A 72,089-nucleotide genomic window follows, 5' to 3' on the forward strand; every position below is an offset into this window, starting at 1 on the left:
TGCTAATTACGTTGCCGATTGCCAAATTGCATTATCTCTTATAGTTTCCGAGATATGGGCAATCGAAATTTTACACCTTAGAGTCTGTTTCTAACTGGGGTCAGAATTGTAAAATGGTCTTAAGAATTAGCGATTTCGCTCCAATTCACATTCCAAGTAATATTCGGCATGCTAATTACGTTGCCGATTGCCAAATTGCATTATCTCTTATAGTTTCCGAGATATCGGCAATCGAAATGTTACACCTTCGAGTCTGTTTCTAACTGGGTTCAAAATTGTAAAATAGTCTTAAGAATTAGCGATTTCGCTCCAATTCACATTCCAAGTAATATTTGGCATGCTAATTACGTTGCCGATTGCCAAATTGCATTATCTCTTATAGTTTCCGAGATATGGAATATCGACATCTTACAATATTGGCTCTGCTTCTAACTTGGGCCAGAATTGTAAAATGGTCTTACGAATTAGCGATTTCGTTCCTATTCACATTCCATGTAATATTCGGCATGCTAATTACGTTGCCGATTACCAAATTGCATTATCTCTTATAGTTTCCGAGATATGGGCAATCGATATTTTACACCTTAGAGTCTGTTTCTGACTGGGGTCAAAATTGTAAAATGGTCTTATGAAATAGCGATTTCGCTCCAATTCACATTCCAAGTAATATTGGGCATGCTAATTACGTTGCCGATTGCCAAATTGCATTATCTCTTATAGTTTCCGAGATATGGACTATCGACATCTGACAATATTGGCTCTGCTTCTAACTTGGGCCAAAATTGTAAAATGGTCTTACGAATTTGCGATTTCGCTCCAATTTACATTCCAAGTAATATTCGGCATGCTAATTACGTTGCCGATTGCCAAATTGCATTATTTCTTATAGTTTCCGAGATATCGGCAATCGAAATTTTACACCTTCGAGTCTGTTTCTAACTGGGGTCAAAATTGTAAAATAGTCTTAAGAATTAGCGATTTCGTTCCAATTCACATTCCAAGTAATATTCAGCATGCTAATTACGTTGCCGATTGCCAAATAGCATTATCTCTTACAGTTTCCGAGATACGGTCAATCGAAATTTTACACCTTAGAGTCTGTTTCTAACTGGGGTCAAAATTGCAAAACGGTCTTATGAATTAGCGATTTCGCTCCAATTCACATACCAAGTAATATCCGGCTTGCTAATTACGTTGCCGATTGCCAAATTGCATTATCTCTTATAGTTTCGGAGATATGGGCAATCGAAATTTTACACCTTAGAGTCTGTTTCTAACTGGGGTCAAAATTGTAAAATGGTCTTATGAATTAGCGATTTCGCTCCAATTCACATTCCAAATAATATTCGGCATGCTAATTACGTTGCCGATTGTCAAATTGCATTATCTATTATAGTTTCCGAGATATGGACTATCGACATCTTACAATATTGGCTCTGCTTCTAACTTGGGCCAGAATTGTAAAATGGTCTTATGAATTAGCGATTTCGCTCCAATTCACATTCCAAGTAATATTCGGCCTGCTAATTACGTTGCCGATTGCCAAATTGCTTTATCTCTTATAGTTTCCGAGATATGGGCAATCGAAATTTTACACCTTAGAGTCTGTTTCTAACTGGGGTCAGAATTGTAAAATGGTCTTATGAAATAGCGATTTCGCTCCAATTCACATTCCAAGTAATATTCGGCATGCTAATTACGTTGCCGATTGCTAAATTGCATTATCTCTTATAGTTTCGGAGATATGAGCAATCGAAATTTTACACCTTAGAGTCTGTTTCTAACTGGGGTCAAAATTGTAAAATGGTCTTATGAATTAGCGATTTCGCTCCAATTCACATTCCAAGTAATATTGGGCATGCTAATTACGTTGCCGATTGCCAAATTGGATTATCTCTTATAGTTTCCGAGATATGGACTATCGACATCTTACAATATTGGCTCTGCTTCTAACTTGGGCCAGAATTGTAAAATGGTCTTATGAATTAGCGATTTCGCTCCAATTCACATTCCAAGTAATATTCGGCTTGCTAATTACGTTGCCGATTGCCAAATTGCATTATCTCTTATAGTTTCCGAGATATGGGCAATCGAAATTTTACACCTTAGAGTCTGTTTCTAACTGGGGTCAAAATTGTAAAATGGTCTTATGAATTAGCGATTTCGCTCCAATTCACATTCCAAGTAATATTCGGCATGCTAATTACGTAGCCGATTGCCAAATTGCATTATCTCTTATAGTTTTCGAGATATGGACTATCGACATCTTGCAATATTGGCTCTGCTTCTAACTTGGGCCAGAATTGTAAAATGGTCTTATGAATTAGCGATTTCGCTCCAATTCACATTCCAAGTAATATTCGGCTAGCTAATTACGTTGCCGATTGCCAAATTGCATTATCTCTTACAGTTTCCGAGATATGGGCAATCGAAATTTTACACCTTAGAGTCTGTTTCTAACTGGGGTCAAAATTGTAAAATGGTCTTAAGAATTAGCGATTTCGCTCCAATTCACATTCCAAGTAATATTCGGCATGCTAATTACGTTGCCGATTGCCAAATTGCATTATCTCTTATAGTTTCCGAGATATGGACTATCGACATCTTACAATATTGGCTCTGATTCTAACTTGGGCCAGAATTGTAAAATGGTCTTATGAATTTGCGATTTCGCTCCAATTCACATTCCAAGTAATATTCGGCATGCTAATTGCGTTGCCCATTGCCAAATTGCATTATCTCTTATAGTTTCCGAGATATCGGCAATCGAAATTTTACACTTTAGAGTCTGTTTCTAACTGGGGTCAAAATTGTAAAATAGTCTTAAGAATTAGCGATTTCGCTCCAATTCACATTCCAAGTAATATTCGGCATGCTAATTACGTTGCCGATTGCCAAATTGCATTATCTCTTATAGTTTCCGAGATATGGACTATCGACATCTTACAATATTGGCTCTGATTCTAACTTGGGCCTGAATTGTAAAATGGTCTTATGAATTTGCGATTTCGCTCCAATTCACATTCCAAGTGATATTCGGCATGCTAATTGCGTTGCCGATTGCCAAATTGCATTATCTCTTATAGTTTCCGAGATATCGGCAATCGAAATTTTACACCTTAGAGTCTGTTTCTAACTGGGGTCAAAATTGTAAAATAGTCTTAAGAATTTGCGATTTCGCTCCAATTCACATTCCAAGTAATGTTCGGCATGCTAATTGCGTTGCCGATTTCCAAATTGCATTATCTCTTATAGTTTCCGAGATATCGGCAATCGAAATTTTACACCTTAGAGTCTGTTTCTAACTGGGGTCAAAATTGTAAAATGGTCTTATGAATTAGCGATTTCCCTGCAATTCACATTCCAAGTAATATTCGGCATGCTAGTTACGTTGCCGATTGCCAAATTGCATTATCACTTACAGTTTCCGAGATATGGACTATCGACATCTGACAATATTGGCTCTGCTTCTAACTTGGGCCAGAATTGTAAAATGGTCTTATAAATTAGCGATTTCGTATCAATTCATATTCCAAGTAATATTCGGCATGCTAATTACGTTGCCGATTGCCAAATTGCATTATCTCTTATAGTTTCCGAGATATGGACTATCGACATCTTACAATATTGGCTCGGCTTCTAACTTGGGCCAGAATTGTAAAATGGTCTTATGAATTAGCGATTTCGCTCCAATTCACATTCCAAGTAATATTCAGCATGCTAATTACGTTGCCGATTGCCAAATTGCGTTATCTCTTATAGTTTCCGAGATATGGACTATCGATATCTTACAATATTGGCTCTGCTTCTAACTTGGGCCAAAATTGTAAAATGGTCTTACGAATTAGCGATTTCGTTGAAATTCACATTCCATGTAGTATTCGGCATGCTAATTACGTTGCCGATTACCAAATTGCATTATCTCTTATAGTTTCCGAGATATGGACTATCGACATCTTACAATATTATCTCTGCTTCTAACTTGGGCCAGAATTGTAAAATGGTCTTATGAATTAGCGATTTCGCTCCAATTCACATTCCAAGTAATATTCGGCATGCTAATTACGTTGCCGATTGCCAAATTGCATTATCTCTTATAGTTTCCGACATATGGACTATCGACATCTTACAATATTGGCTCTGCTTCTAACTTGAGCCAGAATTGTAAAATGGTCTTATGAATTAGCGATTTCGCTCCAATTCACATTCCAAGTAATATTCAGCATGCTAATTACGTTGCCGATTGCCAAATTGCATTATCTCTTATAGTTTCCGAGATATGGACTATCGACATCTTACAATATTGGCTCTGCTTCTAACTTGGGCCAGAATTGTAAAATGGTCTTACGAATTAGCGATTTCGTTGAAATTAACATTCCAAGTAGTATTCGGCATGCTAATTACGTTGCCGATTACCAAATTGCATTATCTCTTATAGTTTCCGAGATATGGACTATCGACATCTTACAATATTGGCTCTGCTTCTAACTTGGGCCAGAATTGTAAAATGGTCTTATGAATTAGCGATTTCGCTCCAATTCACATTCCAAGTAATATTCGGCTTGCTAATTACGTTGCCGATTGCCAAATTGCATTATCTCTTATAGTTTCCGTGATATGGGCAATCGAAATTTTACACCTTAGAGTCTGTTTCTAACTGTGGTCAGAATGGTATAATGGTCTTAAGAATTAGCGATTTCGCTCCAATTCACATTCCAAGTAATATTCGGCATGCTAATTACGTTGCCGATTGCCAAATTGCATTATCTCTTATAGTTTCCGAGATATGGGCAATAGAAATTTTACACCTTAGAGTCTGTTTCTAACTGGGGTCAAAATTATAAAATAGTCTTAAGAATTAGCGATTTCGCTCCAATTCACATTCCAAGTAATATTCGGCATGCTAATTACGTTGCCGATTGCCAAATTGCATTATCTCTTTTAGTTTCCGAGATATGGACTATCGACATCTTACAATATTGACTCTGCTTCTAACTTGGGCCAATATTGTAAAATGGTCTTATGAATTAGCGATTTCGTTCCAATTCACCTTCCAAGTAATATTCGGCATGCCAATTACGTTGCCGATTGCCAAATTGCATTATCTCTTATAGTTTCCGAGTAATGGACTATCGACATCTTACTTTACTGGCTCTGCTTCTAACTTGCGCCAGAATTGTAAAATGGTCTTACGAATTAGCGATTTCGTTGCAATTCACATTCCAAGTAATATTCGGCATGCCAATTACGTTGCCGATTGCCAAATTGCATTATCTCTTATAGTTTCCGAGTAATGGACTATCGACATCTTACTTTACTGGCTCTGCTTCTAACTTGCGCCAGAATTGTAAAATGGTCTTATGAATTAGCGATTTGGTTCCATTTCACATTCCAAGTAATATTCGGCATGCTAATTACGTTGCCTATTGCCAAAATGCATTATCTCTTATAGTTTCCGATATATGGACTATCGACATTTTACAATATTGGCTCTGCTTCTAACTTGGGCCAAAATTGCAAAACGGTCTTATGAATTAGCGATTTCGTTCCAATTCACATTCCAAGTAACATTCGGCATGCTAATTACATTGCCGATTGCCAAATTTCATTATCTCTTATAGTTTCCGAGATATGGTCAATCGAAATTTTACACCTTAGAGTCTGTTTCTAACTGGGGTCAAAATTGTAAAATGGTCTTATGAATTAGCGATTTCGCTCCAATTCACATTCCAAGTAGTATTCGGCATGCCAATTACGTTGCCGATTGCCAAATTGCATTATCTCTTATAGTTTCCGAGATATGGACTATCGACATCTTACAATATTGGCTCGGCTTCTAACTTGGGCCAGAATTGTAAAATGGTCTTATGAATTAGCGATTTCGCTCCAATTCACATTCCAAGTAATATTCGGCATGCTAATTACACTGCCGATTGCCAAATTGCATTATCTCTTACAGTTTCCGAGATATGGTCAATCGAAATTTTACTCCTTAGAGTCTGTTTCTAACTGGGGTCAGAATTGTAAAATGGTCTTAAGAATTAGCGATTTCGCTCCAATTCACATTCCAAGTAATATTCGGCATGCTAATTACGTTGCCGATTGCCAAATTGCATTATCTCTTATAGTTTTCGAGATATGGACTATCGACATCTTACAATATTGGCTCTGCTTCTAACTTGGGCCAGAATTGTAAAATGGTCTTACGAATTAGCGATTTCGTTCCCATTCACATTCCAAGTAATATTCGGCATGCTAATTACGTTGCCGATTGCCAAATTGCATTATCTCTTATAGTTTCCGAGATATGGGCAATCGAAATTTTACACCTTAGAGTCTGTTTCTAACTGGGGTCAAAATTGTAAAATAGTCTTATGAATTAGCGATTTCGCTCCAATTCACATTCCAAGTAATATTCGGCATGCTAATTACGTTGCAGATTGCCAAATTGCATTATCTCTTATAGTTTCCGAGATATGGGCAATCGAAATTTTACACCTTAGAGTCTGTTTCTAACTGGGGTCAAAATTGTAAAATAGTCTTAAGATTTAGCGATTTCGTTGCAATTCACATTCCAAGTAATATTCGGCATGCCAATTACGTTGCCGATTGCCAAATTGCATTATCTCTTATAGTTTCCGAGTAATGGACTATCGACATCTTACTTTACTGGCTCTGCTTCTAACTTGCGCCAGAATTGTAAAATGGTCTTATGAATTAGCGATTTGGTTCCATTTCACATTCCAAGTAATATTCGGCATGCTAATTACGTTGCCTATTGCCAAAATGCATTATCTCTTATAGTTTCCGATATATGGACTATCGACATTTTACAATATTGGCTCTGCTTCTAACTTGGGCCAAAATTGCAAAACGGTCTTATGAATTAGCGATTTCGTTCCAATTCACATTCCAAGTAATATTCGGCATGCTAATTACATTGCCGATTGCCAAATTTCATTATCTCTTATAGTTTCCGAGATATGGTCAATCGAAATTTTACACCTTAGAGTCTGTTTCTAACTGGGGTCAAAATTGTAAAATGGTCTTATGAATTAGCGATTTCGCTCCAATTCACATTCCAAGTAGTATTCGGCATGCCAATTACGTTGCCGATTGCCAAATTGCATTATCTCTTATAGTTTCCGAGATATGGACTATCGACATCTTACAATATTGGCTCGGCTTCTAACTTGGGCCAGAATTGTAAAATGGTCTTATGAATTAGCGATTTCGCTCCAATTCACATTCCAAGTAATATTCGGCATGCTAATTACACTGCCGATTGCCAAATTGCATTATCTCTTACAGTTTCCGAGATATGGTCAATCGAAATTTTACTCCTTAGAGTCTGTTTCTAACTGGGGTCAGAATTGTAAAATGGTCTTAAGAATTAGCGATTTCGCTCCAATTCACATTCCAAGTAATATTCGGCATGCTAATTACGTTGCCGATTGCCAAATTGCATTATCTCTTATAGTTTTCGAGATATGGACTATCGACATCTTACAATATTGGCTCTGCTTCTAACTTGGGCCAGAATTGTAAAATGGTCTTACGAATTAGCGATTTCGTTCCCATTCACATTCCAAGTAATATTCGGCATGCTAATTACGTTGCCGATTGCCAAATTGCATTATCTCTTATAGTTTCCGAGATATGGGCAATCGAAATTTTACACCTTAGAGTCTGTTTCTAACTGGGGTCAAAATTGTAAAATAGTCTTAAGAATTAGCGATTTCGCTCCAATTCACATTCCAAGTAATATTCGGCATGCTAATTACGTTGCAGATTGCCAAATTGCATTATCTCTTATAGTTTCCGAGATATGGACTATCGACATTTTACAATATTGGCTCTGCTTCTAACTTGGGCCAAAATTGTAAAATCGTGTTACGAATTAGCGATTTCGTTCCAATTCACATTCCAAGTAATATTCGGCATGCTAATTACGTTGCCGATTGCCAAATTGCATTATTTCTTATAGTTTCCCAGATATGGACTATCGACATCTTACAATATTGGCTCTGCTTCTAACTTGGGCCAGAATTGTAAAATGGTCTTATAAATTAGCGATTTCGTATCAATTCATATTCCAAGTAACATTCGGCATGCTAATTACATTGCCGATTGTCAAATTGCATTATCTCTTATAGTTTCCGAGATATGGACTATCGACATCTGACAATATTGGCTCTGCTTCCAATATGGGCCAGAATTATAAAATGGTCTTATGAATTAGCGATTTCGTTCAAATTCACATTCCAAGTAATATTCAGCATGCTATTTACGTTGCCGATTGCCAAATTGCATTATCTCTTATAGTTTCCGAGATATGGGCTATCGACATCTTACAATATTGGCTCTGCTTCTAATTTGGGCCAAAATTGTAAAATGGTCTTATGAATTAGCGATTTCGTTCCAATTCCCATACCAAGTAATATTCAGCATGCTAATTACGTTGCCGATTGCCAAATTGCAATATCTCTTATAGGTTCCGAGATATAGACTCTCGACATCTTACAATATTGGCTCTGCTTCTAACTTGGCCCAAAATTGTAAAATGGTCTTATGAATTAGCGATTTCGCTCCAATTCACATTCCAAGTAATATTCAGCATGCTAATTACGTTGCCGATTGCCAAATAGCATTATCTCTTACAGATTCCGAGATACGGTCAATCGAAATTTTACACCTTAGAGTTTGTTTCTAACTGGGGTCAAAATTGTAAAACGGTCTTATGAATTAGCGATTTCGCTCCAATTCACATACCAAATAATATTCGGCTTGCTAATTACGTTGCCGATTGCCAAATTGCATTATCTCTTATAGTTTCGGAGATATGGGCAATCGAAATTTTACATCTTAGAGTCTGTTTCTAACTGGGGTCAAAATTGTAAAATGGTCTTATGAATTAGCGATTTCGCTCCAATTCACATTCCAAGTAATATTCGGCATGCTAATTACGTTGTCGATTGCCAAATTGCATTATCTCTTATAGTTTCCGAGATATGGACTATCGACATCTTACAATATTGGCTATGTTTCTAACTTGGGCCAGAATTGTAAAATGGTCTTATGAATTAGCGATTTCGCTCCAATTCACATTCCAAGTAATATTCGGCTTGCTAATTACGTTGCCGATTGCCAAATTGCATTATCACTTATAGTTTCCGAGATATGGACAATCGAAATTTTACACCTTAGAGTCTGTTTCTAACTGGGGTCAAAATTGTAAAATAGTCTTAAGAATTAGCGATTTCGCTCCAATTCACATTCCAAGTAATATTCGGCATGCTAATTACGTTACCGATTGCCAAATTGCATTATCTCTTATAGTTTCCGAGATATGGACTATCGACATCTTACAATAATGGCTCTGCTTCTAACTTGGGCCAGAATTGTAAAATGGTCTTACGAATTAGCGATTTCGTTCCAATTCACATTCCAAGTAATATTCGGCATGCTAATTACGTTGCCGATTGCCAAATTGCATTATCTCTTATAGTTTCCGAGATATGGGCAATCGAAATTTTACACCATAGAGTCTGTTTCTAACTGGGGTCAAAATTGTAAAATGGTCTTATGAAATAGCGATTTCGCTCCAATTCACAATCCAAGTAATATTCGGCATGCTAATTACGTTGCCGATTGCCAAATTGTATTATCTCTTATAGTTTCCGAGATATGGACTATCGACATCTTACAATATTGGCTCTGCTTCTAACTTGCGCCAGAATTGTAAAATGGTCTTATGAATTAGCGATTTGGTTCCAATTCACATTCCAAGTAATATTCGGCATTCTAATTACGTTGCCTATAGCCAAAATGCATTATCTCTTATAGTTTCCGAGATATGGACTATCGACATTTTACAATATTGGCTCTGCTTCTAACTTGGGCTAAAATTGTAAAACGGTCTTATGAATTAGCGATTTCGTTCAAATTCACATTCCAAGTAATATTCGGCATGCTAATTACATTGCCGATTGCCAAATTTCATTATCTCTTATAGTTTCCGAGATATGGACTATCGAAATCTTACAATATTGGCTCTGCTTCTAACTTGGGCCAGAATTGTAAAATGGTCTTATAAATTAGCGATTTCGTATCAATTCATATACAAGTAATATTCGGCATGCTAATTAAGTTGCCGATTGCCAAATTGCATTATCTCTTATAGTTTCCGAGATATGGACTATCGACATCTGACAATATTGGCTCTGCTTCTAATATGGGCCAGAATTATAAAATGATCTTATGAATTAGCGATTTCGTTCCAATTCACATTCCAAGTAATATTCGGCATTCTAATTACGTTGCCGATTGCCAAATTGCATTATCTCTTATAGTTTCCGAGATATGGGCAATCGAAATTTTACACCTTAGAGTCTGTTTCTAACTGGGGTCAAAATTGTAAAATGGTCTTATGAAACAGCGATTTCGCTCCAATTCACATTCCAAGTAATATTCGGCTTGCTAATTACGTTGCCGATTGCCAAATTGCATTATCTCTTATAGTTTTCGAGATATGGACTATCGACATCTTGCAATATTGGCTCTGCTTCTAACTTGGACCAGAATTGTAAAATGGACTTATGAATTAGCGATTTCGCTCCAATTCACATTCCAAGTAATATTCGGCTTGCTAATTACGTTGCCGATTGCCAAATTGCATTATCTCTTATAGTTTCCGAGATATGGGCAATCGAAATTTTACACCTTAGAGTCTGTTTCTAACTGGGGTCAGAATTGTAAAATGGTCTTAAGAATTAGCGATTTCGCTCCAATTCACATTCCAAGTAATATTCGGCATGCTAATTACGTTGCCGATTGCCAAATTGCATTATCTCTTATAGTTTCCGAGATATGGACTATCGACATCTTACAATATTGGCTCTGATTCTAACTTGGGCCAGAATTGTAAAATGGTCTTATGAATTTGCGATTTCGCTCCAATTCACATTCCAAGTAATATTCGGCATGCTAATTACGTTGCCGATTGCCAAATTGCATTATCTCTTATAGTTTCGGAGATATCGGCAATCGAAATTTTACACCTTCGAGTCTGTTTCTAACTGGGGTCAAAATTGTAAAATAGTCTTAAGAATTAGCGATTTCGCTCCAATTCACATTCCAAGTAATATTCGGCATGCTAATTACGTTGCCGATTGCCAAATTGCATTATCTCTTATAGTTTCCGAGATATGGACTATCGACATCTTACAGTATTGGCTCTGCTTCTAACTTGGGCCAGAATTGTAAAATGGTCTTACGAATTAGCGATTTCGTTTCAATTCACATTCCAAGTAATATTCGGCATGCTAATTACGTTGCCGATTGCCAAATTGCATTATCTCTTATAGTTTCCGAGATATGGGCAATCGAAATTTTACACCTTAGAGTCTGTTTCTGACTGGGGTCAAAATTGTAAAATGGTCTTATGAAATAGCGATTTCGCTCCAATTCACATTCCAAGTAATATTCGGCATGCTAATTACGTTGTCGATTGCCAAATTGCATTATCTCTTATAGTTTCCGAGATATGGACTATCGACATCTTACAATATAGGCTCTGCTTCTAACTTGCGCCAGAATTGTAAAATGGTCTTACGAATTAGCGATTTCGTTCCAATTCACATTCCAAGTAATTCGCCATGCTAATTGCGTTGACGATTGCCAAATTGCATTATCTCTTATAGTTTCCGAGATATGGGCAATCGAAATTTTACACCATAGAGTCTGTTTCTAACTGGGGTCAAAATTGTAAAATGGTCTTATGAAATAGCGATTTCGCTCCAATTCACATTCCAAGTAATATTCGGCATGCTAATTACGTTGCCGATTGCCAAATTGCATTATCTCTTATAGTTTCCGAGATATGGACTATCGACATCTTACAATATTGGCTCTGCTTCTAACTTGCGCCAGAATTGTAAAATGGTCTTATGAAATAGCGATTTCGCTCCAATTCACAATCCAAGAAATATTCGGCATGCTAATTACGTTGCCGATTGCCAAATTGTATTATCTCTTATAGTTTCCGAGATATGGACTATCGACATCTTACAATATTGGCTCTGCTTCTAACTTGCGCCAAAATTGTAAAACGGTCTTATGAATTAGCGATTTCGTTTAAATTCACATTCCAAGTAATATTCGGCATGCTAATTACATTGCCGATTGCCAAATTTCATTATCTCTTATAGTTTCCGAGATATGGACTATCGACATCTTGCAATATTGGCTCTGCTTCTAACTTGGGCCAGAATTGTAAAATCGTCTTACGAATTAGCGATTTCGTTCCAATTTTCATTCCAAGTAATATTCGGCATGCTAATTACGTTGCCGATTGCCAAATTGCATTATTACTTATAGTTTCCGAGATATGGACTATCGACATCTGACAATATTGGCTCTGCTTCTAATATGGGCCAGAATTATAAAATGGTCTTATGAATTAGCGATTTCGTTCCAATTCATATTCCAAGTAATATTCGGCATTCTAATTACGTTGCCGATTGCCAAATTGCATTATCTCTTATAGTTTCCGAGATATGGGCTATCGACATCTGACAATATTGGCTCTGCTTCTAATATGGGCCAGAATTATAAAATGGTCTTATAAATTAGCGATTTCGTATCAATTCATATACAAGTAATATTCGGCATGCTAATTAAGTTGCCGATTGCCAAATTGCATTATCTCTTATAGTTTTCGAGATATGGACTATCGACATCTGACAATATTGGCTCTGCTTCTAATATGGGCCAGAATTATAAAATGGTCTTATGAATTAGCGATTTCGTTCCAATTCACATTCCAAGTAATATTCGGCATTCTAATTACGTTGCCGATTGCCAAATTGCATTATCTCTTATAGTTTTCGAGATATGGACTATCGACATCTTGCAATATTGGCTCTGCTTCTAACTTGGGCCAGAATTGTAAAATGGACTTATGAATTAGCGATTTCGCTCCAATTCACATTCCAAGTAATATTCGGCTTGCTAATTACGTTGCCGATTGCCAAATTGCATTATCTCTTATAGTTTCCGAGATATGGGCAATCGAAATTTTACACCTTAGAGTCTGTTTCTAACTGGGGTCAGAATTGTAAAATGGTCTTAAGAATTAGCGATTTCGCTCCAATTCACATTCCAAGTAATATTCGGCATGCTAATTACGTTGCCGATTGCCAAATTGCATTATCTCTTATAGTTTCGGAGATATGGACTATCGACATCTTACATTATTGGCTCTGATTCTAACTTGGGCCAGAATTGTAAAATGGTCTTATGAATTTGCGATTTCGCTCCAATTCACATTCCAAGTAATATTCGGCATGCTAATTACGTTGCCGATTGCCAAATTGCATTATCTCTTATAGTTTCCGAGATATCGGCAATCGAAATTTTACACCTTCGAGTCTGTTTCTAACTGGGGTCAAAATTGTAAAATAGTCTTAAGAATTAGCGATTTCGCTCCAATTCACATTCCAAGTAATATTCGGCATGCTAATTACGTTGCCGATTGCCAAATTGCATTATCTCTTATAGTTTCCGAGATATGGACTATCGACATCTTACAATATTGGCTCTGCTTCTAACTTGAGCCAGAATTGTAAAATGGTCTTACGAATTAGCGATTTCGCTCCAATTCACATTCCAAGTAATATTCGGCTTGCTAATTACGTTGCCGATTGCCAAATTGCATTATCACTTATAGTTTCCGAGATATGGGCAATCGAAGTTTTACACCTTAGAGTCTGTTTCTAACTGGGGTCAGAATTGTAAAATGGTCTTAAGAATTAGCGATTTCGCTCCAATTCACATTCCCAGTAATATTCGGCATGCTAATTACGTTGCCGATTGCCAAATTGCATTATCTCTTATAGTTTCCGAGATAAGGACTATCGACATCTTACAATATTGGCTCTGATTCTAACTTGGGCCAGAATTGTAAAATGGTCTTATGAATTTGCGATTTCGCTCCAATTCACATTCCAAGTAATATTCGGCATGCTAATTACGTTGCCGATTGCCAAATTGCATTATCTCTTATAGTTTCCGAGATATGGACTATCGACATCTTACAATATTGGCTCTGCTTCTAACTTGGGCCAGAATTGTAAAATGGTCTTACGAATTAGCGATTTCGTTCCAATTCACATTCCAAGTAATATTCGGCATGCTAATTACGTTGCCGATTGCCAAATTGCATTATCTCTTATAGTTTACGAGATATGGGCAATCGAAATTTTACACATTAGAGTCTGTTTCTGACTGGGGTCAAAATTGTAAAATGGTCTTATGAAATAGCGATTTCGCTCCAATTCACATTCCAAGTAATATTCGGCATGCTAATTACGTTGCCGATTGCCAAATTTCATTATCTCTTATAGTTTCCGAGATATGGACTATCGACATCTTACAATATTGGCTCTGCTTCTTACTTGGGCCAGAATTGTAAAATGGTCTTACGAACTAGCGATTTCGTTCCAATTCACATTCCAAGTAATATTCGGCATGCTAATTACGTTGCCGATTGCCAAATTGCATTATCTCTTATAGTTTACGAGATATGGGCAATCAAAATTTTACACATTAGAGTCTGTTTCTGACTGGGGTCAAAATTGTAAAATGGTCTTATGAAATAGCGATTTCGCTCCAATTCACATTCCAAGTAACATTCGGCATGCTAATTACGTTGTCGATTGCCAAATTGAATTATCTCTTATAGTTTCCGAGATATGGACTATCGACATCTTACAATATTGGCTCTGATTCTAACTTGCGCCGGAATTGTAAAATGGTCTTATGAATTAGCGATTTGGTCCCAATTCACATTCCAAGTAATATTCGGCATGCTAATTGCGTTGCCGATTGCCAAATTGCATTATTTCTAATAGTTTCCGAGATATGGACTATCGACATCTGACAATATTGGCTCTGCTTCTAAGTTGGGCCAAAATTGTAAAATGGTCTTATGAATTAGCGATTTCGTTCCAATTCACATTCCAAGTAATATTCGGCTTGCTAATTACGTTGCCGATTGCCAAATTGCATTATCTCTTATAGTTTCGGAGATATGGGCAATCGAAATTTTACACCTTAGAGTCTGTTTCTAACTGGGGTCAAAATTGCAAAACGGTCTTATGAATTAGCGATTTCGCCCCAATTCACATACCAAGTAATATTCGGCTTGCTAATTACGTTGCCGATTGCCAAATTGCATTATCTCTTATAGTTTCGGAGATATGGGCAATCGAAATTTTACACCTTAGAGTCTGTTTCTAACTGGGGTCAAAATTGTAAAATGGTCTTATGAATTAGCGATTTCGCTCCAATTCACATTCCAAGTAATATTCGGCATGCTAATTACGTTGCCGATTGTCAAATTGCATTATCTCTTATAGTTTCCGAGATATGGAATATCGACATCTTGCAATATTGGCTCTGCTTCTAACTCGGGCCAGAATTGTAAAATGGACTTATGAATTAGCGATTTCGCTCCAATTCACAATCCAAGTAATATTCGGCGTGCTAATTACGTTGCCGATTGCCAAATTGCATTATCTCTTATAGTTTCCGTGATATGGACAATCGAAATTTTACACCTTAGAGTCTGTTTCTAACTGGGGCCAGAATTGTCAAATGGTCTTACGAATTAGCGATTTCGTTCCAATTCACATTCCAAGTAATATTCGGCATGCTAATTTCGTTGCCGATTGCCAAGTTGCATTATCTCTTATAGTTTCCGAGATATGGGCAATCGAAATTTTACACCATAGAGTCTGTTTCTAACTGGGGTCAAAATTGTAAAATGGTCTTATGAAATAGCGATTTCGCTCCAATTCACAATCCAAGTAATATTCGGCATGCTAACTACGTTGCCGATTGCCAAATTGCATTATCTCTTATAGTTTCCGAGATATGGACTATCGACATCTTGCAATATTGGCTCTGCTTCTAACTTGGGCCAGAATTGTAAAATGGACTTATGAATTAGCGATTTCGCTCCAATTCACATTCCAAGTAATATTCGGCTTGCTAATTACGTTGCCGATTGCCAAATTGCATTATCACTTATAGTTTCCGAGATATGGGCAATCGAAGTTTTACACCTTAGAGTCTGTTTCTAACTGGGGTCAGAATTGTAAAATGGTCTTAAGAATTAGCGATTTCGCTCCAATTCACATTCCAAGTAATATTCGGCATGCTAATTACGTTGCCGATTGCCAAATTGCATTATCTCTTATAGTTTCCGAGATAAGGACTATCGACATCTTACAATATTGGCTCTGATTCTAACTTGGGCCAGAATTGTAAAATGGTCTTATGAATTTGCGATTTCGCTCCAATTCACATTCCAAGTAATATTCGGCATGCTAATTACGTTGCCGATTGCCAAATTGCATTATCTCTTATAGTTTCCGAGATATGGACTATCGACATCTTACAATATTGGCTCTGCTTCTAACTTGGGCCAGAATTGTAAAATGGTCTTACGAATTAGCGATTTCGTTCCAATTCACATTCCAAGTAATATTCGGCATGCTAATTACGTTGCCGATTGCCAAATTGCATTATCTCTTATAGTTTACGAGATATGGGCAATCGAAATTTTACACATTAGAGTCTGTTTCTGACTGGGGTCAAAATTGTAAAATGGTCTTATGAAATAGCGATTTCGCTCCAATTCACATTCCAAGTAATATTCGGCATGCTAATTACGTTGCCGATTGCCAAATTGCATTATCTCTTATAGTTTTCGAGATATGGACTATCGACATCTTACAATATTGGCTCTGCTTCTAACTTGGGCCAGAATTGTAAAATGGCCTTACGAATTAGCGATTTCGTTCCAATTCACATTCCAAGTAATATTCGGCATGCTAATTACGTTGCCGATTGCCAAATTGCATTATCTCTTATAGTTTACGAGATATGGGCAATCAAAATTTTACACATTAGAGTCTGTTTCTGACTGGGGTCAAAATTGTAAAATGGTCTTATGAAATAGCGATTTCGCTCCAATTCACATTCCAAGTAACATTCGGCATGCTAATTACGTTGTCGATTGCCAAATTGAATTATCTCTTATAGTTTCCGAGATATGGACTATCGACATCTTACAATATTGGCTCTGATTCTAACTTGCGCCAGAATTGTAAAATGGTCTTATGAATTAGCGATTTGGTCCCAATTCACATTCCAAGTAATATTCGGCATGCTAATTGCGTTGCCGATTGCCAAATTGCATTATTTCTAATAGTTTCCGAGATATGGACTATCGACATCTGACAATATTGGCTCTGCTTCTAAGTTGGGCCAAAATTGTAAAATGGTCTTATGAATTAGCGATTTCGTTCCAATTCACATTCCAAGTAATATTCGGCTTGCTAATTACGTTGCCGATTGCCAAATTGCATTATCTCTTATAGTTTCGGAGATATGGGCAATCGAAATTTTACACCTTAGAGTCTGTTTCTAACTGGGGTCAAAATTGCAAAACGGTCTTATGAATTAGCGATTTCGCCCCACTTCACATACCAAGTAATATTCGGCTTGCTAATTACGTTGCCGATTGCCAAATTGCATTATCTCTTATAGTTTCGGAGATATGGGCAATCGAAATTTTACACCTTAGAGTCTGTTTCTAACTGGGGTCAAAATTGTAAAATGGTCTTATGAATTAGCGATTTCGCTCCAATTCACATTCCAAGTAATATTCGGCATGCTAATTACGTTGCCGATTGTCAAATTGCATTATCTCTTATAGTTTCCGAGATATGGAATATCGACATCTTGCAATATTGGCTCTGCTTCTAACTCGGGCCAGAATTGTAAAATGGACTTATGAATTAGCGATTTCGCTCCAATTCACATTCCAAGTAATATTCGGCGTGCTAATTACGTTGCCGATTGCCAAATTGCATTATCTCTTATAGTTTCCTTGATATGGGCAATCGAAATTTTACACCTTAGAGTCTGTTTCTAACTGGGGTCAAAATTGTAAAATGGTCTTATGAATTAGCGATTTCGCTCCAATTCACATTCCAAGTAATATTCGGCATGCTAATTACGTTGCCGATTGTCAAATTGCATTATCTCTTATAGTTTCCGAGATATGGAATATCGACATCTTGCAATATTGGCTCTGCTTCTAACTCGGGCCAGAATTGTAAAATGGACTTATGAATTAGCGATTTCGCTCCAATTCACATTCCAAGTAATATTCGGCGTGCTAATTACGTTGTCGATTGCCAAATTGAATTATCTCTTATAGTTTCCGAGATATGGACTATCGACATCTTACAATATTGGCTCTGATTCTAACTTGCGCAAGAATTGTAAAATGGTCTTATGAATTAGCGATTTGGTCCCAATTCACATTCCAAGTAATATTCGGCATGCTAATTGCGTTGCCGATTGCCAAATTGCATTATTTCTAATAGTTTCCGAGATATGGACTATCGACATCTGACAATATTGGCTCTGCTTCTAAGTTGGGCCAAAATTGTAAAATGGTCTTATGAATTAGCGATTTCGTTCCAATTCACATTCCAAGTAATATTCGGCTTGCTAATTACGTTGCCGATTGCCAAATTGCATTATCTCTTATAGTTTCGGAGATATGGGCAATCGAAATTTTACACCTTAGAGTCTGTTTCTAACTGGGGTCAAAATTGCAAAACGGTCTTATGAATTAGCGATTTCGCCCCACTTCACATACCAAGTAATATTCGGCTTGCTAATTACGTTGCCGATTGCCAAATTGCATTATCTCTTATAGTTTCGGAGATATGGGCAATCGAAATTTTACACCTTAGAGTCTGTTTCTAACTGGGGTCAAAATTGTAAAATGGTCTTATGAATTAGCGATTTCGCTCCAATTCACATTCCAAGTAATATTCGGCATGCTAATTACGTTGCCGATTGCCAAATTGAATTATCTCTTATAGTTTCCGAGATATGGACTATCGACATCTTACAATATTGGCTCTGCTTCTAACTTGAGCCAGAATTGTAAAATGGTCTTACGAATTAGCGATTTCGTTCCAATTCACATTCCAAGTAATATTCGCCATGCTAATTGCGTTGCCGATTGCCAAATTGCATTATCTCTTATAGTTTCCGAGATATGGGCAATCGAAATTTTACACCATAGAGTCTGTTTCTAACTGGGGTCAAAATTGTAAAATGGTCTTATGAAATAGCGATTTCGCTCCAATTCACAATCCAAGTAATATTCGGCATGCTAATTACGTTGCCGATTGCCAAATTGCATTATCTCTTATAGTTTCCGAGATATGGACTATCGACATCTTACAATATTGGCTCTGCTTCTAACTTGCGCCAGAATTGTAAAATGGTCTTATGAATTAGCGATTTGGTTCCAATTCACATTCCAAGTAATATTCGGCATTGTAATTACGTTGCCTATAGCCAAAATGCATTATCTCTTATAGTTTCCGAGATATGGACTATCGACATTTTACAATATTGGCTCTGCTTCTAACTTGGGCCAAAATTGTAAAACGGTCTTATGAATTAGCGATTTCGTTTAAATTCACATTCCAAGTAATATTCGGCATGCTAATTACATTGCCGATTGCCAAAATTCATTATCTCTTATAGTTTCCGAGATATGGACTATCGACATCTTGCAATATTGGCTCTGCTTCTAACTTGGGCCAGAATTGTAAAATCGTCTTACGAATTAGCGATTTCGTTCCAATTTTCATTCCAAGTAATATTCGGCATGCTAATTACGTTGCCGATTGCCAAATTGCATTATCTCTTATAGTTTCCGAGATATGGACTATCGACATCTTACAATATTGGCTCTGCTTCTAACTTGGGCCAGAATTGTAAAATGGTCTTACGAATTAGCGATTTCGTTCCAATTCACATTCCAAGTAATATTCGGCATGCTAATTACGTTGCCGATTGCCAAATTGCATTATCTCTTATAGTTTACGAGATATGGGCAATCGAATTTTTACACCTTAGAGTCTGTTTCTAACTGGGGTAAAAATTGTAAAATGGTCTTATGAATTAGCGACTTCGGTCCAATTCAGATTCCAAATAATATTCGGCATGCTAATTACGTTGCCGACTGCCAAATTGCATTATCTATTATAGTTTCCGAGATATGGGCAATCGAAATTTTACACCTTAGAGTCTGTTTCTAACTGGGGTCAAAATTGTAAAATGGTCTTATAAATTAGCGATTTCGCTCCAATTCACATTCCAAGTAATATTCGGCATGGTAATAACGTTGCCGATTGCCAAATTGCATTATCTCTTATAGTTTTCGAGATATGGACTATCGACATCTTGCAATATTGGCTCTGCTTCTAACTTGGGCCAGAATTGTAAAATGGACTTATGAATTAGCGATTTCGCTCCAATTCACATTCCAAGTAATATTCGGCTTGCTAATTACGTTGCCGATTGCCAAATTGCATTATCACTTATAGTTTCCGAGATATGGGCAATCGAAGTTTTACACCTTAGAGTCTGTTTCTAACTGGGGTCAGAATTGTAAAATGGTCTTAAGAATTAGCGATTTCGCTCCAATTCACATTCCCAGTAATATTCGGCATGCTAATTACGTTGCCGATTGCCAAATTGCATTATCTCTTATAGTTTCCGAGATAAGGACTATCGACATCTTACAATATTGGCTCTGATTCTAACTTGGGCCAGAATTGTAAAATGGTCTTATGAATTTGCGATTTCGCTCCAATTCACATTCCAAGTAATATTCGGCATGCTAATTACGTTGCCGATTGCCAAATTGCATTATCTCTTATAGTTTCCGAGATATGGACTATCGACATCTTACAATATTGGCTCTGCTTCTAACTTGGGCCAGAATTGTAAAATGGTCTTACGAATTAGCGATTTCGTTCCAATTCACATTCCAAGTAATATTCGGCATGCTAATTACGTTGCCGATTGCCAAATTGCATTATCTCTTATAGTTTACGAGATATGGGCAATCGAAATTTTACACATTAGAGTCTGTTTCTGACTGGGGTCAAAATTGTAAAATGGTCTTATGAAATAGCGATTTCGCTCCAATTCACATTCCAAGTAATATTCGGCATGCTAATTACGTTGCCGATTGCCAAATTGCATTATCTCTTATAGTTTCCGAGATATGGACTATCGACATCTTACAATATTGGCTCTGCTTCTAACTTGGGCCAGAATTGTAAAATGGCCTTAAGAATTAGCGATTTCGTTCCAATTCACATTCCAAGTAATATTCGGCATGCTAATTACGTTGCCGATTGCCAAATTGCATTATCTCTTATAGTTTACGAGATATGGGCAATCAAAATTTTACACATTAGAGTCTGTTTCTGACTGGGGTCAAAATTGTAAAATTGTCTTATGAAATAGCGATTTCGCTCCAATTCACATTCCAAGTAACATTCGGCATGCTAATTACGTTGTCGATTGCCAAATTGAATTATCTCTTATAGTTTCCGAGATATGGACTATCGACATCTTACAATATTGGCTCTGATTCTAACTTGCGCCAGAATTGTAAAATGGTCTTATGAATTAGCGATTTGGTCCCAATTCACATTCCAAGTAATATTCGGCATGCTAATTGCGTTGCCGATTGCCAAATTGCATTATTTCTAATAGTTTCCGAGATATGGACTATCGACATCTGACAATATTGGCTCTGCTTCTAAGTTGGGCCAAAATTGTAAAATGGTCTTATGAATTAGCGATTTCGTTCCAATTCACATTCCAAGTAATATTCGGCTTGCTAATTACGTTGCCGATTGCCAAATTGCATTATCTCTTATAGTTTCGAAGATATGGGCAATCGAAATTTTACACCTTAGAGTCTGTTTCTAACTGGGGTCAAAATTGCAAAACGGTCTTATGAATTAGCGATTTCGCCCCAATTCACATACCAAGTAATATTCGGCTTGCTAATTACGTTGCCGATTGCCAAATTGCATTATCTCTTATAGTTTCGGAGATATGGGCAATCGAAATTTTACACCTTAGAGTCTGTTTCTAACTGGGGTCAAAATTGTAAAATGGTCTTATGAATTAGCGATTTCGCTCCAATTCACATTCCAAGTAATATTCGGCATGCTAATTACGTTGCCGATTGTCAAATTGCATTATCTCTTATAGTTTCCGAGATATGGAATATCGACATCTTGCAATATTGGCTCTGCTTCTAACTCGGGCCAGAATTGTAAAATGGACTTATGAATTAGCGATTTCGCTCCAATTCACATTCCAAGTAATATTCGGCGTGCTAATTACGTTGCCGATTGCCAAATTGCATTATCTCTTATAGTTTCCGTGATATGGGCAATCGAAATTTTACACCTTAGAGTCTGTTTCTAACTGGGGCCAGAATTGTCAAATGGTCTTACGAATTAGCGATTTCGTTCCAATTCACATTCCAAGTAATATTCGGCATGCTAATTACGTTGCCGATTGCCAAGTTGCATTATCTCTTATAGTTTCCGAGATATGGGCAATCGAAATTTTACACCTTAGAGTCTGTTTCTAACTGGGGTCAAAATTGCAAAACGGTCTTATGAATTAGCGATTTCGCCCCACTTCACATACCAAGTAATATTCGGCTTGCTAATTACGTTGCCGATTGCCAAATTGCATTATCTCTTATAGTTTCGGAGATATGGGCAATCGAAATTTTACACCTTAGAGTCTGTTTCTAACTGGGGTCAAAATTGTAAAATGGTCTTATGAATTAGCGATTTCGCTCCAATTCACATTCCAAGTAATATTCGGCATGCTAATTACGTTGCCGATTGTCAAATTGCATTATCTCTTATAGTTTCCGAGATATGGAATATCGACATCTTGCAATATTGGCTCTGCTTCTAACTCGGGCCAGAATTGTAAAATGGACTTATGAATTAGCGATTTCGCTCCAATTCACATTCCAAGTAATATTCGGCGTGCTAATTACGTTGCCGATTGCCAAATTGCATTATCTCTTATAGTTTCCTTGATATGGGCAATCGAAATTTTACACCTTAGAGTCTGTTTCTAACTGGGGCCAGAGTTGTCAAATGGTCTTACGAATTAGCGATTTCGTTCCAATTCACATTCCAAGTAATATTCGGCATGCTAATTTCGTTGCCGATTGCCAAGTTGCATTATCTCTTATAGTTTCCGAGATATGGGCAATCGAAATTTTACACCATAGAGTCTGTTTCTAACTGGGGTCAAAATTGTAAAATGGTCTTATGAAATAGCGATTTCGCTCCAATTCACAATCCAAGTAATATTCGGCATGCTAACTACGTTGCCGATTGCCAAATTGCATTATCTCTTATAGTTTCCGAGATATGGACTATCGACATCTTGCAATATTGGCTCTGCTTCTAACTTGGGCCAGAATTGTAAAATCGTCTTACGAATTAGCGATTTCGTTTCAATTTTCATTCCAAGTAATATTCGGCATGCTAATTACGTTGCCGATTGCCAAATTGCATTATTTCTTATAGTTTCCGAGATATGGACTATCGACATCTGACAATATTGGCTCTGCTTCTAATATGGGCCAGCATTATAAAATGGTCTTATGAATTAGCGATTTCGTTCCAATTCATATTCCAAGTAATATTCGGCATTCTAATTACGTTGCCGATTGCCAAATTGCATTATCTCTTATAGTTTCCGAGATATGGGCTATCGACATCTGACAATATTGGCTCTGCTTCTAATATGGGCCAGAATTATAAAATGGTCTTATAAATTAGCGATTTCGTATCAATTCATATACAAGTAATATTCGGCATGCTAATTAAGTTGCCGATTGCCAAATTGCATTATCTCTTATAGTTTCCGAGATATGGACTATCGACATCTGACAATATTGGCTCTGCTTCTAATATGGGCCAGAATTATAAAATGGTCTTATGAATTAGCGATTTCGTTCCAATTCACATTCCAAGTAATATTCGGCATTCTAATTACGTTGCCGATTGCCAAATTGCATTATCTCTTATAGTTTCCGAGATATGGGCAATCGAAATTTTACACCTTAGAGTCTGTTTCTAACTGGAGTCAAAATTGTAAAATGGTCTTATGAAATAGCGATTTCGCTCCAATTCACATTCCAAGTAATATTCGGCTTGCTAATTACGTTGCCGATTGCCAAATTGCATTATCTCTTATAGTTTCCGAGATATGGGCAATCGAATTTTTACACCTTAGAGTCTGTTTCTAACTGGGGTAAAAATTGTAAAATGGTCTTATGAATTAGCGACTTCGGTCCAATTCAGATTCCAAATAATATTCGGCATGCTAATTACGTTGCCGACTGCCAAATTGCATTATCTCTTATAGTTTCCGAGATATGGGCAATCGAAATTTTACACCTTAGAGTCTGTTTCTAACTGGGGTCAAAATTGTAAAATGGTCTTATAAATTAGCGATTTCGCTCCAATTCACATTCCAAGTAATATTCGGCATGCTAATAACGTTGCCGATTGCCAAATTGCATTATCTCTTATAGTTTTCGAGATATGGACTATCGACATCTTGCAATATTGGCTCTGCTTCTAACTTGGGCCAGAATTGTAAAATGGACTTATGAATTAGCGATTTCGCTCCAATTCACATTCCAAGTAATATTCGGCTTGCTAATTACGTTGCCGATTGCCAAATTGCATTATCTCTTATAGTTTACGAGATATGGGCAATCAAAATTTTACACATTAGAGTCTGTTTCTGACTGGGGTCAAAATTGTAAAATGGTCTTATGAAATAGCGATTTCGCTCCAATTCACATTCCAAGTAACATTCGGCATGCTAATTACGTTGTCGATTGCCAAATTGAATTATCTCTTATAGTTTCCGAGATATGGACTATCGACATCTTACAATATTGGCTCTGATTCTAACTTGCGCCAGAATTGTAAAATGGTCTTATGAATTAGCGATTTGGTCCCAATTCACATTCCAAGTAATATTCGGCATGCTAATTGCGTTGCCGATTGCCAAATTGCATTATTTCTAATAGTTTCCGAGATATGGACTATCGACATCTGACAATATTGGCTCTGCTTCTAAGTTGGGCCAAAATTGTAAAATGGTCTTATGAATTAGCGATTTCGTTCCAATTCACATTCCAAGTAATATTCGGCTTGCTAATTACGTTGCCGATTGCCAAATTGCATTATCTCTTATAGTTTCGGAGATATGGGCAATCGAAATTTTACACCTTAGAGTCTGTTTCTAACTGGGGTCAAAATTGCAAAACGGTCTTATGAATTAGCGATTTCGCCCCAATTCACATACCAAGTAATATTCGGCTTGCTAATTACGTTGCCGATTGCCAAATTGCATTATCTCTTATAGTTTCGGAGATATGGGCAATCGAAATTTTACACCTTAGAGTCTGTTTCTAACTGGGGTCAAAATTGTAAAATGGTCTTATGAATTAGCGATTTCGCTCCAATTCACATTCCAAGTAATATTCGGCATGCTAATTACGTTGCCGATTGTCAAATTGCATTATCTCTTATAGTTTCCGAGATATGGAATATCGACATCTTGCAATATTGGCTCTGCTTCTAACTCGGGCCAGAATTGTAAAATGGACTTATGAATTAGCGATTTCGCTCCAATTCACATTCCAAGTAATATTCGGCGTGCTAATTACGTTGCCGATTGCCAAATTGCATTATCTCTTATAGTTTCCGTGATATGGGCAATCGAAATTTTACACCTTAGAGTCTGTTTCTAACTGGGGCCAGAATTGTCAAATGGTCTTACGAATTAGCGATTTCGTTCCAATTCACATTCCAAGTAATATTCGGCATGCTAATTTCGTTGCCGATTGCCAAGTTGCATTATCTCTTATAGTTTCCGAGATATGGGCAATCGAAATTTTACACCTTAGAGTCTGTTTCTAACTGGGGTCAAAATTGCAAAACGGTCTTATGAATTAGCGATTTCGCCCCACTTCACATACCAAGTAATATTCGGCTTGCTAATTACGTTGCCGATTGCCAAATTGCATTATCTCTTATAGTTTCGGAGATATGGGCAATCGAAATTTTACACCTTAGAGTCTGTTTCTAACTGGGGTCAAAATTGTAAAATGGTCTTATGAATTAGCGATATCGCTCCAATTCACATTCCAAGTAATATTCGGCATGCTAATTACGTTGCCGATTGTCAAATTGCATTATCTCTTATAGTTTCCGAGATATGGAATATCGACATCTTGCAATATTGGCTCTGCTTCTAACTCGGGCCAGAATTGTAAAATGGACTTATGAATTAGCGATTTCGCTCCAATTCACATTCCAAGTAATATTCGGCGTGCTAATTACGTTGCCGATTGCCAAATTGCATTATCTCTTATAGTTTCCTTGATATGGGCAATCGAAATTTTACACCTTAGAGTCTGTTTCTAACTGGGGCCAGAATTGTCAAATGGTCTTACGAATTAGCGATTTCGTTCCAATTCACATTCCAAGTAATATTCGGCATGCTAATTTCGTTGCCGATTGCCAAGTTGCATTATCTCTTATAGTTTCCGAGATATGGGCAATCGAAATTTTACACCATAGAGTCTGTTTCTAACTGGGGTCAAAATTGTAAAATGGTCTTATGAAATAGCGATTTCGCTCCAATTCACAATCCAAGTAATATTCGGCATGCTAACTACGTTGCCGATTGCCAAATTGCATTATCTCTTATAGTTTCCGAGATATGGACTATCGACATCTTGCAATATTGGCTCTGCTTCTAACTTGGGCCAGAATTGTAAAATCGTCTTACGAATTAGCGATTTCGTTCCAATTTTCATTCCAAGTAATATTCGGCATGCTAATTACGTTGCCGATTGCCAAATTGCATTATTTCTTATAGTTTCCGAGATATGGACTATCGACATCTGACAATATTGGCTCTGCTTCTAATATGGGCCAGCATTATAAAATGGTCTTATGAATTAGCGATTTCGTTCCAATTCATATTCCAAGTAATATTCGGCATTCTAATTACGTTGCCGATTGCCAAATTGCATTATCTCTTATAGTTTCCGAGATATGGGCTATCGACATCTGACAATATTGGCTCTGCTTCTAATATGGGCCAGAATTATAAAATGGTCTTATAAATTAGCGATTTCGTATCAATTCATATACAAGTAATATTCGGCATGCTAATTAAGTTGCCGATTGCCAAATTGCATTATCTCTTATAGTTTCCGAGATATGGACTATCGACATCTGACAATATTGGCTCTGCTTCTAATATGGGCCAGAATTATAAAATGGTCTTATGAATTAGCGATTTCGTTCCAATTCACATTCCAAGTAATATTCGGCATTCTAATTACGTTGCCGATTGCCAAATTGCATTATCTCTTATAGTTTCCGAGATATGGGCAATCGAAATTTTACACCTTAGAGTCTGTTTCTAACTGGAGTCAAAATTGTAAAATGGTCTTATGAAATAGCGATTTCGCTCCAATTCACATTCCAAGTAATATTCGGCTTGCTAATTACGTTGCCGATTGCCAAATTGCATTATCTCTTATAGTTTCCGAGATATGGGCAATCGAATTTTTACACCTTAGAGTCTGTTTCTAACTGGGGTAAAAATTGTAAAATGGTCTTATGAATTAGCGACTTCGGTCCAATTCAGATTCCAAATAATATTCGGCATGCTAATTACGTTGCCGACTGCCAAATTGCATTATCTCTTATAGTTTCCGAGATATAGGCAATCGAAATTTTACACCTTAGAGTCTGTTTCTAACTGGGGTCAAAATTGTAAAATGGTCTTATAAATTAGCGATTTCGCTCCAATTCACATTCCAAGTAATATTCGGCATGCTAATAACGTTGCCGATTGCCAAATTGCATTATCTCTTATAGTTTTCGAGATATGGACTATCGACATCTTGCAATATTGGCTCTGCTTCTAACTTGGGCCAGAATTGTAAAATGGACTTATGAATTAGCGATTTCGCTCCAATTCACATTCCAAGTAATATTCGGCTTGCTAATTACGTTGCCGATTGCCAAATTGCATTATCTCTTATAGTTTCCGAGATATGGGCAATCGAAGTTTTACACCTTAGAGTCTGTTTCTAACTGGGGTCAGAATTGTAAAATGGTCTTAAGAATTAGCGATTTCGCTCCAATTCACATTCCAAGTAATATTCGGCATGCTAATTACGTTGCCGATTGCCAAATTGCATTATATCTTATAGTTTCCGAGATATGGACTATCGACATCTTACAATATTGGCTCTGATTCTAATTTGGGCCAGAATTGTAAAATGGTCTTATGAATTTGCGATTTCGCTCCAATTCACATTCCAAGTAATATTCGGTATGCTAATTACGTTGCCGATTGCCAAATTGCATTATCTCTTATAGTTTCCGAGATATGGACTATCGACATCTTACAATATTGGCTCTGCTTCTAACTTGGGCCAGAATTGTAAAATGGTCTTACGAATTAGCGATTTCGTTCCAATTCACATTCCAAGTAATATTCGGCATGCTAATTACGTTGCCGATTGCCAAATTGCATTATCTCTTATAGTTTACGAGATATGGGCAATCGAAATTTTACACATTAGAGTCTGTTTCTGACTGGGGTCAAAATTGTAAAATGGTCTTATGAAATAGCGATTTCGCTCCAATTCACATTCCAAGTAATATTCGGCATGCTAATTACGTTGCCGATTGCCAAATTGCAATATCTCTTATAGTTTCCGAGATATGGACTATCGACATCTTACAATATTGGCTCTGCTTCTAACTTGGGCCAGAATTGTAAAATGGCCTTACGAATTAGCGATTTCGTTCCAATTCACATTCCAAGTAATATTCGGCATGCTAATTACGTTGCCGATTGCCAAATTGCATTATCTCTTATAGTTTACGAGATATGGGCAATCAAAATTTTACACATTAGAGTCTGTTTCTGACTGGGGTCAAAATTGTAAAATGGTCTTATGAAATAGCGATTTCGCTCCAATTCACATTCCAAGTAATATTCGGCATGCTAATTACGTTGCCGATTGCCAAATTGCAATATCTCTTATAGTTTCCGAGATATGGACTATCGACATCTTACAATATTGGCTCTGCTTCTAACTTGGGCCAGAATTGTAAAATGGCCTTACGAATTAGCGATTTCGTTCCAATTCACATTCCAAGTAATATTCGGCATGCTAATTACGTTGCCGATTGCCAAATTGCATTATCTCTTATAGTTTCCGAGATATGGGCAATCAAAATTTTACACATTAGAGTCTGTTTCTGACTGGGGTCAAAATTGTAAAATGGTCTTATGAAATAGCGATTTCGCTCCAATTCACATTCCAAGTAATATTCGGCATGCTAATTGCGTTGCCGATTGCCAAATTGCATTATTTCTAATAGTTTCCGAGATATGGACTATCGACATCTGACAATTTTTGATGATTTCGCTCCAATTCACATTCCAAGTAATATTCGGCGTGCTAATTACGTTGCCGATTGCCAAATTGCATTATCTCTTATAGTTTCCGTGATATGGGCAATCGAAATTTTACACCTTAGAGTCTGTTTCTAACTGGGGCCAGAATTGTCAAATGGTCTTACGAATTAGCGATTTCGTTCCAATTCACATTCCAAGTAATATTCGGCATGCTAATTTCGTTGCCGATTGCCAAGTTGCATTATCTCTTATAGTTTCCGAGATATGGGCAATCGAAATTTTACACCATAGAGTCTGTTTCTAACTGGGGTCAAAATTGTAAAATGGTCTTATGAAATAGCGATTTCGCTCCAATTCACAATCCAAGTAATATTCGGCATGCTAACTACGTTGCCGATTGCCAAATTGCATTATCTCTTATAGTTTCCGAGATATGGACTATCGACATCTTGCAATATTGGCTCTGCTTCTAACTTGGGCCAGAATTGTAAAATCGTCTTACGAATTAGCGATTTCGTTCCAATTTTCATTCCAAGTAATATTCGGCATGCTAATTACGTTGCCGATTGCCAAATTGCATTATTTCTTATAGTTTCCGAGATATGGACTATCGACATCTGACAATATTGGCTCTGCTTCTAATATGGGCCAGAATTATAAAATGGTCTTATGAATTAGCGATTTCGTTCCAATTCATATTCCAAGTAATATTCGGCATTCTAATTACGTTGCTGATTGCCAAATTGCATTATCTCTTATAGTTTCCGAGATATGGGCTATCGACATCTGACAATATTGGCTCTGCTTCTAATATGGGCCAGAATTATAAAATGGTCTTATAAATTAGCGATTTCGTATCAATTCATATACAAGTAATATTCGGCATGCTAATTAAGTTGCCGATTGCCAAATTGCATTATCTCTTATAGTTTCCGAGATATGGACTATCGACATCTTGCAATATTGGCTCTGCTTCTAACTTGGGCCAGAATTGTAAAATCGTCTTACGAATTAGCGATTTCGTTCCAATTTTCATTCCAAGTAATATTCGGCATGCTAATTAAGTTGCCGATTGCCAAATTGCATTATCTCTTATAGTTTCCGAGATATGGACTATCGACATCTGACAATATTGTCTCTGCTTCTAATATGGGCCAGAATTATAAAATGGTCTTATGAATTAGCGATTTCGTTCCAATTCATATTCCAAGTAATATTCGGCATGCTAATTTCGTTGCCGATTGCCAAGTTGCATTATCTCTTATAGTTTCCGAGATATGGGCAATCGAAATTTTACACCATAGAGTCTGTTTCTAACTGGGGTCAAAATTGTAAAATGGTCTTATGAAATAGCGATTTCGCTCCAATTCACAATCCAAGTAATATTCGGCATGCTAACTACGTTGCCGATTGCCAAATTGCATTATCTCTTATAGTTTCCGAGATATGGACTATCGACATCTTGCAATATTGGCTCTGCTTCTAACTTGGGCCAGAATTGTAAAATCGTCTTACGAATTAGCGATTTCGTTCCAATTTTCATTCCAAGTAATATTCGGCATGCTAATTACGTTGCCGATTGCCAAATTGCATTATTTCTTATAGTTTCCGAGATATGGACTATCGACATCTGACAATATTGGCTCTGCTTCTAATATGGGCCAGAATTATAAAATGGTCTTATGAATTAGCGATTTCGTTCCAATTCATATTCCAAGTAATATTCGGCATTCTAATTACGTTGCCGATTGCCAAATTGCATTATCTCTTATAGTTTCCGAGATATGGGCTATCGACATCTGACAATATTGGCTCTGCTTCTAATATGGGCCAGAATTATAAAATGGTCTTATAAATTAGCGATTTCGTATCAATTCATATACAAGTAATATTCGGCATGCTAATTAAGTTGCCGATTGCCAAATTGCATTATCTCTTATAGTTTCCGAGATATGGACTATCGACATCTGACAATATTGGCTCTGCTTCTAATATGGGCCAGAATTATAAAATGGTCTTATGAATTAGCGATTTCGTTCCAATTCACATTCCAAGTAATATTCGGCATTCTAATTACGTTGCCGATTGCCAAATTGCATTATCTCTTATAGTTTCCGAGATATGGGCAAACGAAATTTTACACCTTAGAGTCTGTTTCTAACTGGAGTCAAAATTGTAAAATGGTCTTATGAAATAGCGATTTCGCTCCAATTCACATTCCAAGTAATATTCGGCTTGCTAATTACGTTGCCGATTGCCAAATTGCATTATCTCTTATAGTTTCCGAGATATGGGCAATCGAATTTTTACACCTTAGAGTCTGTTTCTAACTGGGGTAAAAATTGTAAAATGGTCTTATGAATTAGCGACTTCGGTCCAATTCAGATTCCAAATAATATTCGGCATGCTAATTACGTTGCCGACTGCCAAATTGCATTATCTCTTATAGTTTCCGAGATATGGGCAATCGAAATTTTACACCTTAGAGTCTGTTTCTAACTGGGGTCAAAATTGTAAAATGGTCTTATAAATTAGCGATTTCGCTCCAATTCACATTCCAAGTAATATTCGGCATGCTAATAACGTTGCCGATTGCCAAATTGCATTATCTCTTATAGTTTTCGAGATATGGACTATCGACATCTTGCAATATTGGCTCTGCTTCTAACTTGGGCCAGAATTGTAAAATGGACTTATGAATTAGCGATTTCGCTCCAATTCACATTCCAAGTAATATTCGGCTTGCTAATTACGTTGCCGATTGCCAAATTGCATTATCTCTTATAGTTTCCGAGATATGGGCAATCGAAGTTTTACACCTTAGAGTCTGTTTCTAACTGGGGTCAGAATTGTAAAATGGTCTTAAGAATTAGCGATTTCGCTCCAATTCACATTCCAAGTAATATTCGGCATGCTAATTACGTTGCCGATTGCCAAATTGCATTATCTCTTATAGTTTACGAGATATGGGCAATCGAAATTTTACACATTAGAGTCTGCTTCTGACTGGGGTCAAAATTGTAAAATGGTCTTATGAAATAGCGATTTCGCTCCAATTCACATTCCAAGTAATATTCGGCATGCTAATTACGTTGCCGATTGCCAAATTGCAATATCTCTTATAGTTTCCGAGATATGGACTATCGACATCTTACAATATTGGCTCTGCTTCTAACTTGGGCCAGAATTGTAAAATGGCCTTACGAATTAGCGATTTCGTTCCAATTCACATTCCAAGTAATATTCGGCATGCTAATTACGTTGCCGATTGCCAAATTGCATTATCTCTTATAGTTTACGAGATATGGGCAATCAAAATTTTACACATTAGAGTCTGTTTCTGACTGGCGTCAAAATTGTAAAATGGTCTTATGAAATAGCGATTTCGCTCCAATTCACATTCCAAGTAATATTCGGCATGCTAATTACGTTGCCGATTGCCAAATTGCAATATCTCTTATAGTTTCCGAGATATGGACTATCGACATCTTACAATATTGGCTCTGCTTCTAACTTGGGCCAGAATTGTAAAATGGCCTTACGAATTAGCGATTTCGTTCCAATTCACATTCCAAGTAATATTCGGCATGCTAATTACGTTGCCGATTGCCAAATTGCATTATCTCTTATAGTTTACGAGATATGGGCAATCAAAATTTTACACATTAGAGTCTGTTTCTGACTGGGGTCAAAATTGTAAAATGGTCTTATGAAATAGCGATTTCGCTCCAATTCACATTCCAAGTAATATTCGGCATGCTAATTGCGTTGCCGATTGCCAAATTGCATTATTTCTAATAGTTTCCGAGATATGGACTATCGACATCTGACAATTTTTGATGATTTCGCTCCAATTCACATTCCAAGTAATATTCGGCGTGCTAATTACGTTGCCGATTGCCAAATTGCATTATCTCTTATAGTTTCCGTGATATGGGCAATCGAAATTTTACACCTTAGAGTCTGTTTCTAACTGGGGCCAGAATTGTCAAATGGTCTTACGAATTAGCGATTTCGTTCCAATTCACATTCCAAGTAATATTCGGCATGCTAATTTCGTTGCCGATTGCCAAGTTGCATTATCTCTTATAGTTTCCGAGATATGGGCAATCGAAATTTTACACCATAGAGTCTGTTTCTAACTGGGGTCAAAATTGTAAAATGGTCTTATGAAATAGCGATTTCGCTCCAATTCACAATCCAAGTAATATTCGGCATGCTAACTACGTTGCCGATTGCCAAATTGCATTATCTCTTATAGTTTCCGAGATATGGACTATCGACATCTTGCAATATTGGCTCTGCTTCTAACTTGGGCCAGAATTGTAAAATCGTCTTACGAATTAGCGATTTCGTTCCAATTTTCATTCCAAGTAATATTCGGCATGCTAATTACGTTGCCGATTGCCAAATTGCATTATTTCTTATAGTTTCCGAGATATGGACTATCGACATCTGACAATATTGGCTCTGCTTCTAATATGGGCCAGAATTATAAAATGGTCTTATGAATTAGCGATTTCGTTCCAATTCATATTCCAAGTAATATTCGGCATTCTAATTACGTTGCTGATTGCCAAATTGCATTATCTCTTATAGTTTCCGAGATATGGGCTATCGACATCTTACAATATTGGCTCTGCTTCTAATATGGGCCAGAATTATAAAATGGTCTTATAAATTAGCGATTTCGTATCAATTCATATACAAGTAATATTCGGCATGCTAATTAAGTTGCCGATTGCCAAATTGCATTATCTCTTATAGTTTCCGAGATATGGACTATCGACATCTGACAATATTGGCTCTGCTTCTAATATGGGCCAGAATTATAAAATGGTCTTATGAATTAGCGATTTCGTTCCAATTCACATTCCAAGTAATATTCGGCATTCTAATTACGTTGCCGATTGCCAAATTGCATTATCTCTTATAGTTTCCGAGATATGGACTATCGACATCTTACAATATTGGCTCTGCTTCTAACTTGGGCCAGAATTGTAAAATGGTCTTACGAATTAGCGATTTCGTTCCAATTCACATTCCAAGTAATATTCGGCATGCTAATTACGTTGCCGATTGCCAAATTGCATTATCTCTTATAGTTTACGAGATATGGGCAATCGAAATTTTACACATTAGAGTCTGTTTCTGACTGGGGTCAAAATTGTAAAATGGTCTTATGAAATAGCGATTTCGCTCCAATTCACATTCCAAGTAATATTCGGCATGCTAATTACGTTGCCGATTGCCAAATTGCAATATCTCTTATAGTTTCCGAGATATGGACTATCGACATCTTACAATATTGGCTCTGCTTCTAACTTGGGCCAGAATTGTAAAATGGCCTTACGAATTAGCGATTTCGTTCCAATTCACATTCCAAGTAATATTCGGCATGCTAATTACGTTGCCAATTGCCAAATTGCATTATCTCTTATAGTTTACGAGATATGGGCAATCAAAATTTTACACATTAGAGTCTGTTTCTGACTGGGGTCAAAATTGTAAAATGGTCTTATGAAATAGCGATTTCGCTCCAATTCACATTCCAAGTAATATTCGGCATGCTAATTACGTTGTCGATTGCCAAATTGAATTATCTCTTATAGTTTCCGAGATATGGACTATCGACATCTTACAATATTGGCTCTGATTCTAACTTGCGCCAGAATTGTAAAATGGTCTTATGAATTAGCGATTTGGTCCCAATTCACATTCCAAGTAATATTCGGCATGCTAATTGCGTTGCCGATTGCCAAATTGCATTATTTCTAATAGTTTCCGAGATATGGACTATCGACATCTGACAATTTTTGATGATTTCGCTCCAATTCACATTCCAAGTAATATTCGGCGTGCTAATTACGTTGCCGATTGCCAAATTGCATTATCTCTAATAGTTTCCGTGATATGGGCAATCGAAATTTTACACCTTAGAGTCTGTTTCTAACTGGGGCCAGAATTGTCAAATGGTCTTACGAATTAGCGATTTCGTTCCAATTCACATTCCAAGTAATATTCGGCATGCTAATTTCGTTGCCGATTGCCAAGTTGCATTATCTCTTATAGTTTCCGAGATATGGGCAATCGAAATTTTACACCATAGAGTCTGTTTCTAACTGGGGTCAAAATTGTAAAATGGTCTTATGAAATAGCGATTTCGCTCCAATTCACAATCCAATCTAACTACGTTGCCGATTGCCAAATTGCATTATCTCTTATAGTTTCCGAGATATGGACTATCGACATCTTGCAATATTGGCTCTGCTTCTAACTTGGGCCAGAATTGTAAAATCGTCTTACGAATTAGCGATTTCGTTCCAATTTTCATTCCAAGTAATATTCGGCATGCTAATTACGTTGCCGATTGCCAAATTGCATTATTTCTTATAGTTTCCGAGATATGGACTATCGACATCTGACAATATTGGCTCTGCTTCTAATATGGGCCAGAATTATAAAATGGTCTTATGAATTAGCGATTTCGTTCCAATTCATATTCCAAGTAATATTCGGCATTCTAATTACGTTGCCGATTGCCAAATTGCATTATCTCTTATAGTTTCCGAGATATGGGCTATCGACATCTGACAATATTGGCTCTGCTTCTAATATGGGCCAGAATTATAAAATGGTCTTATAAATTAGCGATTTCGTATCAATTCATATACAAGTAATATTCGGCATGCTAATTAAGTTGCCGATTGCCAAATTGCATTATCTCTTATAGTTTCCGAGATATGGACTATCGACATCTGACAATATTGGCTCTGCTTCTAATATGGGCCAGAATTATAAAATGGTCTTATGAATTAGCGATTTCGTTCCAATTCACATTCCAAGTAATATTCGGCATTCTAATTACGTTGCCGATTGCCAAATTGCATTATCTCTTATAGTTTCCGAGATATGGGCAATCGAAATTTTACACCTTAGAGTCTGTTTCTAACTGGAGTCAAAATTGTAAAATGGTCTTATGAAATAGCGATTTCGCTCCAATTCACATTCCAAGTAATATTCGGCTTGCTAATTACGTTGCCGATTGCCAAATTGCATTATCTCTTATAGTTTCCGAGATATGGGCAATCGAATTTTTACACCTTAGAGTCTGTTTCTAACTGGGGTAAAAATTGTAAAATGGTCTTATGAATTAGCGACTTCGGTCCAATTCAGATTCCAAATAATATTCGGCATGCTAATTACGTTGCCGACTGCCAAATTGCATTATCTCTTATAGTTTCCGAGATATGGGCAATCGAAATTTTACACCTTAGAGTCTGTTTCTAACTGGGGTCAAAATTGTAAAATGGTCTTATAAATTAGCGATTTCGCTCCAATTCACATTCCAAGTAATATTCGGCATGCTAATAACGTTGCCGATTGCCAAATTGCATTATCTCTTATAGTTTTCGAGATATGGACTATCGACATCTTGCAATATTGGCTCTGCTTCTAACTTGGGCCAGAATTGTAAAATGGACTTATGAATTAGCGATTTCGCTCCAATTCACATTCCAAGTAATATTCGGCTTGCTAATTACGTTGCCGATTGCCAAATTGCATTATCTCTTATAGTTTCCGAGATATGGGCAATCGAAGTTTTACACCTTAGAGTCTGTTTCTAACTGGGGTCAGAATTGTAAAATGGTCTTAAGAATTAGCGATTTCGCTCCAATTCACATTCCAAGTAATATTCGGCATGCTAATTACGTTGCCGATTGCCAAATTGCATTATATCTTATAGTTTCCGAGATATGGACTATCGACATCTTACAATATTGGCTCTGATTCTAACTTGGGCCAGAATTGTAAAATGGTCTTATGAATTTGCGATTTCGCTCCAATTCACATTCCAAGTAATATTCGGCATGCTAATTACGTTGCCGATTGCCAAATTGCATTATCTCTTATAGTTTCCGAGATATGGACTATCGACATCTTACAATATTGGCTCTGCTTCTAACTTGGGCCAGAATTGTAAAATGGTCTTATGAATTAGCGATTTCGTTCCAATTCACATTCCAAGTAATATTCGGCATGCTAATTACGTTGCCGATTGCCAAATTGCATTATCTCTTATAGTTTACGAGATATGGGCAATCGAAATTTTACACATTAGAGTCTGTTTCTGACTGGGGTCAAAATTGTAAAATGGTCTTATGAAATAGCGATTTCGCTCCAATTCACATTCCAAGTAATATTCGGCATGCTAATTACGTTGCCGATTGCCAAATTGCATTATCTCTTATAGTTTCCGAGATATGGACTATCGACATCTTACAATATTGGCTCTGCTTCTAACTTGGGCCAGAATTGTAAAATGGCCTTACGAATTAGCGATTTCGTTCCAATTCACACTCCAAGTAATATTCGGCATGCTAATTACGTTGCCGATTGCCAAATTGCATTATCTCTTATAGTTTACGAGATATGGGCAATCAAAATTTTACACATTAGAGTCTGTTTCTGACTGGGGTCAAAATTGTAAAATGGTCTTATGAAATAGCGATTTCGCTCCAATTCACATTCCAAGTAATATTCGGCATGCTAATTACGTTGTCGATTGCCAAATTGAATTATCTCTTATAGTTTCCGAGATATGGACTATCGACATCTTACAATATTGGCTCTGATTCTAACTTGCGCCAGAATTGTAAAATGGTCTTATGAATTAGCGATTTGGTCCCAATTCACATTCCAAGTAATATTCGGCATGCTAATTGCGTTGCCGATTGCCAAATTGCATTATTTCTAATAGTTTCCGAGATATGGACTATCGACATCTGACAATATTGGCTCTGCTTCTAAGTTGGGCCAAAATTGTAAAATGGTCTTATGAATTAGCGATTTCGCTCCAATTCACATTCCAAGTAATATTCGGCATGCTAATTACGTTGCCGATTGTCAAATTGCATTATCTCTTATAGTTTCCGAGATATGGACTATCGACATCTTGCAATATTGGCTCTGCTTCTAACTCGGGCCAGAATTGTAAAATGGACTTATGAATTAGCGATTTCGCTCCAATTCACATTCCAAGTAATATTCGGCGTGCTAATTACGTTGCCGATTGCCAAATTGCACTATCTCTTATAGTTTCCGTGATATGGGCAATCGAAATTTTACACCTTAGAGTCTGTTTCTAACTGGGGCCAGAATTGTCAAATGGTCTTACGAATTAGCGATTTCGTTCTAATTCACATTCCAAGTAATATTCGGCATGCTAATTTCGTTGCCGATTGCCAAGTTGCATTATCTCTTATAGTTTCCGAGATATGGGCAATCGAAATTTTACACCATAGAGTCTGTTTCTAACTGGGGTCAAAATTGTAAAATGGTCTTATGAAATAGCGATTTCGCTCCAATTCACAATCCAAGTAATATTCGGCATGCTAACTACGTTGCCGATTGCCAAATTGCATTATCTCTTATAGTTTCCGAGATATGGACTATCGACATCTTACAATATTGGCTCTGCTTCTAACTTGCGCCAGAATTGTAAAATGGTCTTATGAATTAGCGATTTGGTTCCAATTCACATTCCAAGTAATATTCGGCATTCTTATTACGTTACCTATAGCCAAAATGCATTATCTCTTATAGTTTCCGAGATATGGACTATCGACATTTTACAATATTGGCTCTGCTTCTAACTTGGGCCAAAATTTTAAAACGGTCTTATGAATTAGCGATTTCGTTCAAATTCACATTCCAAGTAATATTCGGCATGCTAATTACATTGCCGATTGCCAAATTTCATTATCTTTCATAGTTTCCGAGATATGGACTATCGACATCTTGCAATATTGGCTCTGCTTCTAACTTGGGCCAGAATTGTAAAATCGTCTTACGAATTAGCGATTTCGTTCCAATTTTCATTCCAAGTAATATTCGGCATGCTAATTACGTTGCCGATTGCCAAATTGCATTATTTCTTATAGTTTCCGAGATATGGGCTATCGACATCTTACAATATTTTCTCTGCTTCTAACTTGGGCCAGAAATGTAAAATGGTCTTATAAATTAGCGATTTCGTATCAATTCATATTCCAAGTAATATTCGGCATGCTAATTACGTTGCCGATTGCCAAATTGCATTATCTCTTATAGTTTCCGAGATATGGACTATCGACATCTGACAATATTGGCTCTGCTTCTAATATGGGCCAGAATTATAAAATGGTCTTATGAATTAGCGATTTCGTTCCAATTCACATTCCAAGTAATATTCGGCATGCTAATTACGTTGCCGATTGCCAAATTGCATTATCTCTTATAGTTTCCGAGATATGGACTATCGACATCTTACAATATTGGCTCTGCTTCTAACTTGGGCCAGAATTGTAAAATGGCCTTACGAATTAGCGATTTCGTTCTAATTCACATTCCAAGTAATATTCGGCATGCTAATTACGTTGCCGATTGCCAAATTGCATTATCTCTTATAGTTTACGAGATATGGGCAATCAAAATTTTACACATTAGAGTCTGTTTCTGACTGGGGTTAAAATTGTAAAATGGTCTTATGAAATAGCGATTTCGCTCCAATTCACATTCCAAGTAATATTCGGCATGCTAATTACGTTGTCGATTGCCAAATTGAATTATCTCTTATAGTTTCCGAGATATGGACTATCGACATCTTACAATATTGGCTCTGATTCTAACTTGCGCCAGAATTGTAAAATGGTCTTATGAATTAGCGATTTGGTCCCAATTCACATTCCAAGTAATATTCGGCATGCTAATTGCGTTGTCGATTGCCAAATTGCATTATTTCTAATAGTTTCCGAGATATGGACTATCGACATCTGACAATATTGGCTCTGCTTCTAAGTTGGGCCAAAATTGTAAAATGGTCTTATGAATTAGCGATTTCGTTCCAATTCACATTCCAAGTAATATTCGGCTTGCTAATTACGTTGCCGATTGCCAAATTGCATTATCTCTTATAGTTTCGGAGATATGGGCAATCGAAATTTTACACCTTAGAGTCTGTTTCTAACTGGGGTCAAAATTGTAAAATGGTCTTATGAATTAGCGATTTCGCTCCAATTCACATTCCAAGTAATATTCGGCATGCTAATTACGTTGCCGATTGTCAAATTGCATTATCTCTTATAGTTTCCGAGATATGGACTATCGACATCTTGCAATATTGGCTCTGCTTCTAACTTGGGCCAGAATTGTAAAATGGACTTATGAATTAGCGATTTCGCTCCAATTCACATTCCAAGTAATATTCGGCGTGCTAATTACGTTGCCGATTGCCAAATTGCAATATCTCTTATAGTTTCCGAGATATGGGCAATCGAAATTTTACACCTTAGAGTCTGTTTCTAACTGGGGCCAGAATTGTCAAATGGTCTTACGAATTAGCGATTTCGTTCCAATTCACATTCCAAGTAATATTCGGCATGCTAATTTCGTTGCCGATTGCCAAGTTGCATTATCTCTTATAGTTTCCGAGATATGGGCAATCGAAATTTTACACCATAGAGTCTGTTTCTAACTGGGGTTAAAATTGTAAAATGGTCTTATGAAATAGCGATTTCGCTCCAATTCACAATCCAATTAATATTCGGCATGCTAACTACGTTGCCGATTGCCAAATTGCATTATCTCTTATAGTTTCCGAGAAATGGACTATCGACATCTTACAATATTGGCTCTGCTTCTAACTTGCGCCAGAATTGTAAAATGGTCTTATGAATTAGCGATTTGGTTCCAATTCACATTCCAAGTAATATTCGGCATTCTAATTACGTTGCCTATAGCCAAAATGCATTATCTCTTATAGTTTCCGAGATATGGACTATCGACATTTTACAATATTGGCTCTGCTTCTAACTTGGGCCAAAATTTTAAAACGGTCTTATGAATTAGCGATTTCGTTCAAATTCACATTCCAAGTAATATTCGGCATGCTAATTACATTGCCAATTGCCAAATTTCATTATCTCTTATAGTTTCCGAGATATGGACTATCGACATCTTGCAATATTGGCTCTGCTTCTAACTTGGGCCAGAATTGTAAAATCGTCTTACGAATTAGCGATTTCGTTCCAATTTTCATTCCAAGTAATATTCGGCATGCTAATTACGTTGCCGATTGCCAAATTGCATTATTTCTTATAGTTTCCGAGATATGGACTATCGACATCTTACAATATTGGCTCTGCTTCTAACTTGGGCCAGAATTGTAAAATGGTCTTATAAATTAGCGATTTCGTATCAATTCATATTCCAAGTAATATTCGGCATGCTAATTACGTTGCCGATTGCCAAATTGCATTATCTCTTATAGTTTCCGAGATATGGACTATCGACATCTGACAATATTGGCTCTGCTTCTAATATGGGCCAGAATTATAAAATGGTCTTATGAATTAGCGATTTCGTTCCAATTCACATTCCAAGTAATATTCGGCATTCTAATTACGTTGCCGATTGCCAAATTGCATTATCTCTTATAGTTTCCGAGATATGGGCAATCGAAATTTTACGCCTTAGAGTCTGTTTCTAACTGGGGTCAAAATTGTAAAATGGTCTTATGAAATAGCGATTTCGCTCCAATTCACATTCCAAGTAATATTCGGCTTGCTAATTACGTTGCCGATTGCCAAATTGCATTATCTCTTATAGTTTCCGAGATATGGGCAATCGAAATTTTACACCTTAGAGTCTGTTTCTAACTGGGGTAAAAATTGTAAAATGGTCTTATGAATTAGCGACTTCGGTCCAATTCAGATTCCAAATAATATTCGGCATGCTAATTACGTTGCCGATTGCCAAATTGCATTATCTCTTATAGTTTCCGAGATATGGGCAATCGAAATTTTACACCTTAGAGTCTGTTTCTAACTGGGGTCAAAATTGTAAAATGGTCTTATAAATTAGCGATTTCACTCCAATTCACATTCCAAGTAATATTCGGCATGCTAATTACGTTGCCGATTGCCAAATTGCATTATCTCTTATAGTTTTCGAGATATGGACTATCGACATCTTGCAATATTGGCTCTGCTTCTAACTTGGGCCAGAATTGTAAAATGGACTTATGAATTAGCGATTTCGCTCCAATTCACATTCCAAGTAATATTCGGCTTGCTAATTACGTTGCCGATTGCCAAATTGCATTATCTCTTATAGTTTCCGAGATATGGGCAATCGAAATTTTACACCTTAGAGTCTGTTTCTAACTGGGGTCAGAATTGTAAAATGATCTTAAGAATTAGCGATTTCGCTCCAATTCACATTCCAAGTAATATTCGGCATGCTAATTACGTTGCCGATTGCCAAATTGCATTATCTCTTATAGTTTCCGAGATATGGACTATCGACATCTTACAATATTGGCTCTGATTCTAACTTGGGCCAGAATTGTAAAATGGTCTTATGAATTTGCGATTTCGCTCCAATTCACATTCCAAGTAATATTCGGCATGCTAATTACGTTGCCGATTGCCAAATTGCATTATCTCTTATAGTTTCCGAGATATCGGCAATCGAAATTTTACACCTTCGAGTCTGTTTCTAACTGGGGTCAAAATTGTAAAATAGTCTTAAGAATTAGCGATTTCGCTCCAATTCACCTTCCAAGTAATATTCGGCATGCTGATTACGTTGCCGATTGCCAAATTGCATTATCTCTTATAGTTTCCGAGATATGGACTATCGACATCTTACAATATTGGCTCTGATTCTAACTTGCGCCAGAATTGTAAAATGGTCTTATGAATTAGCGATTTGGTCCCAATTCACATTCCAAGTAATATTCGGCATGCTAATTGCGTTGCCGATTGCCAAATTGCATTATTTCTAATAGTTTCCGAGATATGGACTATCGACATCTGACAATATTGGCTCTGCTTCTAAGTTGGGCCAAAATTGTAAAATGGTCTTATGAATTAGCGATTTCGTTCCAATTCACATTCCAAGTAATATTCGGCTTGCTAATTACGTTGCCGATTGCCAAATTGCATTATCTCTTATAGTTTCGGAGATATGGGCAATCGAAATTTTACACCTTAGAGTCTGTTTCTAACTGGGGTCAAAATTGTAAAATGGTCTTATGAATTAGCGATTTCGCTCCAATTCACATTCCAAGTAATATTCGGCATGCTAATTACGTTGCCGATTGTCAAATTGCATTATCTCTTATAGTTTCCGAGATATGGACTATCGACATCTTGCAATATTGGCTCTGCTTCTAACTTGGGCCAGAATTGTAAAATGGACTTATGAATTAGCGATTTCGCTCCAATTCACATTCCAAGTAATATTCGGCGTGCTAATTACGTTGCCGATTGCCAAATTGCATTATCTCTTATAGTTTCCGAGATATGGGCAATCGAAATTTTACACCTTAGAGTCTGTTTCTAACTGGGGCCAGAATTGTCAAATGGTCTTACGAATTAGCGATTTCGTTCCAATTCACATTCCAAGTAATATTCGGCGTGCTAATTTCGTTGCCGATTGCCAAGTTGCATTATCTCTTATAGTTTCCGAGATATGGGCAATCGAAATTTTACACCATAGAGTCTGTTTCTATCTGGGGTCAAAATTGTAAAATGGTCTTATGAAATAGCGATTTCGCTCCAATTCACAATCCAATTAATATTCGGCATGCTAACTACGTTGCCGATTGCCAAATTGCATTATCTCTTATAGTTTCCGAGATATGGACTATCGACATCTTACAATATTGGCTCTGCTTCTAACTTGCGCCAGAATTGTAAAATGGTCTTATGAATTAGCGATTTGGTTCCAATTCACATTCCAAGTAATATTCGGCATTCTAATTACGTTGCCTATAGCCAAAATGCATTATCTCTTATAGTTTCCGAGATATGGACTATCGACATTTTACAATATTGGCTCTGCTTCTAACTTGGGCCAAAATTTTAAAACGGTCTTATGAATTAGCGATTTCGTTCAAATTCACATTCCAAGTAATATTCGGCATGCTAATTACATTGCCGATTGCCAAATTTCATTATCTCTTATAGTTTCCGAGATATGGACTATCGACATCTTGCAATATTGGCTCTGCTTCTAACTTGGGCCAGAATTGTAAAATCGTCTTACGAATTAGCGATTTCGTTCCAATTCACATTCCAAGTAATATTCGGCATGCTAATTACGTTGCCGATTGCCAAATTGCATTATCCCTTATAGTTTCCGAGATATGGGCAATCGAAATTTTACACCTTAGAGTCTGTTTCTGACTGGGGTCAAAATTGTAAAATGGTCTTATGAAATAGCGATTTCGCTCCAATTCACATTCCAAGTAATATTCGGCATGCTAATTACGTTGTCGGTTGCCAAATTGCATTATCTCTTATAGTTTCCGAGATATGGACTATCGACGTCTTACAATATTGGCTCTGCTTCTAATTTGCGCCAGAATTGTAAAATGGTCTTATGAATTAGCGATTTGGTCCCAATTCACATTCCAAGTAATATTCGGCATGCTAATTGCGTTGCCGATTGCCAAATTGCATTATTTCTTATAGTTTCCAAGATGTGGACTATCGACATCTGACAATATTGGCTCTGCTTCTAACTTGGGCCAAAATTGTAAAATGGTCTTATGAATTAGCGATTTCGTTCCAATTCACATTCCAAGTAATATTCAGCATGCTAATTACGTTGCCGATTGCCAAATAGCATTATCTCTTACAGTTTCCGAGGTACGGTCAATCGAAATTTTACACCTTAGAGTCTGTTTCTAACTGGGGTCAAAATTGCAAAACGGTCTTATGAATTAGCGATTTCGCTCCAATTCACATACCAAGTAATATTCGGCTTGCTAATTACGTTGCCGATTGCCAAATTGCATTATCTCTTTTAGTTTCGGAGATATGGGCAATCGAAATTTTACACCTTAGAGTCTGTTTCTAACTGGGGTAATAATTGTAAAATGGTCTTATGAATTAGCGACTTCGGTCCAATTCAGATTCCAAATAATATTCGGCATGCTAATTACGTTGCCGATTGCCAAATTGCATTATCTCTTATAGTTTCCGAGATATGGGCAATCGAAATTTTACACCTTAGAGTCTGTTTCTAACTGGGGTCAAAATTGTAAAATGGTCTTATAAATTAGCGATTTCGCTCCAATTCACATTCCAAGTAATATTCGGCATGCTAATTACGTTGCCGATTGCCAAATTGCATTATCTCTTATAGTTTTCGAGATATGGACTATCGACATCTTGCAATATTGGCTCTGCTTCTAACTTGGGCCAGAATTGTAAAATGGACTTATGAATTAGCGATTTCGCACCAATTCACATTCCAAGTAATATTCGGCTTGCTAATTACGTTGCCGATTGCCAAATTGCATTATCTCTTATAGTTTCCGAGATATGGGCAATCGAAATTTTACACCTTACAGTCTGTTTCTAACTGGGGTCAGAATTGTAAAATGGTCTTAAGAATTAGCGATTTCGCTCCAATTCACATTCCAAGTAATATTCGGCATGCTAATTACGTTGCCGATTGCCAAATTGCATTATCTCTTATAGTTTCCGAGATATGGACTATCGACATCTTACAATATTGGCTCTGATTCTAACTTGGGCCAGAATTGTAAAATGGTCTTATGAATTTGCGATTTCGCTCCAATTCACATTCCAAGTAATATTCGGCATGCTAATTACGTTGCCGATTGCCAAATTGCATTATCTCTTATAGTTTCCGAGATATCGGCAATCGAAATTTTACACCTTCGAGTCTGTTTCTAACTGGGGTCAAAATTGTAAAATAGTCTTAAGAATTAGCGATTTCGCTCCAATTCACATTCCAAGTAATATTCGGCATGCTAATTACGTTGCCGATTGCCAAATTGCATTATCTCTTATAGTTTCCGAGATATGGACTATCGACGTCTTACAATATTGGCTCTGCTTCTAACTTGCGCCAGAATTGTAAAATGGTCTTATGAATTAGCGATTTGGTCCCAATTCACATTCCAAGTAATATTCGGCTAGCTAATTACGTTGCCGATTGCCAAATTGCATTATCACTTATAGTTTCGGAGATATGGGCAATCGAAATTTTACACCTTAGGGTCGGTTTCTAACTGGGGTCAAAATTGTAAAATGGTCTTATGAATTAGCGATTTCGCCCCAATTCACATTCCAAGTAATATTCGGCATGCTAATTACGTTGCCGATTGCCAAATTGCATTATCTCTTATAGTTTCCGAGATATGGACTATCGACATCTTACAATATTGGCTCTGCTTCTAACTTGGGCCAGAATTGTAAAATGGTCTTGCGAATTAGCGATTTCGTTCCAATTCACATTCCAAGTAATATTCGGCATGCTAATTACGTTGCCGATTGCCAAATTGCATTATCTCTTATAGTTTCCGAGATATGGACTATCGGCATCTTACAATATTGGCTCTGATTCTAACTTGGGCCAGAATTGTAAAATGGTCTTATGAATTTGCGATTTCGCTCCAATTCACATTCCAAGTAATATTCGGCATGCTAATTACGTTGCCGATTGCCAAATTGCATTATCTCTTATAGTTTCCGAGATATCGGCAATCGAAATTTTACACCTTCGAGTCTGTTTCTAACTGGGGTCAAAATTGTAAAATAGTCTTAAGAATTAGCGATTTCGCTCCAATTCACATTCCAAGTAATATTCGGCATGCTAATTACGTTGCCGATTGCCAAATTGCATTATCTCTTATAGTTTCCGAGATATGGACTATCGACGTCTTACAATATTGGCTCTGCTTCTAACTTGCGCCAGAATTGTAAAATGGTCTTATGAATTAGCGATTTGGTCCCAATTCACATTCCAAGTAATATTCGGCTTGCTAATTACGTTGCCGATTGCCAAATTGCATTATCACTTATAGTTTCGGAGATATGGGCAATCGAAATTTTACACCTTAGAGTCTGTTTCTAACTGGGGTCAAAATTGTAAAATGGTCTTATGAATTAGCGATTTCGCTCCAATTCACATTCCAAGTAATATTCGGCATGCTAATTACGTTGCCGATTGCCAAATTGCATTATCTCTTATAGTTTCCGAGATATGGACTATCAACATCTTACAATATTGGCTCTGCTTCTAACTTGGGCCAGAATTGTAAAATGGTCTTATGAATTAGCGATTTCGCTCCAATTCACATTCCAAGTAATATTCGGCTTGCTAATTGCGTTGCCAATTACCAAATGGCATTATCTCTTATAGTTTCCGAGATATGGGCAATCGAAATTTTACACCTTAGAGTCTGTTTCTAACTGGGGTCAAAATTGTATAATGGTCTTATGAATTAGCGATTTCGCTCCAATTCACATTCCAAGTAATATTCGGCATGCTAATTACGTTGCCGATTGCCAAATTGCATTATCTCTTATAGTTTCCGAGATATGGACTATCGACATCTTACAATATTGGCTCTGCTTCTAACTTGGGCCAAAATTGTAAAATGGTCTTATGAATTAGCGATTTCGTTCCAATTCACATTCCAAGTAATATTCGGCATGCTAATTACGTTGCCGATTGCCAAATTGCATTATCTCTTATAGTTTCCGAGATATGGACTATCGACATCTTACAATATTGGCTCTGCTTCTAACTTGGGCCAGAATTGTAAAATGGTCTTGCGAATTAGCGATTTCGTTCCAATTCACATTCCAAGTAATATTCGGCGTGCTAATTACGTTGCCGATTGCCAAATTGCATTATCTCTTATAGTTTCCGAGATATGGACTATCGGCATCTTACAATATTGGCTCTGATTCTAACTTGGGCCAGAATTGTAAAATGGTCTTATGAATTTGCGATTTCGCTCCAATTCACATTCCAAGTAATATTCGGCATGCTAATTACGTTGCCGATTGCCAAATTGCATTATCTCTTATAGTTTCCGAGATATCGGCAATCGAAATTTTACACCTTCGAGTCTGTTTCTAACTGGGGTCAAAATTGTAAAATAGTCTTAAGAATTAGCGATTTCGCTCCAATTCACATTCCAAGTAATATTGGGCATGCTAATTACGTTGCCGATTGCCAAATTGCATTATCTCTTATAGTTTCCGAGATATGGACTATCGACGTTTTACAATATTGGCTCTTCTTATAACTTGGGCCAGAATTGTAAAATGGTCTTATGAATTAGCGATTTGGTCCCAATTCACATTCCAAGTAATATTCGGCTTGCTAATTACGTTGCCGATTGCCAAATTGCATTATCACTTATAGTTTCGGAGATATGGGCAATCGAAATTTTACACCTTAGAGTCTGTTTCTAACTGGGGTCAAAATTGTAAAATGGTCTTATGAATTAGCGATTTCGCTCCAATTCACATTCCAAGTAATATTCGGCATGCTAATTACGTTGCCGATTGCCAAATTGCATTATCTCTTATAGTTTCCGAGATATGGACTATCAACATCTTACAATATTGGCTCTGCTTCTAACTTGGGCCAGAATTGTAAAATGGTCTTATGAATTAGCGATTTCGCTCCAATTCACATTCCAAGTAATATTCGGCTTGCTAATTGCGTTGCCAATTGCCAAATTGCATTATCTCTTATAGTTTCCGAGATATGGGCAATCGAAATTTTACACCTTAGAGTCTGTTTCTAACTGGGGTCAAAATTGTATAATGGTCTTATGAATTAGCGATTTCGCTCCAATTCACATTCCAAGTAATATTCGGCATGCTAATTACATTGCCGATTGCCAAATTGCATTATCTCTTATAGTTTCCGAGATATGGACTATCGACATCTTACAATATTGGCTCTGCTTCTAACTTGGGCCAAAATTGTAAAATGGTCTTATGAATTAGCGATTTCGTTCCAATTCACATTCCAAGTAATATTCAGCATGCTAATTACGTTGCCGATTGCCAAATAGCATTATCTCTTACAGTTTCCGAGATACGGTCAATCGAAATTTTACACCTTAGAGTCTGTTTCTAACTGGGGTCAAAATTGTAAAATGGTCTTATGAATTAGCGATTTCGTTCCAATTCACATTCCAAGAAATATTCAGCATGCTAATTACGTTGCCGATTGCCAAATAGCATTATCTCTTACAGTTTCCGAGATACGGTCAATCGAAATTTTACACCTTAGAGTCTGTTTCTAACTGGGGTCAAAATTGCAAAACGGTCTTATGAATTAGCGATTTCGTTCCAATTCACATTCCAAGTAATATTCAGCATGCTAATTACGTTGCCGATTGCCAAATTGCATTATCTCTTATAGTTTCGGAGATATGGGCAATCGAAATTTTACACCTTAGAGTCTGTTTCTAACTGGGGTAAAAATTGTAAAATGGTCTTATGAATTAGCGACTTCGGTCCAATTCAGATTCCAAATAATATTCGGCATGCTAATTACGTTGCCGATTGCCAAATTGCATTATCTCTTATAGTTTCCGAGATATGGGCAATCGAAATTTTACACCTTAGAGTCTGTTTCTAACTGGGATCAAAATTGTAAAATGGTCTTATAAATTAGCGATTTCGCTCCAATTCACATTCCAAGTAATACTCGGCATGCTAATTACATTGCCTATTGCCAAATTGCATTATCTCTTATAGTTTTCGAGATATGGACTATCGACATCTTGCAATATTGGCTCTGCTTCTAACTTGGGCCAGAATTGTAAAATGGACTTATGAATTAGCGATTTCGCTCCAATTCACATTCCAAGTAATATTCGGCTTGCTAATTACGTTGCCGATTGCCAAATTGCATTATCTCTTATAGTTTCCGAGATATGGGCAATCGAAATTTTACACCTTAGAGTCTGTTTCTAACTGGGATCAAAATTGTAAAATGGTCTTATAAATTAGCGATTTCGCTCCAATTCACATTCCAAGTAATATTCGGCATGCTAATTACATTGCCGATTGCCAAATTGCATTATCTCTTATAGTTTTCGAGATATGGACTATCGACATCTTGCAATATTGGCTCTGCTTCTAACTTGGGCCAGAATTGTAAAATGGTCTTATGAATTTGCGATTTCGCTCCAATTCACATTCCAAGTAATATTCGGCATGCTAATTACGTTGCCGATTGCCAAATAGCATTATCTCTTATAGTTTCCGAGATATCGGCAATCGAAATTTTACACCTTCGAGTCTGTTTCTAACTGGGGTCAAAATTGTAAAATAGTCTTAAGAATTAGCGATTTCGCTCCAATTCACATTCCAAGTAATATTCGGCATGCTAATTACGTTGCCGATTGCCAAATTGCATTATCTCTTATAGTTTCCGAGATATGGACTATCGACATCTTACAATATTGGCTCTGCTTCTAACTTGGGCCAGAATTGTAAAATGGTCTTACGAATTAGCGATTTCGTTCCAATTCACATTCCAAGTAATATTCGGCATGCTAATTACGTTGCCGATTGCCAAATTGCATTATCTCTTATAGTTTCCGAGATATGGACTATCGACATCTTACAATATTGGCTCTGATTCTAACTTGGGCCATAATTGTAAAATGGTCTTATGAATTTGCGATTTCGCTCCAATTCACATTCCAAGTAATATTCGGCATGCTAATTACGTTGCCGATTGCCAAATTGCATTATCTCTTATAGTTTCCGAGATATGGGCAATCGAAATTTTACACCTTAGAGTCTGTTTCTAACTGGGGTCAAAATTGTAAAATGGTCTTATGAATTAGCGATTTCGCTCCAATTCACATTCCAAGTAATATTCGGCATGCTAATTACGTTGCCGATTGCCAAATTGCATTATCTCTTATAGTTTCCAAGATATGGACTATCAACATCTTACAATATTGGCTCTGCTTCTAACTTGGGCCAGAATTGTAAAATGGTCTTATGAATTAGCGATTTCGCTCCAATTCACATTCCAAGTAATATTCGGCTTGCTAATTACGTTGCCGATTGCCAAATTGCATTATCTCTTATAGTTTCCGAGATATGGGCAATCGAAATTTTACACCTTAGAGTCTGTTTCTAACTGGGGTCAAAATTGTAAAATGGTCTTATGAATTAGCGATTTCGCTCCAATTCACATTCCAAGTAATATTCGGCTTGCTAATTACGTTGCAGATTGCCAAATTGCATTATCTCTTATAGTTTCCGAGATATGGGCAATCGAAATTTTACACCTTAGAGTCTGTTTCTAACTGGGGTCAAAATTGTAAAATGGTCTTATAAATTAGCGATTTCGCTCCAATTCACATTCCAAGTAATATTCGGCATGCTAATTACGTTGCCGATTGCCAAATTGCATTATCTCTTATAGTTTTCGAGATATGGACTATCGACATCTTGCAATATTGGCTCTGCTTCTAACTTGGGCCAGAATTGTAAAATGGACTTATGAATTAGCGATTTCGCTCCAATTCACATTCCAAGTAATATTCGGCTTGCTAATTACGTTGCCGATTGCCAAATTTTATTATCTCTTATAGTTTCCGAGATATGGGCAATCGAAATTTTACACCTTAGAGTCTGTTTCTAACTGGGGTCAGAATTGTAAAATGGTCTTAAGAATTAGCGATTTCGCTCCAATTCACATTCCAAGTAATATTCGGCATGCTAATTACGTTGCCGATTGCCAAATTGCATTATCTCTTATAGTTTCCGAGATATGGACTATCGACATCTTACAATATTGGCTCTGATTCTAACTTGGGCCAGAATTGTAAAATGGTCTTATGATTTTGCGATTTCGCTCCAATTCACATTCCAAGTAATATTCGGCATGCTAATTACGTTGCCGATTGCCAAATTGCATTATCTCTTATAGTTTCCGAGATATCGGCAATCGAAATTTTACACCTTCGAGTCTGTTTCTAACTGGGGTCAAAATTGTAAAATAGTCTTAAGAATTAGCGATTTCGCTCCAATTCACATTCCAAGTAATATTCGGCATGCTAATTACGTTGCCGATTGCCAAATTGCATTATCTCTTATAGTTTCCGAGATATGGACTATCGACATCTTGCAATATTGGCTCTGCTTCTAACTTGGGCCAGAATTGTAAAATGGACTTATGAATTAGCGATTTCGCTCCAATTCACATTCCAAGTAATATTCGGCTTGCTAATTACGTTGCCGATTGCCAAATTGCATTATCTCTTATAGTTTCCGAGATATCGGCAATCGAAATTTTACACCTTCGAGTCTGTTTCTAACTGGGGTCAAAATTGTAAAATAGTCTTAAGAATTAGCGATTTCGCTCCAATTCACATTCCAAGTAATATTCGGCATGCTAATTACGTTGCCGATTGCCAAATTGCATTATCTCTTATAGTTTCCGAGATATGGACTATCGACATCTTACAATATTGGCTCTGCTTCTAACTTGGGCCAGAATTGTAAAATGGTCTTACGAATTAGCGATTTCGTTCCAATTCACATTCCAAGTAATATTCGGCATGCTAATTACGTTGCCGATTGCCAAATTGCATTATCTCTTATAGTTTCCGAGATATGGACTATCGACATCTTACAATATTGGCTCTGATTCTAACTTGGGCCAGAATTGTAAAATGGTCTTATGAATTTGCGATTTCGCTCCAATTCACATTCCAAGTAATATTCGGCATGCTAATTACGTTGCCGATTGCCAAATTGCATTATCTCTTATAGTTTCCGAGATATCGGCAATCGAAATTTTACACCTTCGAGTCTGTTTCTAACTGGGGTCAAAATTGTAAAATAGTCTTAAGAATTAGCGATTTCGCTCCAATTCACATTCCAAGTAATATTCGGCATGCTAATAACGTTGCCGATTGCCAAATTGCATTATCTCTTATAGTTTCTGAGATATGGACTATCGACGTCTTACAATATTGGCTCTGCTTCTAACTTGCGCCAGAATTGTAAAATGGACTTATGAATTAGCGATTTGGTCCCAATTCACATTCCAAGTAATATTCGGCTTGCTAATTACGCTGCCGATTGCCAAATTGCATTATCTCTTATAGTTTCGGAGATATGGGCAATCGAAATTTTACACCTTAGAGTCTGTTTCTAACTGGGGTCAAAATTGTAAAATGGTCTTATGAATTAGCGATTTCGCTCCAATTCACATTCCAAGTAATATTCGGCATGCTAATTACGTTGCCGATTGCCAAATTGCATTATCTCTTATAGTTTCCGAGATATGGACTATCAACATCTTACAATATTGGCTCTGCTTCTAACTTGGGCCAGAATTGTAAAATGGTCTTATGAATTAGCGATTTCGCCCCAATTCACATTCCAAGTAATATTCGGCTTGCTAATTACGTTGCCGATTGCCAAATTGCATTATCTCTTATAGTTTCCGAGATATGGGCAATCGAAATTTTACACCTTAGAGTCTGTTTCTAACTGGGGTCAAAATTGTAAAATGGTCTTACGAATTAGCGATTTCGTTCCAATTCACATTCCAAGTAATATTCGGCATGCTAATTACGTTGCCGATTGCCAAATTGCATTATCTCTTATAGTTTCCGAGATATGGACTATCGACATCTTACAATATTGGCTCTGATTCTAACTTGGGCCATAATTGTAAAATGGTCTTATGAATTTGCGATTTCGCTCCAATTCACATTCCAAGTAATATTCGGCATGCTAATTACGTTGCCGATTGCCAAATTGCATTATCTCTTATAGTTTCCGAGATATGGGCAATCGAAATTTTACACCTTAGAGTCTGTTTCTAACTGGGGTCAAAATTGTAAAATGGTCTTATGAATTAGCGATTTCGCTCCAATTCACATTCCAAGTAATATTCGGCATGCTAATTACGTTGCCGATTGCCAAATTGCATTATCTCTTATAGTTTCCAAGATATGGACTATCAACATCTTACAATATTGGCTCTGCTTCTAACTTGGGCCAGAATTGTAAAATGGTCTTATGAATTAGCGATTTCGCTCCAATTCACATTCCAAGTAATATTCGGCTTGCTAATTACGTTGCCGATTGCCAAATTGCATTATCTCTTATAGTTTCCGAGATATGGGCAATCGAAATTTTACACCTTAGAGTCTGTTTCTAACTGGGGTCAAAATTGTAAAATGGTCTTATGAATTAGCGATTTCGCTCCAATTCACATTCCAAGTAATATTCGGTTTGCTAATTACGTTGCAGATTGCCAAATTGCATTATCTCTTATAGTTTCCGAGATATGGGCAATCGAAATTTTACACCTTAGAGTCTGTTTCTAACTGGGGTCAAAATTGTAAAATGGTCTTATAAATTAGCGATTTCGCTCCAATTCACATTCCAAGTAATATTCGGCATGCTAATTACGTTGCCGATTGCCAAATTGCATTATCTCTTATAGTTTTCGAGATATGGACTATCGACATCTTGCAATATTGGCTCTGCTTCTAACTTGGGCCAGAATTTTAAAATGGACTTATGAATTAGCGATTTCGCTCCAATTCACATTCCAAGTAATATTCGGCTTGCTAATTACGTTGCCGATTGCCAAATTTTATTATCTCTTATAGTTTCCGAGATATGGGCAATCGAAATTTTACACCTTAGAGTCTGTTTCTAACTGGGGTCAGAATTGTAAAATGGTCTTAAGAATTAGCGATTTCGCTCCAATTCACATTCCAAGTAATATTCGGCATGCTAATTACGTTGCCGATTGCCAAATTGCATTATCTCTTATAGTTTCCGAGATATGGACTATCGACATCTTACAATATTGGCTCTGATTCTAACTTGGGCCAGAATTGTAAAATGGTCTTATGAATTTGCGATTTCGCTCCAATTCACATTCCAAGTAATATTCGGCATGCTAATTACGTTGCCGATTGCCAAATTGCATTATCTCTTATAGTTTCCGAGATATCGGCAATCGAAATTTTACACCTTCGAGTCTGTTTCTAACTGGGGTCAAAATTGTAAAATAGTCTTAAGAATTAGCGATTTCGCTCCAATTCACATTCCAAGTAATATTCGGCATGCTAATTACGTTGCCGATTGCCAAATTGCATTATCTCTTATAGTTTCCGAGATATGGACTATCGACATCTTGCAATATTGGCTCTGCTTCTAACTTGGGCCAGAATTGTAAAATGGACTTATGAATTAGCGATTTCGCTCCAATTCACATTCCAAGTAATATTCGGCTTGCTAATTACGTTGCCGATTGCCAAATTGCATTATCTCTTATAGTTTCCGAGATATCGGCAATCGAAATTTTACACCTTCGAGTCTGTTTCTAACTGGGGTCAAAATTGTAAAATAGTCTTAAGAATTAGCGATTTCGCTCCAATTCACATTCCAAGTAATATTCGGCATGCTAATTACGTTGCCGATTGCCAAATTGCATTATCTCTTATAGTTTCCGAGATATGGACTATCGACATCTTACAATATTGGCTCTGCTTCTAACTTGGGCCAGAATTGTAAAATGGTCTTACGAATTAGCGATTTCGTTCCAATTCACATTCCAAGTAATATTCGGCATGCTAATTACGTTGCCGATTGCCAAATTGCATTATCTCTTATAGTTTCCGAGATATGGACTATCGACATCTTACAATATTGGCTCTGATTCTAACTTGGGCCAGAATTGTAAAATGGTCTTATGAATTTGCGATTTCGCTCCAATTCACATTCCAAGTAATATTCGGCATGCTAATTACGTTGCCGATTGCCAAATTGCATTATCTCTTATAGTTTCCGAGATATCGGCAATCGAAATTTTACACCTTCGAGTCTGTTTCTAACTGGGGTCAAAATTGTAAAATAGTCTTAAGAATTAGCGATTTCGCTCCAATTCACATTCCAAGTAATATTCGGCATGCTAATTGCGTTGCCGATTGCCAAATTGCATTATCTCTTATAGTTTCTGAGATATGGACTATCGACGTCTTACAATATTGGCTCGGCTTCTAACTTGCGCCAGAATTGTAAAATGGACTTATGAATTAGCGATTTGGTCCCAATTCACATTCCAAGTAATATTCGGCTTGCTAATTACGCTGCCGATTGCCAAATTGCATTATCTCTTATAGTTTCGGAGATATGGGCAATCGAAATTTTACACCTTAGATTCTGTTTCTAACTGGGGTCAAAATTGTAAAATGGTCTTATGAATTAGCGATTTCGCTCCAATTCACATTCCAAGTAATATTCGGCATGCTAATTACGTTGCCGATTGCCAAATTGCATTATCTCTTATAGTTTCCGAGATATGGACTATCAACATCTTACAATATTGGCTCTGCTTCTAACTTGGGCCAGAATTGTAAAATGGTCTTATGAATTAGCGATTTCGCCCCAATTCACATTCCAAGTAATATTCGGCTTGCTAATTACGTTGCCGATTGCCAAATTGCATTATCTCTTATAGTTTCCGAGATATGGGCAATCGAAATTTTACACCTTAGAGTCTGTTTCTAACTGGGGTCAAAATTGTAAAATGGTCTTATGAATTAGCGATTTCGCTCCAATTCACATTCCAAGTAATATTCGGCTTGCTAATTACGTTGCCGATTGCCAAATTGCATTATCTCTTATAGTTTCCGAGATATGGGCAATCGAAATTTTACATCTTAGAGTATGTTTCTAACTGGGCCAGAATTGTAAAATGGGCTTACGAATTAGCGATTTCGTTCCAATTCACATTCCAAGTAGTATTCGGCATGCTAATTACGTTGCCGATTGCCAAATTGCATTATCTCTTATAGTTTCCGAGATATGGGCAATCGAAATTTTACACCATAGAGTCTGTTTCCAACTGGGGTCAAAATTGTAAAATGGTCTTATGAAATAGCGATTTCGCTCCAATTCACAATCCAAGTAATATTCGGCATGCTAATTACGTTGCCGATTGCCAAATTGCATTATCTCTTATAGTTTCCGAGATATAGACTATCGACATCTTACAATATTGGCTCTGCTTCTAACTTGCGCCAGAATTGTAAAATGGTCTTATGAATTAGCAATTTGGTTCCAATTCACATTCCAAGTAATATTCGGCATTCTAATTACGTTGCCTATAGCCAAAATGCATTATCTCTTATAGTTTCCGAGATATGGACTATCGACATTTTACAATATTGGCTCTGCTTCTAACTTGGGCCAAAATTGTAAAACGGTCTTATGAATTAGCGATTTCGTTCAAATTCACATTCCAAGTAATATTCGGCATGCTAATTACATTGCCGATTGCCAAATTTCATTATCTCTTATAGTTTCCGAGATATGGACTATGGACATCTTGCAATATTGGCTCTGCTTCTAACTTGGGCCAGAATTGTAAAATCGTATTACGAATTAGCGATTTCGTTCCAATTTTCATTCCAAGTAATATTCGGCATGCTAATTACGTTGCCGATTGCCAAATTGCATTATTTCTTATAATTTCCGAGATATGGACTATCGACATCTTACAATATTGGCTCTGCTTCTAACTTGGGCCAGAATTGTAAAATGGTCTTATAAATTAGCGATTTCGTATCAATTCATATTCCAAGTAATATTCGGCATGCTAATTACGTTGCCGATTGCCAAATTGCATTATCTCTTATAGTTTCCGAGATATGGACTATCGACATCTGACAATATTGGCTCTGCTTCTAACTTGGGCCAGAATTGTAAAATGGTCTTATGAATTAGCGATTTCGCCCCAATTCACATTCCAAGTAATATTCGGCTTGCTAATTACGTTGCCGATTGCCAAATTGCATTATCTCTTATAGTTTCCGAGATATGGGCAATCGAAATTTTACACCTTAGAGTCTGTTTCTAACTGGGGTCAAAATTGTAAAATGGTCTTACGAATTAGCGATTTCGTTCCAATTCACATTCCAAGTAATATTCGGCATGCTAATTACGTTGCCGATTGCCAAATTGCATTATCTCTTATAGTTTCCGAGATATGGACTATCGACATCTTACAATATTGGCTCTGATTCTAACTTGGGCCATAATTGTAAAATGGTCTTATGAATTTGCGATTTCGCTCCAATTCACATTCCAAGTAATATTCGGCATGCTAATTACGTTGCCGATTGCCAAATTGCATTATCTCTTATAGTTTCCGAGATATGGGCAATCGAAATTTTACACCTTAGAGTCTGTTTCTAACTGGGGTCAAAATTGTAAAATGGTCTTATGAATTAGCGATTTCGCTCCAATTCACATTCCAAGTAATATTCGGCATGCTAATTACGTTGCCGATTGCCAAATTGCATTATCTCTTATAGTTTCCAAGATATGGACTATCAACATCTTACAATATTGGCTCTGCTTCTAACTTGGGCCAGAATTGTAAAATGGTCTTATGAATTAGCGATTTCGCTCCTATTCACATTCCAAGTAATATTCGGCTTGCTAATTACGTTGCCGATTGCCAAATTGCATTATCTCTTATAGTTTCCGAGATATGGGCAATCGAAATTTTACACCTTAGAGTCTGTTTCTAACTGGGGTCAAAATTGTAAAATGGTCTTATGAATTAGCGATTTCGCTCCAATTCACATTCCAAGTAATATTCGGCTTGCTAATTACGTTGCAGATTGCCAAATTGCATTATCTCTTATAGTTTCCGAGATATGGGCAATCGAAATTTTACACCTTAGAGTCTGTTTCTAACTGGGGTCAAAATTGTAAAATGGTCTTATAAATTAGCGATTTCGCTCCAATTCACATTCCAAGTAATATTCGGCATGCTAATTACGTTGCCGATTGCCAAATTGCATTATCTCTTATAGTTTTCGAGATATGGACTATCGACATCTTGCAATATTGGCTCTGCTTCTAACTTGGGCCAGAATTGTAAAATGGACTTATGAATTAGCGATTTCGCTCCAATTCACATTCCAAGTAATATTCGGCTTGCTAATTACGTTGCCGATTGCCAAATTTTATTATCTCTTATAGTTTCCGAGATATGGGCAATCGAAATTTTACACCTTAGAGTCTGTTTCTAACTGGGGTCAGAATTGTAAAATGGTCTTAAGAATTAGCGATTTCGCTCCAATTCACATTCCAAGTAATATTCGGCATGCTAATTACGTTGCCGATTGCCAAATTGCATTATCTCTTATAGTTTCCGAGATATGGACTATCGACATCTTACAATATTGGCTCTGATTCTAACTTGGGCCAGAATTGTAAAATGGTCTTATGAATTTGCGATTTCGCTCCAATTCACATTCCAAGTAATATTCGGCATGCTAATTACGTTGCCGATTGCCAAATTGCATTATCTCTTATAGTTTCCGAGATATCGGCAATCGAAATTTTACACCTTCGAGTCTGTTTCTAACTGGGGTCAAAATTGTAAAATAGTCTTAAGAATTAGCGATTTCGCTCCAATTCACATTCCAAGTAATATTCGGCATGCTAATTACGTTGCCGATTGCCAAATTGCATTATCTCTTATAGTTTCCGAGATATGGACTATCGACATCTTGCAATATTGGCTCTGCTTCTAACTTGGGCCAGAATTGTAAAATGGACTTATGAATTAGCGATTTCGCTCCAATTCACATTCCAAGTAATATTCGGCTTGCTAATTACGTTGCCGATTGCCAAATTGCATTATCTCTTATAGTTTCCGAGATATCGGCAATCGAAATTTTACACCTTCGAGTCTGTTTCTAACTGGGGTCAAAATTGTAAAATAGTCTTAAGAATTAGCGATTTCGCTCCAATTCACATTCCAAGTAATATTCGGCATGCTAATTACGTTGCCGATTGCCAAATTGCATTATCTCTTATAGTTTCCGAGATATGGACTATCGACATCTTACAATATTGGCTCTGCTTCTAACTTGGGCCAGAATTGTAAAATGGTCTTACGAATTAGCGATTTCGTTCCAATTCACATTCCAAGTAATATTCGGCATGCTAATTACGTTGCCGATTGCCAAATTGCATTATCTCTTATAGTTTCCGAGATATGGACTATCGACATCTTACAATATTGGCTCTGATTCTAACTTGGGCCAGAATTGTAAAATGGTCTTATGAATTTGCGATTTCGCTCCAATTCACATTCCAAGTAATATTCGGCATGCTAATTACGTTGCCGATTGCCAAATTGCATTATCTCTTATAGTTTCCGAGATATCGGCAATCGAAATTTTACACCTTCGAGTCTGTTTCTAACTGGGGTCAAAATTGTAAAATAGTCTTAAGAATTAGCGATTTCGCTCCAATTCACATTCCAAGTAATATTCGGCATGCTAATTACGTTGCCGATTGCCAAATTGCATTATCTCTTATAGTTTCTGAGATATGGACTATCGACGTCTTACAATATTGGCTCTGCTTCTAACTTGCGCCAGAATTGTAAAATGGACTTATGAATTAGCGATTTGGTCCCAATTCACATTCCAAGTAATATTCGGCTTGCTAATTACGCTGCCGATTGCCAAATTGCATTATCTCTTATAGTTTCGGAGATATGGGCAATCGAAATTTTACACCTTAGAGTCTGTTTCTAACTGGGGTCAAAATTGTAAAATGGTCTTATGAATTAGCGATTTCGCTCCAATTCACATTCCAAGTAATATTCGGCATGCTAATTACGTTGCCGATTGCCAAATTGCATTATCTCTTATAGTTTCCGAGATATGGACTATCAACATCTTACAATATTGGCTCTGCTTCTAACTTGGGCCAGAATTGTAAAATGGTCTTATGAATTAGCGATTTCGCCCCAATTCACATTCCAAGTAATATTCGGCTTGCTAATTACGTTGCCGATTGCCAAATTGCATTATCTCTTATAGTTTCCGAGATATGGGCAATCGAAATTTTACACCTTAGAGTCTGTTTCTAACTGGGGTCAAAATTGTAAAATGGTCTTATGAATTAGCGATTTCGCTCCAATTCACATTCCAAGTAATATTCGGCTTGCTAATTACGTTGCCGATTGCCAAATTGCATTATCTCTTATAGTTTCCGAGATATGGGCAATCGAAATTTTACATCTTAGAGTATGTTTCTAACTGGGGCCAGAATTGTAAAATGGGCTTACGAATTAGCGATTTCGTTCCAATTCACATTCCAAGTAGTATTCGGCATGCTAATTACGTTGCCGATTGCCAAATTGCATTATCTCTTATAGTTTCCGAGATATGGGCAATCGAAATTTTACACCATAGAGTCTGTTTCCAACTGGGGTCAAAATTGTAAAATGGTCTTATGAAATAGCGATTTCGCTCCAATTCACAATCCAAGTAATATTCGGCATGCTAATTACGTTGCCGATTGCCAAATTGCATTATCTCTTATAGTTTCCGAGATATCGGCAATCGAAATTTTACACCTTCGAGTCTGTTTCTAACTGGGGTCAAAATTGTAAAATAGTCTTAAGAATTAGCGATTTCGCTCCAATTCACATTCCAAGTAATATTCGGCATGCTAATTACGTTGCCGATTGCCAAATTGCATTATCTCTTATAGTTTCCGAGATATGGACTATCGACATCTTGCAATATTGGCTCTGCTTCTAACTTGGGCCAGAATTGTAAAATGGACTTATGAATTAGCGATTTCGCTCCAATTCACATTCCAAGTAATATTCGGCTTGCTAATTACGTTGCCGATTGCCAAATTGAATTATCTCTTATAGTTTCCGAGATATCGGCAATCGAAATTTTACACCTTCGAGTCTGTTTCTAACTGGGGTCAAAATTGTAAAATAGTCTTAAGAATTAGCGATTTCGCTCCAATTCACATTCCAAGTAATATTCGGCATGCTAATTACGTTGCCGATTGCCAAATTGCATTATCTCTTATAGTTTCCGAGATATGGACTATCGACATCTTACAATATTGGCTCTGCTTCTAACTTGGGCCAGAATTGTAAAATGGTCTTACGAATTAGCGATTTCGTTCCAATTCACATTCCAAGTAATATTCGGCATGCTAATTACGTTGCCGATTGCCAAATTGCATTATCTCTTATAGTTTCCGAGATATGGACTATCGACATCTTACAATATTGGCTCTGATTCTAACTTGGGCCAGAATTGTAAAATGGTCTTATGAATTTGCGATTTCGCTCCAATTCACATTCCAAGTAATATTCGGCATGCTAATTACGTTGCCGATTGCCAAATTGCATTATCTCTTATAGTTTCCGAGATATCGGCAATCGAAATTTTACACCTTCGAGTCTGTTTCTAACTGGGGTCAAAATTGTAAAATAGTCTTAAGAATTAGCGATTTCGCTCCAATTCACATTCCAAGTAATATTCGGCATGCTAATTACGTTGCCGATTGCCAAATTGCATTATCTCTTATAGTTTCTGAGATATGGACTATCGACGTCTTACAATATTGGCTCGGCTTCTAACTTGCGCCAGAATTGTAAAATGGACTTATGAATTAGCGATTTGGTCCCAATTCACATTCCAAGTAATATTCGGCTTGCTAATTACGCTGCCGATTGCCAAATTGCATTATCTCTTATAGTTTCGGAGATATGGGCAATCGAAATTTTACACCTTAGAGTCTGTTTCTAACTGGGGTCAAAATTGTAAAATGGTCTTATGAATTAGCGATTTTGCTCCAATTCACATTCCAAGTAATATTCGGCATGCTAATTACGTTGCCGATTGCCAAATTGCATTATCTCTTATAGTTTCCGAGATATGGACTATCAACATCTTACAATATTGGCTCTGCTTCTAACTTAGGCCAGAATTGTAAAATGGTCTTATGAATTAGCGATTTCGCCCCAATTCACATTCCAAGTAATATTCGGCTTGCTAATTACGTTGCCGATTGCCAAATTGCATTATCTCTTATAGTTTCCGAGATATGGGCAATCGAAATTTTACACCTTAGAGTCTGTTTCTAACTGGGGTCAAAATTGTAAAATGGTCTTATGAATTAGCGATTTCGCTCCAATTCACATTCCAAGTAATATTCGGCTTGCTAATTACGTTGCCGATTGCCAAATTGCATTATCTCTTATAGTTTCCGAGATATGGGCAATCGAAATTTTACATCTTAGAGTATGTTTCTAACTGGGGCCAGAATTGTAAAATGGGCTTACGAATTAGCGATTTCGTTCCAATTCACATTCCAAGTAGTATTCGGCATGCTAATTACGTTGCCGATTGCCAAATTGCATTATCTCTTATAGTTTCCGAGATATGGGCAATCGAAATTTTACACCATAGAGTCTGTTTCCAACTGGGGTCAAAATTGTAAAATGGTCTTATGAAATAGCGATTTCGCTCCAATTCACAATCCAAGTAATATTCGGCATGCTAATTACGTTGCCGATTGCCAAATTGCATTATCTCTTATAGTTTCCGAGATATGGACTATCGACATCTTACAATATTGGCTCTGCTTCTAACTTGCGCCAGAATTGTAAAATGGTCTTATGAATTAGCAATTTGGTTCCAATTCACATTCCAAGTAATATTCGGCATTCTAATTACGTTGCCTATAGCCAAAATGCATTATCTCTTATAGTTTCCGAGATATGGACTATCGACATTTTACAATATTGGCTCTGCTTCTAACTTGGGCCAAAATTGTAAAACGGTCTTATGAATTAGCGATTTCGTTCAAATTCACATTCCAAGTAATATTCGGCATGCTAATTACATTGCCGATTGCCAAATTTCATTATCTCTTATAGTTTCCGAGATATGGACTATGGACATCTTGCAATATTGGCTCTGCTTCTAACATGGGCCAGAATTGTAAAATCGTATTACGAATTAGCGATTTCGTTCCAATTTTCATTCCAAGTAATATTCGGCATGCTAATTACGTTGCCGATTGCCAAATTGCATTATTTCTTATAATTTCCGAGATATGGACTATCGACATCTTACAATATTGGCTCTGCTTCTAACTTGGGCCAGAATTGTAAAATGGTCTTATAAATTAGCGATTTCGTATCAATTCATATTCCAAGTAATATTCGGCATGCTAATTACGTTGCCGATTGCCAAATTGCATTATCTCTTATAGTTTCCGAGATATGGACTATCGACATCTGACAATATTGGCTCTGCTTCTAACTTGGGCCAGAATTGTAAAATGGTCTTATGAATTAGCGATTTCGCCCCAATTCACATTCCAAGTAATATTCGGCTTGCTAATTACGTTGCCGATTGCCAAATTGCATTATCTCTTATAGTTTCCGAGATATGGGCAATCGAAATTTTACACCTTAGAGTCTGTTTCTAACTGGGGTCAAAATTGTAAAATGGTCTTACGAATTAGCGATTTCGTTCCAATTCACATTCCAAGTAATATTCGGCATGCTAATTACGTTGCCGATTGCCAAATTGCATTATCTCTTATAGTTTCCGAGATATGGACTATCGACATCTTACAATATTGGCTCTGATTCTAACTTGGGCCATAATTGTAAAATGGTCTTATGAATTTGCGATTTCGCTCCAATTCACATTCCAAGTAATATTCGGCATGCTAATTACGTTGCCGATTGCCAAATTGCATTATCTCTTATAGTTTCCGAGATATGGGCAATCGAAATTTTACACCTTAGAGTCTGTTTCTAACTGGGGTCAAAATTGTAAAATGGTCTTATGAATTAGCGATTTCGCTCCAATTCACATTCCAAGTAATATTCGGCATGCTAATTACGTTGCCGATTGCCAAATTGCATTATCTCTTATAGTTTCCAAGATATGGACTATCAACATCTTACAATATTGGCTCTGCTTCTAACTTGGGCCAGAATTGTAAAATGGTCTTATGAATTAGCGATTTCGCTCCAATTCACATTCCAAGTAATATTCGGCTTGCTAATTACGTTGCCGATTGCCAAATTGCATTATCTCTTATAGTTTCCGAGATATGGGCAATCGAAATTTTACACCTTAGAGTCTGTTTCTAACTGGGGTCAAAATTGTAAAATGGTCTTATGAATTAGCGATTTCGCTCCAATTCACATTCCAAGTAATATTCGGCTTGATAATTACGTTGCAGATTGCCAAATTGCATTATCTCTTATAGTTTCCGAGATATGGGCAATCGAAATTTTACACCTTAGAGTCTGTTTCTAACTGGGGTCAAAATTGTAAAATGGTCTTATAAATTAGCGATTTCGCTCCAATTCACATTCCAAGTAATATTCGGCATGCTAATTACGTTGCCGATTGCCAAATTGCATTATCTCTTATAGTTTTCGAGATATGGACTATCGACATCTTGCAATATTGGCTCTGCTTCTAACTTGGGCCAGAATTGTAAAATGGACTTATGAATTAGCGATTTCGCTCCAATTCACATTCCAAGTAATATTCGGCTTGCTAATTACGTTGCCGATTGCCAAATTTTATTATCTCTTATAGTTTCCGAGATATGGGCAATCGAAATTTTACACCTTAGAGTCTGTTTCTAACTGGGGTCAGAATTGTAAAATGGTCTTAAGAATTAGCGATTTCGCTCCAATTCACATTCCAAGTAATATTCGGCATGCTAATTACGTTGCCGATTGCCAAATTGCATTATCTCTTATAGTTTCCGAGATATGGACTATCGACATCTTACAATATTGGCTCTGATTCTAACTTGGGCCAGAATTGTAAAATGGTCTTATGAATTTGCGATTTCGCTCCAATTCACATTCCAAGTAATATTCGGCATGCTAATTACGTTGCCGATTGCCAAATTGCATTATCTCTTATAGTTTCCGAGATATCGGCAATCGAAATTTTACACCTTCGAGTCTGTTTCTAACTGGGGTCAAAATTGTAAAATAGTCTTAAGAATTAGCGATTTCGCTCCAATTCACATTCCAAGTAATATTCGGCATGCTAATTACGTTGCCGATTGCCAAATTGCATTATCTCTTATAGTTTCTGAGATATGGACTATCGACGTCTTACAATATTGGCTCTGCTTCTAACTTGCGCCAGAATTGTAAAATGGACTTATGAATTAGCGATTTGGTCCCAATTCACATTCCAAGTAATATTCGGCTTGCTAATTACGCTGCCGATTGCCAAATTGCATTATCTCTTATAGTTTCGGAGATATGGGCAATCGAAATTTTACACCTTAGAGTCTGTTTCTAACTGGGGTCAAAATTGTAAAATGGTCTTATGAATTAGCGATTTCGCTCCAATTCACATTCCAAGTAATATTCGGCATGCTAATTACGTTGCCGATTGCCAAATTGCATTATCTCTTATAGTTTCCGAGATATGGACTATCAACATCTTACAATATTGGCTCTGCTTCTAACTTGGGCCAGAATTGTAAAATGGTCTTATGAATTAGCGATTTCGCCCCAATTCACATTCCAAGTAATATTCGGCTTGCTAATTACGTTGCCGATTGCCAAATTGCATTATCTCTTATAGTTTCCGAGATATGGGCAATCGAAATTTTACACCTTAGAGTCTGTTTCTAACTGGGGTCAAAATTGTAAAATGGTCTTATGAATTAGCGATTTCGCTCCAATTCACATTCCAAGTAATATTCGGCTTGCTAATTACGTTGCCGATTGCCAAATTGCATTATCTCTTATAGTTTCCGAGATATGGGCAATCGAAATTTTACATCTTAGAGTATGTTTCTAACTGGGGCCAGAATTGTAAAATGGGCTTACGAATTAGCGATTTCGTTCCAATTCACATTCCAAGTAGTATTCGGCATGCTAATTACGTTGCCGATTGCCAAATTGCATTATCTCTTATAGTTTCCGAGATATGGGCAATCGAAATTTTACACCATAGAGTCTGTTTCCAACTGGGGTCAAAATTGTAAAATGGTCTTATGAAATAGCGATTTCGCTCCAATTCACAATCCAAGTAATATTCGGCATGCTAATTACGTTGCCGATTGCCAAATTGCATTATCTCTTATAGTTTCCGAGATATCGGCAATCGAAATTTTACACCTTCGAGTCTGTTTCTAACTGGGGTCAAAATTGTAAAATAGTCTTAAGAATTAGCGATTTCGCTCCAATTCACATTCCAAGTAATATTCGGCATGCTAATTACGTTGCCGATTGCCAAATTGCATTATCTCTTATAGTTTCCGAGATATGGACTATCGACATCTTGCAATATTGGCTCTGCTTCTAACTTGGGCCAGAATTGTAAAATGGACTTATGAATTAGCGATTTCGCTCCAATTCACATTCCAAGTAATATTCGGCTTGCTAATTACGTTGCCGATTGCCAAATTGAATTATCTCTTATAGTTTCCGAGATATCGGCAATCGAAATTTTACACCTTCGAGTCTGTTTCTAACTGGGGTCAAAATTGTAAAATAGTCTTAAGAATTAGCGATTTCGCTCCAATTCACATTCCAAGTAATATTCGGCATGCTAATTACGTTGCCGATTGCCAAATTGCATTATCACTTATAGTTTCCGAGATATGGACTATCGACATCTTACAATATTGGCTCTGCTTCTAACTTGGGCCAGAATTGTAAAATGGTCTTACGAATTAGCGATTTCGTTCCAATTCACATTCCAAGTAATATTCGGCATGCTAATTACGTTGCCGATTGCCAAATTGCATTATCTCTTATAGTTTCCAAGATATGGACTATCGACATCTTACAATATTGGCTCTGCTTCTAACTTGGGCCAGAATTGTAAAATGGTCTTATGAATTAGCGATTTCGCTCCAATTCACATTCCAAGTAATATTCGGCATGCTAATTACGTTGCCGATTGCCAAATTGCATTATCTCTTATAGTTTCCGAGATATCGGCAATCGAAATTTTACACCTTCGAGTCTGTTTCTAACTGGGGTCAAAATTGTAAAATAGTCTTAAGAATTAGCGATTTCGCTCCAATTCACATTCCAAGTAATATTCGGCATGCTAATTACGTTGCCGATTGCCAAATTGCATTATCTCTTATAGTTTCTGAGATATGGACTATCGACGTCTTACAATATTGGCTCGGCTTCTAACTTGCGCCAGAATTGTAAAATGGACTTATGAATTAGCGATTTGGTCCCAATTCACATTCCAAGTAATATTCGGCTTGCTAATTACGCTGCCGATTGCCAAATTGCATTATCTCTTATAGTTTCGGAGATATGGGCAATCGAAATTTTACACCTTAGAGTCTGTTTCTAACTGGGGTCAAAATTGTAAAATGGTCTTATGAATTAGCGATTTTGCTCCAATTCACATTCCTAGTAATATTCGGCATGCTAATTACGGTGCCGATTGCCAAATTGCATTATCTCTTATAGTTTCCGAGATATGGACTATCAACATCTTACAATATTGGCTCTGCTTCTAACTTGGGCCAGAATTGTAAAATGGTCTTATGAATTAGCGATTTCGCCCCAATTCACATTCCAAGTAATATTCGGCTTGCTAATTACGTTGCCGATTGCCAAATTGCATTATCTCTTATAGTTTCCGAGATATGGGCAATCGAAATTTTACACCTTAGAGTCTGTTTCTAACTGGGGTCAAAATTGTAAAATGGTCTTATGAATTAGCGATTTCGCTCCAATTCACATTCCAAGTAATATTCGGCTTGCTAATTACGTTGCCGATTGCCAAATTGCATTATCTCTTATAGTTTCCGAGATATGGGCAATCGAAATTTTACATCTTAGAGTATGTTTCTAACTGGGGCCAGAATTGTAAAATGGGCTTACGAATTAGCGATTTCGTTCCAATTCACATTCCAAGTAGTATTCGGCATGCTAATTACGTTGCCGATTGCCAAATTGCATTATCTCTTATAGTTTCCGAGATATGGGCAATCGAAATTTTACACCATAGAGTCTGTTTCCAACTGGGGTCAAAATTGTAAAATGGTCTTATGAAATAGCGATTTCGCTCCAATTCACAATCCAAGTAATATTCGGCATGCTAATTACGTTGCCGATTGCCAAATTGCATTATCTCTTATAGTTTCCGAGATATGGACTATCGACATCTTACAATATTGGCTCTGCTTCTAACTTGCGCCAGAATTGTAAAATGGTCTTATGAATTAGCAATTTGGTTCCAATTCACATTCCAAGTAATATTCGGCATTCTAATTACGTTGCCTATAGCCAAAATGCATTATCTCTTATAGTTTCCGAGATATGGACTATCGACATTTTACAATATTGGCTCTGCTTCTAACTTGGGCCAAAATTGTAAAACGGTCTTATGAATTAGCGATTTCGTTCAAATTCACATTCCAAGTAATATTCGGCATGCTAATTACATTGCCGATTGCCAAATTTCATTATCTCTTATAGTTTCCGAGATATGGACTATGGACATCTTGCAATATTGGCTCTGCTTCTAACATGGGCCAGAATTGTAAAATCGTATTACGAATTAGCGATTTCGTTCCAATTTTCATTCCAAGTAATATTCGGCATGCTAATTACGTTGCCGATTGCCAAATTGCATTATTTCTTATAATTTCCGAGATATGGACTATCGACATCTTACAATATTGGCTCTGCTTCTAACTTGGGCCAGAATTGTAAAATGGTCTTATAAATTAGCGATTTCGTATCAATTCATATTCCAAGTAATATTCGGCATGCTAATTACGTTGCCGATTGCCAAATTGCATTATCTCTTATAGTTTCCGAGATATGGACTATCGACATCTGACAATATTGGCTCTGCTTCTAACTTGGGCCAGAATTGTAAAATGGTCTTATGAATTAGCGATTTCGCCCCAATTCACATTCCAAGTAATATTCGGCTTGCTAATTACGTTGCCGATTGCCAAATTGCATTATCTCTTATAGTTTCCGAGATATGGGCAATCGAAATTTTACACCTTAGAGTCTGTTTCTAACTGGGGTCAAAATTGTAAAATGGTCTTACGAATTAGCGATTTCGTTCCAATTCACATTCCAAGTAATATTCGGCATGCTAATTACGTTTCCGATTGCCAAATTGCATTATCTCTTATAGTTTCCAAGATATGGACTATCGACATCTTACAATATTGGCTCTGATTCTAACTTGGGCCATAATTGTAAAATGGTCTTATGAATTTGCGATTTCGCTCCAATTCACATTCCAAGTAATATTCGGCATGCTAATTACGTTGCCGATTGCCAAATTGCATTATCTCTTATAGTTTCCGAGATATGGGCAATCGAAATTTTACACCTTAGAGTCTGTTTCTAACTGGGGTCAAAATTGTAAAATGGTCTTATGAATTAGCGATTTCGCTCCAATTCACATTCCAAGTAATATTCGGCATGCTAATTACGTTGCCGATTGCCAAATTGCATTATCTCTTATAGTTTCCAAGATATGGACTATCAACATCTTACAATATTGGCTCTGCTTCTAACTTGGGCCAGAATTGTAAAATGGTCTTATGAATTAGCGATTTCGCTCCAATTCACATTCCAAGTAATATTCGGCTTGCTAATTACGTTGCCGATTGCCAAATTGCATTATCTCTTATAGTTTCCGAGATATGGGCAATCGAAATTTTACACCTTAGAGTCTGTTTCTAACTGGGGTCAAAATTGTAAAATGGTCTTATGAATTAGCGATTTCGCTCCAATTCACATTCCAAGTAATATTCGGCTTGCTAATTACGTTGCAGATTGCCAAATTGCATTATCTCTTATAGTTTCCGAGATATGGGCAATCGAAATTTTACACCTTAGAGTCTGTTTCTAACTGGGGTCAAAATTGTAAAATGGTCTTATAAATTAGCGATTTCGCTCCAATTCACATTCCAAGTAATATTCGGCATGCTAATTACGTTGCCGATTGCCAAATTGCATTATCTCTTATAGTTTTCGAGATATGGACTATCGACATCTTGCAATATTGGCTCTGCTTCTAACTTGGGCCAGAATTGTAAAATGGACTTATGAATTAGCGATTTCGCTCCAATTCACATTCCAAGTAATATTCGGCTTGCTAATTACGTTGCCGATTGCCAAATTTTATTATCTCTTATAGTTTCCGAGATATGGGCAATCGAAATTTTACACCTTAGAGTCTGTTTCTAACTGGGGTCAGAATTGTAAAATGGTCTTAAGAATTAGCGATTTCGCTCCAATTCACATTCCAAGTAATATTCGGCATGCTAATTACGTTGCCGATTGCCAAATTGCATTATCTCTTATAGTTTCCGAGATATGGACTATCGACATCTTACAATATTGGCTCTGATTCTAACTTGGGCCAGAATTGTAAAATGGTCTTATGAATTTGCGATTTCGCTCCAATTCACATTCCAAGTAATATTCGGCATGCTAATTACGTTGCCGATTGCCAAATTGCATTATCTCTTATAGTTTCCGAGATATCGGCAATCGAAATTTTACACCTTCGAGTCTGTTTCTAACTGGGGTCAAAATTGTAAAATAGTCTTAAGAATTAGCGATTTCGCTCCAATTCACATTCCAAGTAATATTCGGCATGCTAATTACGTTGCCGATTGCCAAATTGCATTATCTCTTATAGTTTCCGAGATATGGACTATCGACATCTTGCAATATTGGCTCTGCTTCTAACTTGGGCCAAAATTGTAAAATGGACTTATGAATTAGCGATTTCGCTCCAATTCACATTCCAAGTAATATTCGGCTTGCTAATTACGTTGCCGATTGCCAAATTGCATTATCTCTTATAGTTTCCGAGATATCGGCAATCGAAATTTTACACCTTCGAGTCTGTTTCT

Source organism: Rhynchophorus ferrugineus, unplaced genomic scaffold, assembly GCF_030347505.1.
Source record: "Rhynchophorus ferrugineus isolate W39M unplaced genomic scaffold, kcgeb_rfMv2 rfM1, whole genome shotgun sequence".
NCBI lineage: Eukaryota > Metazoa > Arthropoda > Insecta > Coleoptera > Curculionidae > Rhynchophorus > Rhynchophorus ferrugineus.